This window comes from Oryx dammah, unplaced genomic scaffold, assembly GCF_014754425.2.
Source record: "Oryx dammah isolate SB20612 unplaced genomic scaffold, SCBI_Odam_1.1 HiC_scaffold_29, whole genome shotgun sequence".
Classification (NCBI taxonomy): domain Eukaryota; kingdom Metazoa; phylum Chordata; class Mammalia; order Artiodactyla; family Bovidae; genus Oryx; species Oryx dammah.
The window spans coordinates 43,611,702-43,668,922 of NW_024070213.1; the positions used below are offsets into that span (position 1 = coordinate 43,611,702).

General features: G+C 50.0%; 2 protein-coding genes, 1 long non-coding RNA gene and 1 other non-coding gene across 4 annotated transcripts; 3 read left to right on the plus strand and 1 right to left on the minus strand.

Annotated features, from left to right (window-relative positions):
* The first annotated feature begins 4,983 nt into the window (after window positions 1–4,983).
* Window positions 4,984–21,034, plus strand: LOC120858574 (FAD-dependent oxidoreductase domain-containing protein 2-like). Its single transcript, XM_040234717.1, has 8 exons — window positions 4,984–5,531; window positions 7,483–7,734; window positions 7,877–8,143; window positions 8,445–8,611; window positions 11,888–12,053; window positions 13,443–13,684; window positions 14,820–14,990; window positions 18,004–21,034. Exons 1-8 carry the CDS (start codon window positions 4,984–4,986, stop codon window positions 18,261–18,263), a joined length of 2,073 nt encoding a protein of 690 aa, XP_040090651.1. The 3' UTR covers window positions 18,264–21,034.
* Window positions 21,035–22,349: 1,315 nt separating this feature from the next.
* LOC120858576 lies at window positions 22,350–27,364 on the minus strand. The gene is made up of 2 exons (XR_005719894.1): window positions 27,258–27,364; window positions 22,350–22,902 (listed from the first exon to the last, which is right to left on the minus strand). It is a non-coding gene; the product is annotated as an uncharacterized LOC120858576 (long non-coding RNA).
* A 1,644-nt stretch (window positions 27,365–29,008) lies between these two features.
* TXN2 (thioredoxin 2) lies at window positions 29,009–39,352 on the plus strand. Its single transcript, XM_040234718.1, has 4 exons — window positions 29,009–29,139; window positions 29,944–30,206; window positions 32,219–32,342; window positions 38,491–39,352. Exons 2-4 carry the CDS (start codon window positions 29,944–29,946, stop codon window positions 38,602–38,604), a joined length of 501 nt encoding a protein of 166 aa, XP_040090652.1. The 5' UTR covers window positions 29,009–29,139; the 3' UTR covers window positions 38,605–39,352.
* Window positions 39,353–44,816: 5,464 nt separating this feature from the next.
* Window positions 44,817–44,920, plus strand: LOC120858943. The gene has a single exon (XR_005719973.1). It is a non-coding gene; the product is annotated as a U6 spliceosomal RNA (small nuclear RNA).
* The last annotated feature ends 12,301 nt before the right edge of the window (window positions 44,921–57,221 follow it).

Consider the following 57,221-nt stretch of genomic DNA (forward strand, 5'->3'; position numbering starts at 1 on the left):
CTTGGCTTGGGCTGGTGATGTGATCTTAAGCCAGCACCCTCAAAGCACGGTGTCATGAACAAATATCTCATCCTGACACAGAACTGTGATGCTGGTGGAAGTGATGCCATTGTACAGATAAGACTGGCTCCACTTTTGGGTAGCAGTCCTAAATTTAACAATTTTGATCAAAATAATTGAGCCTCAGAAAGCAAGCAAAAATGTATCGGACTTTATTGTCCAAGTTACTAGGAAAACCGTATTAAGGTGTGCTGCTTGGGGAGTTTTCAGTGTAGGTGGAGCATTAGAAAATTCACATTATAGTGTGACAAGTGTGGGGTTTCAAGGTCAGGCTGGTACTCCCCAAGCTGCCTCCTGCAGACCCAGGATGCAACCCAGCAGGATTATCTGGAACAAGTGGCCCAAAAACATCTTAACAGCAACCTCCACCTGCTTCATGTCTTTCATCTGTCCTCCACTTCCCCCAAGTTGATGGCTGTAAATAGCCCTGCCTCAAAACCGGTAGCATTCTACAGTCCAGGCTCAGCCTAGTCTGAAGGCCCTGCCATACCTTATCAGTCCTAATTTCCCAGTACAAGATAAGACCAGCAGTTTGAAGTACTTAATTATTTGTCCACACCCATTCTCATGATCATCATAACTAAGAAGTTGACCTCCCTAGCTTCATTTTTGGTTAGGTGCTTTTGTCTGCTTTTAGTGTTTATTCAACAAATTACTAAGGGCCTTCTGTATGTCAGATACTGATAGAAGCCCTGAGGTCGCTATAATGATTAAGATTCATTTCTGCTCTAACAGGAGCTTTTCTCTGAGGCTAATAGTACGCTAGGAAAAAAATAAATGGCATTCCTAAGGGTGTACTTACGTCTGAGAGCTCAAGAAAGACTCTCTAGAGAAGTTTCAGTGATGAGAAGCTGGAAAACCAGTGTTTTTCCAAACTCACCATGGCTGCCTTCCCACTGGAACCCTCAGCCCCATCTCACAGGACTACTTAACAGCTCTTGAGTTTCCTACTTTATTCATAGATGCACTGTATTCTGTGCAGGTAAAAAATTCAGGATTCACATTTCACCTCGGGAATGCCAGCCCCGGCCATCCAGTTCACTTGAGTGGGGTGCAGGGTCACCCAGTCATCCTCTATATTGCCTCCACTTCAGCCACAGTTGCTGGGCATGAGCAGTGGATTTGGGCTTGAGTGTCTACACTGCTCTGTCATAGGCCCCTTTGTTTACAATATTACCAATGATCAGGTAAAAATTTCCATTTTAAGGCAAGACAAGAAAGGTTAAAACCTCCTCCCTCCCCTCTAGTGTGCATTGTGCTTCCGTGTTATGCATTAACCACAAGTCCTCAATGGCAGAAATAACCTGTTCAACCATAAAGTTCAATTTTTCTTCTGGTGCCAGTCATGGAACTCCTTAGGAGATAACATTCATTTCTCAGTCCTGTAAGGGGTCACAATGACCCACAACTTGCTTTGTACATGCAGACATCTTTGTTGAACTTTATGTACAATGCCAATGTGCCATTTCCCTTAAAGACAGCGATGAGGGCAGAAAGGACTAGTCAGATGACCGGGAGAGTTACTGGGCTGCACCTAACGAAAGCTCTCAGCTCAAATACTTCCTTAGGAAAGAATGTTGCTAGCTGTATTTTACATGTTCTGCCTATTTTACAAGACTTTTTTTTTTTAATTGCTGTTGTCTTAGTTGTGGCATGCAAGCTGTTTGTTGCAGCCTGTGGGCTTCTCCCGAGTTGTGGTGCATGGGCTCCTGAGCACACAGGCTCAGTAGTTGTGGCTCACAGCCTTGGCTGCCCCATGGTATATGGGATCTTAGTTCCCCGACCTGAGATGGAACCCATGTCCCCTGCATTGGAAGGCAGATTCTTAACCACCTGACTACCAAAGAAGTCCTTAAGAATATTGTTTCTTACACAACCAGATGTGTGACAGAGCCTCCAATAAAAATGATGACTAGGCGACCACAACAAATACACCGTTCTACAAGGTCAGTAACCGTAACAGTCTGACTCTATAGATAATGGGAAGAAATAGAGAGGACCATTACCTGAACCATAGCAGGCCAGTAAGACAGGAGGTCCAGAGGCTTTTGGCTACTACTAACAGAGCCCAGTCCAGTAATAGCACACTGAATGGCCTATCAATGAGTCCTTGCCTGGCCTGAGAATGAGCATTCCTATCACCATGGGCCATATCAGTCACAGAATACCTCTCAAACCTTGGTCAAAATTAAGACTGAAAGGGAAGGGACTGTAAAATAAGGAATATAGCCTCCCACCCAGTTCTACAAGAATCAAGTCATTAGCCACTTGACCTACATATACCATGAGAGGAATTCAGGATGAGAATTTGGACAAGGCACTTTTGTGCTCTAGGAAAACTGATAGGACTAGCCTTCAGACAGATATTTTCAACAGAAATTCCTGAACCCAGTTTCTCGCATCTTGCCATACTTAAGAACTAAAACCATTAAGCTGTTAATTCCTCCTAAAGAGCAACAACAACCTTCTACCAAGCCGTGTGCTTGATTGCATATGTCCCTTCACCAGAATCACAGATAAACTGGCCTCCCTCCCCTACCCCTTGGTTACAGTCCTCAGAGCTTTCTGAAAGACTGTCTCCTAGGTTATAGTCCTTTGTTGCTGTTCAGTCACCCAGTCTTGTCCAACTCGCTGCAATCCCATGGGGTGCAGCACATCAGGTTTCCCTGTCCTTCATGGTCTCCCTGAGTTTGCTCAAACTCATGTCCATTGAGTCGATGATGCCACCTAACCATCTGATCCTCTATCTCCCCCTTCTCCTCTTACCCTCAATCCTTCCCAGCACCAGGGTCTTTTCCAATGAGTCAGCTCTTCGCATCAGGTGGCCAAAGTAGTGTAGCTTCAGCTTCAGTCCTTGCAATGAGTATTCAGGGTTGATTTCCCTTAGTATGGACTGGTTTGATCTTGCTGTTCAGGGGACTCTCAAGAGTCTTCTCCAGCACCACAATTCAAAAGGCACTCAGCCTTCTTTATGGTCTAACTCTCATCCATACATGAAAAACCATAGCTTTGACTGTATGGACCTTTGTCAGCAAAGTGATGTCTCTTTTTTAACATGCTGTCTACATTTGTCAGAGCTTTTCTTCCAAGGAGCAAGCATCTTTTAATTTCATGGCTGCAGTCACCGCCTGTGGTTACTTTGGAGCTCAAGAAAATAAAGTCTGTCACTGTTTCCATTGTTTCCCCATCTATTTACCATGAAGTGATGGGACCGGATGCCATGATCTTAGTTTTCTGAATGTTAAGTTTTAAGCCAGCTTTAGGTTGGCTCAATTAAAATTCTCCATTTCTTCCTTAGATAGACCGTTAATTGTTAATGGATATCAAGCACATAAAACAGGCTTCATAAATTAATAAAAAGTTTAGAAAGAGCTCATGATTTGGAGTATAAATGGGGTGGTGTGTGTGTGTATTCCACACTCCAGTTCACAACTCTATGATCTTAATTAAGCAACCCTCCTCTGAGTTCCATTTGGCTAGTCAGCTACATTATATTGGAAACAGCCCCTGCTGCTGCTGCTGCTGCTGCTGCTAAGTCGCTTCAGTCGTGTCTGACTCTGTGTGACCCAATAGATGGCAGCCCAGCAGGCTCCACGTTCCCTGGGATTCTCCAGGCAAGAACACTGGGGTGGGTTGCCATTTCCTTCTCCAATGCATGAAAGTGAAAAGTGAAAGTGAAGACGCTCAGTCGTGTCCGACTCTTAGCGACCCCATGGACTGCAGCCTACCAGGCTCCTCCGTCTATGGGATTTTCCCGGCAAGAGTACTAGAGTAGAGCCCCCCTCTTCTGATGGAAGATCAGGTCAGTACTGTTTGTTACTTAGTGAAGGATAGACTGAGTCATTGTAGTGAAAACTCCTTAGTTGCTTTACTGGTCCTGGTTTCACCAACTTGGTTTCCAGTTTCAAAGTACTGGGTAGCCAACTAGTCCTTGCCCACATTAATGAAGTGTCACGGGGGCTTATCTCCCAAAGTCATCTGCTCCCATGCCTCCCTTACAAGGGTAAAGACACAGTTTTAAAGAGCTCCACGCCCTTGCCAGATTAGATCTTCAACCCTACCACCACCCTCCCTGCGGGTGTGGGCCGGCGGCACAGCACGTGCGCTTCCCTCGCGGGCATCCTGGCGCCCAGCTCTGGGCAGCCCCGCCCGGCGTGTCGCGCCTCGCCACGTGACCCTGCCCAGTGCCATTGGCCGGGCGGGAGAGGCGGGGCCGCCGCGGAGGCGCGGGCCGGCCGATTGCGGCCTGACTCGGCTACGGGCTGTCTCCGGAACGGCTGGGAGGTTCGAGCTCTGTGCGCGCGGTGGGCCGGCGGGCGGGGAGGCGGGAGCTGCGGGCGTGGGTACAGCGCACGCGTGGGGAGCGGCTCCCGGATGCCGCGCGTCTGCAGGAGAGTGGCCTCGCGCGGCTCCGCGGCAGGTGTGCTGGGGCATCCCTGTCACGTGACCGAAGAGGCCGGGGCGCCGGGCGCGGGCGCGGGCGGGGGACAGGACCGTGCAGCCCAATCCTCCTCCAGGCTGGAGCCGGGAGCGCGGGGCGAGGCCAAAAAGACGTGATTCTCAAGGCTCTGGTCTCGGGAGGCCCTGGGAGGGTGTTGGGCACCCCAGAAATTTAGGGGAAATTGGGGAAGATACCCACCCTTTTATTACCATGGCAGTTAGGAGTCCAGCGCCCCTGGGAAGTAAGGTCCTGAGGAAGATGAAGGGATTTGGGACTCCTGGAGGGAGCCCAGATCCGAGCTAGAAACGATGCAGTCGGGGCAGTTGCGGTCAGAGGTCTTTGGGTTCTGGCTGCGCCCTAAATCGCAGTGAGCGCTCGGGCAAGCCCTTGCCTCTCTCTAGGCCCCCAGTTCCTGGCTCCCGTCCCCCGGCCTCGAGGGCCCTAGCGTGGTCCGAGGCCTCACCCCTCTGGTCTGCCGTAGGATGGGCCTCTCCGCCGCCGCCCCGCTGTGGGGCGCCTCGGGGCTGCTCCTGACCATCGCCCTGCACCTGGCTATCTACCTGCACCCTGCCCAGGCCTGGGCGCCCGTGCATCGGGACTACTGCGTCCTGGGCGCCGGGCCCGCGGGCCTGCAGATGGCCTACTTCCTGCAAAGGGCAGGCAGAGACTACATGGTGTTCGAACGCGCGCCAGTGCCGGGCAGCTTCTTCACGCGCTACCCGCGGCACCGCAAGCTCATCAGCATCAACAAGCGGTACACTGGAAAGACCAATGCCGAGTTCAACCTGCGTCACGACTGGAACTCTCTGCTCAGCCACGACCCCCGGCTGCTCTTCAGACACTACTCGGACGCTTACTATCCCGACGCCAGCGACATGGTGCGCTACCTGAGCGACTTTGCAGAGCGGCTGGGGCTTCACGTGCTGTATAACACAACCATTGCCCACGTCACTGTGAACAAGGATCGCAGGGCCTGGAATGGCCATTACTTCATCCTGACCGACCACCGGGGCCAGGCATACCAGTGTAGGTAAGGAACCTGGCTGCAGAGCTCACCTGCTGAAGCTGGGGCCTTTCTGGGAGGAAGAAAACCCATTAGTTGGCCCATAGGCGTGGGAGAAATGGGAAGAAAAGGGCATTTCAGCCCATCTTTGGCGGTGATTTAGTTGCTAAGTCATGTCCAACTCTTGGGAACCCATGGACTGTAGCCCACCAGGCTCCTCTGTCCATGGGATTCTCCAGGCAAGAATACTGGAGTGGGTTGCCATTTCCTTCTCCAGGGGATATTCCCAACCCAGGGATCAAACCTGGGTCGCCTGCATTGCAGGCGCATTCTTTACGGACTGAGCCAACCAGGAAGCCCCCTCCCCGTCTTTGTTCCTGCTGAAATCCAGTACACAGAGGTTCAGTTCATCCATCATTTCCCAGGTGTTTCCTAGAAATGTGTGTACCCAAAGATATTTGAAAATTCTGACCATTTCTTTCCTCCAGGATTTTTCAGTCTTAAATATTTTCACATTCACTGAAGGGCTCCAACACTGGGTAACATATTCAGCATTATCTGAGCTTATGCACCTACAAAACCCTTTTTGTAGCGCATCTCCTGGAACTTGTGTTCCCCAAAATTCATTCTGAGAAATGCTGGCAACTGTCCAGTAAGTGTTAGCTGGGCTCAGTAGGACTTCAGAACTGAATGAGAGCCAGGCACAACAGGCAGTGCTGCCAGCATTCAGCTTTAGCTTGCTTTGGCTTGGGAGAAAGCTTAATATTGTGTAGACAACTCCAACTCAGAGTTACATATTCTACCGTGCTTGTTTAATCCTCACAAGGACCCTATGAAGGAGGTTCACTAATCCCCATTTCATGAATGACAAACTGAGGCTCAGAGAAGTTAAGTAACTGGTGTTCTGTCACACAGCTAATAAGTAGCAGCTGCCACTTGACTGCACTTGTCTTTTTGACTCTGAAGCCTGTGTTCTTAACGCCCCACCAGACTGATTCCCCCTTCCTGGTTGTCAGCCTAGCACCTGGCCCCAGGCAAGTGCCCCATCACAGTTCATCTTCTCAAGCCTTTTGCCTGAGGCACAGCCTTATTCCTTGCTTGTTACAGCCTAGGGAGCGGGGTCAGTTTGGACCCTTGCATCTTAGGACTTAGAAGTGCTACAGTATAGGGGAGTCAGATGTAAGCCAGTGGACAGCTCAGAAAACAAGGCGGGGATAGGGACTGCCCAGGCCCTTCTCCAGACCACCTGTTCCTGTTTTTGAAACTATCTTGTTATCCACTCTTTCCTCTGCAGGCCAGCAGGGTCCAGCTCCTGGCTTGCCCACCACAAGATTGTAATCCCCATCAGCAGAAAGAGCAGGACTCTGAAATTAGGCTGGGCTGTGGTCAGATTCTAGCTCTGCTATCTGAGGAGCTATGGAGTCCATGGGCCCACTTGGAGCTAGCGGTCTTCACCTGTAACACAGGCCAAATAACACTGACGCAGACCTGCTCTGAGCAGTGAGATGAGTCAGAAAGTACTTAGTACAGGGACTCATATGGAATCACTGCTCAGCAGATTTTGCATCTGCTAGGGAAGTAAGAAAGGGGAAAGCAGAGTGTCTAGTTTCATTTTCATGATGAAGGTGGTACTTGGTTTGGCTGCTGTGTTCAAAATTAAGTGAATTATTCAATTTCTCATGGTGTCACCCTCTCTAGAGTCAGAAAGGAAAACTGATTCTCACATTTGGTATAATCCCAGAAAGGTGAAAACATACTATACCCAATGGATCATTCAGTGAGGGGGCTGAGGTAAAGTGTCAGATACACTGGGACAGGTCAGGAAGTAGGTAAAGGAACGAATGACCAGCTTTCCTTTAGGAGCTAGCAGGCTGGGTGGGGCCGGCGAGCCGGGCGGCAGGTCCAAAGAGGGATTTTTTTACTTAGTGGTCTCATAGCTGAGAGGCTAAGCCATCCTCCCTATGTCCCCCACCTGCAGCGTCCTTCTTGTGGCCACCGGCTTATCGGTCCCCAACCGGGTGGACTTCCCTGGTTCTGAATATGTGGATGGTTATGAGTCCGTGTCCGTGGATCCCAAGGACTTCGAGGGTCAGAATGTGCTGATCCTAGGCCGGGGGAACTCGGCCTTTGAGACAGCAGAGAACATCTTCAGTGTCACCAACTTTATCCATATGCTGAGCCGCTCCCGGGTCCGGCTCTCCTGGGCCACCCACTACGTTGGAGACCTCAGGTATGCTGGGAGGTGTGTGTGCCGTGCTGCCAGCCCCTCTAGAGCCGCCCTGCCCCCCCCGACTCAGCACCACTGCCCGAGTCTCCCTCACCTAGCACAGACCCTTGTCTCTCTCTCTCCTGACATGCACTTGGGGCCCCAGGGCCATCAACAATGGCCTGCTGGACACCTACCAGCTGAAGTCCCTGGACGGGTTGCTCGAGTCCGACCTGACAGACTTGGCCATCGTGAAAGACCACAAGGGCAAGTTCCACATCACTCTGAAGCTCTTCGTGGAGGAGTTCTTCAACCAGAGTTCCGACGCCATCCCCCTCCCCCAGGACAACAATGACAACTTTGCCATGCGCGTGGCCTATGACCGGGTCATCCGCTGCCTGGGCTGGAAATTTGACTTCTCCATTTTCAGCAAGTGAGTCCAAATGGAGGGGAGGAACTAGCTCTCTCAGCAGACCCCTCTGGTTCAGGCCCTGCGTGGACAAGGAGACACTGGAGGGCCTGAATGGGCCTTCCTGTCAGGTCGCACAGGGACCCAGAGCCCAGCCTCCAGTCAGGCTTGAGTCCTGGCTATGCCCCTGCCCCACCACATCTTTACCCTGAAGGTCAGTTATTCTGTCTGTTCAATGGACATGATCATACCTGCCAGTGCCAGGCCTGTAAAAAGTGTTTCATACACAGCAGTGATTTTAATTCACAGCCCTCTCCACTCACAGGTCACTCCGACTCTCTTCAGGGAGTGAACTCAGCGAGAAATATCCCCTGGTCAGAGCCAGCTATGAATCCAAAGGGAGCCGGGGCCTCTTCATCCTGGGGACTGCCAGCCACTCAGTGGATTACCGGAAATCTGCTGGGGGTTTCATCCATGGATTCCGATACACAGGTGAGCCTGGCAGAGAGGGCCACTGTCCCTAGACAGAACCATCCCTAGTGTTTGTAAACACATGCCTTATTCCCTTAGAGCAGTCTTAAAGGGATTGCTTATCAGCAGTTGATTGTCATAAATTCCCATCTGAGGCAAACAGCAGTGGGTTTTCATGGTCTGAGGATATGTCTAGAGCAGGGGTTCCTAACTCCTGCGCTATGGACCAGTGCCAGTCTGTGGCCTGTTAGGAACCAGACCACACAGCAGGAGCTGAGCGGCTGGTGAGTGAGCAAAACTTCATGTATATTTATAGGAGCTCTCCATCGCTCACAGTGCTGCCTGAGCTCCGCCTTCTGTTGGATCAGTGGCAGCATTAGACTCTCATAGGAGTGCAAACCCTACTGTGAACTGTGAGTGCGAGGGATCTAGGTTGTGTGCTTCTTATAAGAATCATCCCAAAACCATCCCCCTCCCCACCTCCAGTCTGTAGAAAAGTTGTCTTCCATGAAACCAGTCCCTAGTGCCAAAAAGGTTGGGGACCACTGGTCTAGAGAAGTCCCAGGTAAGGTGTAACCTGGGGGTGCATGCTCCATGCGTCAGCCGTGTGCGAGTGAAGTACCTACATTGGCATTAATGCTGAACCTGGGGACAGCTCACCTGGGGGAACGGCTGGGTGGTCTCAGACTGTGAGGCTCCCTAAGCTCCCTAAGCCTGTTGACCCTCCCCTGACACAGAGAGGAAAATGAGGTGAACTCTCTTCCCCGTGGGGCCATGGTAAGGACTAAATAAGGTAATTCCTAGAGGCAGTGCACCTGGGAAGCATTATGTACACACAAACTCTTTGGATACCAACAAATTTCATTAAAAATGGCACCTAGATTATCTCAGCTCTTTTTTAAAAACCCTTGGTACCAACGGTGCCGGTTTTCTGCACTCTGGGTAGCCCATGGGATGGGTGCTTTATTGCATGATGAGTGTTACATAGGCCAGTTAATTTGACCATAAAAACACCATAAGGGTCCTCCTTCCTGATGTTTCTGCATCTAATTTGATGCCTTGCTTGCCTTGATGCTAGTTTCTGCATTTCACTCTCCTGGTTTGGCATGGAAAGATAATCATGTTTTGCTGATTTCCAGATGATATATTTTATACCCTGTGCGTGCTGTCGGGGAAGAAAACCAAGGAGAGAGTGTTCGCTGTCTGTTTACCAAAATACTTGCAGACTGCACACACACAAACACACACACACGGAATAGGAAGAGTCTCTTTCTCCAGCTGTGTCCCCAGCAGGAAACCCTCCTCACACTCCTGTGCACACCACCCTCCCTGTACCCACTGTCCTGGCAGGTCCTGCCCCTTCTCTCTTGCTTCCCCCATCCCCTGATCTTTCTCCAGATCACTTTCCTTTCTTTTTTTTTTGACTGTGCTGGGTCTTCGTTGCTGCGTGGGCTTTTCTCTAGTTGCAGCAAGCAGGGGCTACTCCTCTAGTTGCCCTGTGTGTCTTCTCATTGTGGTGGCTTGTCTTGTTGTAGAGCACAGATTCTAGGGAGCCTGGGCTTTAGTAGTTGTGGCTCCTGGGCTCTAGAGCACAGGATCAATAGTTATGGCACAATGATTAGTTGTTCCGAAGCATGTGGGATCTTCCCAGACCTGGGATCGAACCCACGCCTCCTGCATTGGCAGGTAGATTCTTTACCACTGACCCACCTGGGAAGCCCCACCTATCTCACATTCTTAATCCTCCCAACAGCCCCATAAGACAGATCTTGTTATTTCAGTTCCCTTTTTCATAGAAAGAAATGGGGGCACAGAGAACGTATGTCACTTATCGGAAGTCACCCAGCCAATGGAAAGCAGCGGTGGTATCTGAATCCACACCTGTCTGACTCAAAGGCTCCCAGCTCACCCCTGAGTTTCAGGCAAATGGGAAACAGTTCTGGGTGGACAGGTCACTGAGACCTGTGGTCACTATTCCTGGCTGAGAACCCGCCTAGGGGGAGGAGCAGTGCAGCTGTACACGGTACATCCTGCCCAACCTTGCTCATCATTCAGCTGAGAAACAGGTCCCAAGGGGGGCAAGTAGCAAACAGCAAGGCAGAGAAAAGCCACAGAAGATGAGAGATGGTAGCTGCAGAAGGTTGGGCCTGCTGGGAGCCCTGCCCTTCCCTTCCCCGTCACTCCATCCCAGCCTCGCTTGCCTGACTCGGGGCCTCTTTGTCTCTCCTGACTGGTCTTCCTGCCACTGGTCTCTCTGGCTTTCCATCCAGCCACTCTGATACCCACCAAAACACTATTTGAACAAAAAACCTTCCAGGGGCTCCCCAGCCAGTTCCTTGGTATGGTGTCCAGAGCTTCATACAGGCCAGCACCAGCTCACCTGCCCAGCCTGCCCCCACCTCCTTTTCAGAATGTGCCCATTTCTCTCTAGGTTTTATGTCTTTGCACCTGTGCTCCTTTTGTCTGGCCCCCTGCCCCACTCCCTTAGCCGTGTCATTCCTCAGCCTTTCACAAAACTCAGCCTAACCTTGTTTCCTCCAGAGAACCAGGCTTCTGTCTGTCTCATGAGGCTGAACATCCTTTCCTGTGACCGTTGGCAGACCGAGTCTCTTGCCACGTGAATTGTCTGTGTCTTTGCCATTATTGGATTTGGGTGTTGTGTTGATTCATTTCGAGGAGGCAGGCAGCTGTGTGGGGTGGCCCAGTGTCACAGCTGTGTAAGGGCAGCCCCAGGTCCACAGAAAATGTTCCCTGTTGTTGGAGATAACTGTTTCTTCTCTATCCTTCCAGAAATATACAAAGTATCTCAAAGTAGAACTGAGATTAGGTTTTGGCTGTGAAGGAGAGGGAGCCATCAGAGGTTCTCCATCAGGGAGTCTCTGACAGACATGGGGGCTATAGGGAGACGAGAGGTTGCAGAGAAAGGCTCTGGGTCTGGTGTGGACATGTCGCATGTGTGGTGACAGTGGCAGGACTTTTACATGCAGGTGGCCTAAAGCAGAAACAGGCAGTCTCAGGCCTGGGGACCAAGTCTAGCCACGCCCATTCATTTCTCGGTCCTCTCTGGTTGCTGTCCCACCAGAGGAGAACTGAGTCACCTGACAGACCCCGCTAAAGTCAGAAACACTTCCACTCCAGCGCTTCTCAGAAAACTTGTACGGCCCTCCCCTAAAGGCATCTTAGAGCCATGCACACAAGTGTGTCCTGAGTGCAGAGCTGATGGGGACTGTGCATCCTCTCAGAGGTGAAAGGTTACATCCTAAGGGCAGCTTGCCATTCTCCCTCTGGCCGTTTCAGTGCGTGCCGTCCACCGGCTGCTGGAGCAGCGCCACCACGGCGTGGCCTGGCCCTCCACCGAGCACCCCATCACACACCTGGCCAGTGCCATCATCCGGCGCATCAACGAGGCCTCTGGGCTCTACCAGATGTTCAGTGTGCTGGCCGACGTGGTCCTGCTGAAGGAGTGAGTCATCCCCGTCTCCTGTCCCCATCCCCGCCAGCTTACCCCCCTACTCCGACTTGCTCTTCTTTTCCTGTTGCATGTGTGGAACAGCCCAGCGGTTCCTTCCTAAGATGGAGAAGGCTGGGGGCTGGGGTGGCAGAGAGGGAGGGGACTGGGCTCTTCTGGGGAAAATCAACACCACGGGCTCTACTGACAGACAGATTGACAGACATGGGTATGACGACAGCTTTGCCACTTTCTACCAGTATGATCTGGGGCAAGTTAGTTAGCCTCTCTGAGCCTTTCCTTTATCTGCAAAGTAGAGCTAATAACATTGACCTTGCAGGGCTATAGGAAGGAGTAAAGGTAACTGGTGGAAAGCATTTGGCACTGAACACATAAGCAGTGGCCTGCAGCGATGACAGATGACCACCTGAGGGGATTTAAGAGCTCCCTGGGCCAGCCAGCTCCTTATCAAAGAAGCGATAAGCAGCAGATCACAGAGGTCACTCCCTTAGAAGGAAACCATCTGGAGCAGGGAAGGGAGTAGAGCTGGGGGTGGGGGCAGGGGAGTGTGTGGTCTGAAAGGACAGGTGGCAGGTGAGAAGCCACAGAAGGAACAGCCTGGTCCAGAGCCAGTGGGTGCAGCAGCACACGAGGTTGAGGGACATGCAGGGAACTCAGAGGTGCTTGGAGCAGAACCTCCCTCACCACCCTTAACTCCTCTCTCACACCCATTCCCCACACTCACACCATTCATAGATCCTGCCCACTCTACCTTCAAATTGTGTTTAGAACCTGCCTGCCTCTCAGTAGCCCCACCACTGCCACCTTGGTCTGGACACCGAGAGCATCCCCCTCCTGCACTGATACAACAGCCTCTCTCCTTGGACCCCATGGTCTGCTCTCAACACGGTGGCCGGAATGATTCTTTTAAAACTTGAGTCACTTGGAATTCACCCCTCTCAATACCCTCTGGAGGCCCTCAACCCCCCTTCCTGGGCCAGGAGACTTTCCCATCGTGGCACACATGACCCTCCTTGACCTGCCCCCGCTGACCTCCCCAGGCCCCTCTCCTACCCATCGCTGTCGGCTCCACTGGGGCCCCATGGGCCTCCTTCCTGTCTCTGGAGCACGCCGAGGCCTTCACTCCCTCGTAGGGCTTCTCTGACACTGGTCTCAGCCCGGCTCACCCTTTCCCCACAAACCCATTCAGGTTCCTCCAGGCTTTCCGACACCTGTAAGTCTAGGCTCTAGTAGTATTCAGGTGAGATGCTCGGATCTGATCAGTCTGTATGCTGTTTGGTGGCCGCTTCTAGGAAGGAGAGGTGGCGTGTGCACAGCACACACTCCTGTCACCTCTGCCGAAGCACCCAGGGTCTCACCCCCGTCGTCTGCCCCCGTCCTCAGGAATGCCACCACCTTTGAGTATCTGGAGGAGTTCCCCATGCAGATGCTGGCGCAGCTGGAGACGATCACGGGAAGGAGGGCGAGGCACGGCCTCTTCGTCATCAACATGGAGTACGGCCGGAACTACTCTGGGCCCGACAAGGACGTCTTCTTTTCTGACCGCTCTGTGGGGCACATGGAAGACGCCTGGCTGTCCAACTTCCTCCATCCTGTCATCTACTACTACAGGCTCCTCCCCACCGGTGAGCCGGGCCCCTCCTCAGACCCCAGCACCACTGCGCCTTCACATGGTACCCTCAGCTGATGGAAAGGGGAATACCGGGGGCCCTGCCCAGAGTCTCAGTGGAGCAAGTGGTCTATGAATGATAAATGCCGTCCCCAGATTCTGACCCACAGCAGGCCACACGTGGAGTGCCGTGATCGCCTCCAGTAGTAAGAGGGACAAGTGTCATCGCTGTGTCCAGAGAAGGCTGACCTTGGAGTGAGACGGGGGACAGAAGGTGGTCTGGAGACTGACTCTAGGAGGAACAGCAAAGGGACAGGAGCAGATTAGCACAGGAAGGGAGCAGGAGAGCTGGGCAGTGTTCCCAGGGTCGTCCTTCCCTCGCTGTGTGACCTTGCACCATTACTTAACCCCTGTGAGCGTCAGCTTGCTCGTGTATGAAATGGGGTGGCAGTGATACCCTCCATGTAAGAGGAGAATGGATGAGATAACACAGAATGCCAGCACGGTGCCCTGTACAGAGCAGTTACTAACAGATGGCCTACCTGAGGAACATAAATCCTGCCTCTGAACTGGAAGGGATATCACCTGGAAGAGGATGATCTAAAGTTAGGGGTTGTTCCAGAGGGCAGAGGTAGTGTCAGCGGGTAGAAGTGACAGGAACCCGGGTTCACTCTCGTAAGCAGCAGCTCATCCTGAAAGCTGCCGGGGCTGGGACAGGCCCCTCACAGCTTCCTCACAGGAATGGTTGGTCATGGCTTGGTGCCCTGTGACGGGGACACACAGAAGGGCACCGCACCAGATAGGAAACTCAACTAGAGGGGCCCTAAGACCCCTTAGAGGCAGGACCCAGAGTCTGCTCACAGGAAGACCAGTTTCAAAGCAGCTGCAACAGACCTCAGTCTGTGGAAGTCTTAGAAGAAAACCAAGTTCAAGTCACTGGTCTTAGTTCCTCCCCCTGACATCAAAGGAGTCTGGCCTAGACCCTCTCCTTCACATCAGCCTTTCAGACATTTGGAAGGACAGCTGACCTGGCTGACCAGAGGGGTGTCAGGAAGGTCGAGCAAAAGAGGATGGGGGGGCGGCACCCGGGCTGCAGCTCTGGTGAGGAAGCCATGCACCCGCTCTGAAGTGGTGCCCTCTCCTTCCCACAGAGCAGGAGGTGAGGTTCCGCCCGGCAGGCTGGCCGCTGCCGCGGCCCTCAGCCCTCCACCACGTCGTGGAAGATTTCCTGACGGACTGGACGGCCCCGGTGGGGCACATCCTGCCCCTGAGGCGCTTCCTGGAGAACTGTTTGGATACTGACCTGCGAAGCTTCTATGCAGGTAAGTTAGGTTCCCAGAAGGACAGAGGGGCTGAGCTGGAGGGTGAAGACGACCAGGCAGATCGGTGCCCTGTGGAACTTCAGGACGCACGTCTGGAGACCCACACCTGAGACGCCTGTCTCTTATGACCCCGCCCAGTACAGCACACCTGCAGACGCTAGCGCTTCCCAGGTGGCACTAGTGGTAAAGAGCCCACCTGCCCACACAGGAGACATAAGAGACATGGGTTCGATCCCTGGGTCTGGAAGAGCTCCTGGAGGAGGAAATGGCAACACACTCCCATATTTTGCTTGGAAAATTCCATGGACAGAGGAGCCTGGCGGGTTGTAATCCATGGGGTCACAAAGAGTTGGACACGGCTCAAGTGACTTAGCATGCATGCATGCAGACACCGAGTAAAATGTCTTCTTTAAAGAACTTATAGGAAAATAAGGGAACCCCCAGAAGCCAGACACTAAGGAAAACACAAACATACACCGGAGAAGGTGATATCTGCTGGTCATCAGGGGCCTAGAGCCTGCATAACTGACCAGCACTTAGGGATGGAAAGGCGAGGCTGGAGCAGGGTAGGAGGTCTGTATGTGCCTACTTAGTTGCTCACTTGTGCCTGATTCTTCTATGACCCATGAACTATAGCCCACCAGGCTCCTCTGTCCATGGGATTTTCCAGGCAGGAGTACTGGAGTGAGCTGCCATTTCCTTCTCCAGGGGATCTTCCCAACCCGGGTATCAAACCTGCGTCTCCTGTGTCTCCTACATTGACAAGCGGGTTCTTTACCATTCTTACCACCTGGGAAGCCCTAAGAGGTCTGTACAGAAAACCTCAAATAAAGCCAGGGTCTCAATGGGTAAGCTAGGAGCCAGAAAGCACTCCCAGGAGAGACAGAGGAGATGCAGGATTTTTCGCTCTGTGTACAGTGCAGGGAGAAAAACCTCCTTTGAGAATTTCCATCCACTAGACCTCATTCATATGAGTTTGGGGCCAAAGTTCACACTGTCATCTTGGTGCAGAAATCACAGGCATCAGTGCAAGTCTTCTGTGAGGAAATAGACTTTAAAGCCAGACCTCAAAGAATTCCCACAGATAAAGTTCTCTGGAACATGAACTCCCAAGCAGAAATCACTAACACATAAGAACTCAAATGACCATGCGGGAGTGTCAACAGAAACAACACTGTTGGATCAAACCTACAGGGACTATATGAATTGGAGTGGTCGGAGAGAAGATGTAAAGTATGTATAGATTCTGTGAATAAATAGGGATTACTAAAAACAGAATGAAAGGATATTGAATGCAATTTTGAGAAAGGTCCAAGTAGCACTTCTGGAAATAAAAGTATCAATTTGTAATTAGAAACTCAGTGTCAAGGTTAGTAGCACATTAGACACAGATGAAAGGAAAATTGGTGAATTGGAAGACAGCTCTCATAGTCGAACCCAAAGAGGGACTTGGGAAGAGAAGTCTCGTGATTCAGAGGCAGAACTGACCAAAACAAGCCAGAATTTTTTAACTTTTTTTTTTAAACTCTCCAAATTACTAGGATAGCCACTTCTTTTTTCCGTTCAGCAAATATCTGTTGAAACAGTGGTTGCATATCAGGCACTGTTTGTATCAGACCAGGTTAGAGATGGTTAGTCCTTGGCCTACAGGTCAGAGAGCAAGAGTCCTTCAGCTCACCTTGAAATAAAAAATCTATGTACCAAGGGAGATGGCTGAAAACAGTACTTGAAGTTAACAGTTTAAATGTATGTAGACGCTCCAGCAGGGGTAATTCAGAGAGCAGAGCTAAAGCAGCTTTGAAGTACTAGCATCCTGCAGACATCAGCTCTGACTGTATGCTTCCGTAGGAAATTGTGCATTGAAGGTCTAGAGACCTCAGCTGCAAAATGCCTACCTATTTCTTGAGGTTTCAGGAGTGCAGAGATGCTGGTGCCTTTTAGGGGGTGTATTCCAGCCCTGAGTCACGGCTCCCACCAGTCCATCACCACAGGCCCTTTGAGCCTCCTGGCTCCTACCTCCTAGATATATTCAACAGTACAAGCCACCAAGTGTCACTGCCTTGAACGTGCAAGACTCCTCTCCCAAAGGGCTAGCTGGCAGAAGTGGGCTTCCCCTCCATCCCTTTAGCAGATATGCAGCTGCTAGTTCTGGCCCCAGATCTGCTGGGTTTCTCTGCCCCATCCCTGCAGAAGGGGTGACGTATGTTATTGGAGGGGGTACTTGTCAAGAGGCTGCCTCACTGCCCGCCTCCATCCTCTGCCACATCTGCTGTCTTCCCTGCTCAGAGAGCGTGGTTGTGGCCCATTCTGCCAAGGGCCCTCTGTACTGGAAGTCAAAGAGAAGGTGGGAAATACTGTTCCTATAGCACTCCCAGCCTGATCTCATATGAGCCTTATAGCACCCTTTATAATGTGCCTGTTTACTGAGACAGGTCAGGGTGGTTCTCTGACACGCCATCTTCCCATCCTGTCTCTAAAGCCCTCAGAAGCCTGAGCCCACATCTGTTTAATCCTTTGCTTTAATTTCTAAAAAATTTTTATTTATTTTTGGTTGCACTGGGTCGTCTTTGCTGTGCGTGGGCTTCTCATTGCGGGAGCTTTGCTTGTCATGGAGCACAGGCTCTAGGCACCCAGGTTTCAGTAGATCCCGGTCCCCCCAGGTGCTTCCTGGAAGAGAAGGCCAAGGGGCTGCTCCTGAGTGGGTGAGCTCCCCCTGCCCCCACCAGTGGCGCCACACACAGCAGCATGCAGGCCCCCATCTCTGGGAGTTGGGCCATCTCTTTGGTTTGCTTTCCTTTGGAGCTTTTTTTTTTTCCCATGTCAAGGCGGCTCCTTAGAACTTCAGGGAGGGATGGGGTCCACAGCTACCCAGGTCAGACTTGAGATACCCAGAAAAGTTGGCCCCCGGGCTTAGGGGCTGGAGGAAAGCAGTGAGGCCACGGGGGCGTCAGCAGCCCCTCCCCTTGCACCTGTCCCCACAGCTCTCAGCCCATCTCCTTTTACTTCTGTGCAGAGTCCTGTTTCCTGTTCGCCCTAACACACCAGAAGCTCCCGCCCTTTTGCCAGCAGGGCTACCTGAGAACGCAGGGGCTCATGGGAACTGAGAGCCTCCGTCAGCACGGCGTGGAGAGCGGGCTCCTGTGGGACTCTGCCACCGTGGGCCAGCACCCGGGGTCCAGCGACCAGCAGCCTGGCAACCACGGGCCAGGAGGGCACTCTCTGGCTCCAGAGCCTCCGGTCTCACCTTTCAGCAGCAACAAGGAGGAGCTCTGATGGGCGGCTGCTCCCACTAGGCTCACAGTCAGCCTTCCTCTTCCCTGCAGTTTTGTGCTCCCACGTGATTGCCAAAGACTCCCCTCAGATCATCGCGGAGACCGCACCAAAGCCACACGGAGGACACAGACGGGCTGAAGGGTGGCCACACGGTGATCTCCCTCCTATTTGGTTCAGGGATTTCTGGGAAGAGGGGTCCAGGGACAGCATCTTCTGCCAGATGGAAGGGAGCCGCCTTCCACGCCAGACTTGTCTGAAAGCCAGCCCTCACGAGCACCAGGCTGGCCTCAGCTCCGTCCCCGTCAAGTGCCCAGTGTTCCTCTTCTGAGGCCCCTAGATTCCGCCCACCCGTGGAGCGTTTGACAAGTGCAATCCACCCTCATCTTCATACGGGTTGTAGCAGGCACTTTAAGACAAAGGCTCTAAGGTCCTCTACCAAGTAGGGCAGGTGGGCCCATTACCCGCTGATGAAAACACCAGCTGAGAAAGGTCAGGTGATCTCTGGGGTTCCAGCCAGGAGTCTGGGAAGCCCTAAGGCCGGCCCTGCTTCACCATACTGCCTCTCCCCACCCCATCTCTGCTTTCAGAATCCCAGTGGGGGCAGAGAGAAGACAGCTCCCTGCAGGCCATATTATGGAGGCGGGTCTCTGCCAAGCTGCTCTCTCTCCAGGACCACCCTCCCTGACTTGCCTTCCTTGTTCTCCTCTCTCTCATCCCACTCCCCTGCCCTCTGGCATCCCTCCTCGCCTCTGCCCTGCCAGATCAGGTTTTGTGAAATGGTCGCCATGCTGGCTATCAGTGGGGATTTTCTCAGAGGTGATTCACCCCACTGTTCTGTACAGAGCCCAGCTCAGCATGGGCAAGAAATCATTTATAAATGAGCTTGTAAGATGATGATGATGAATGTAGTTTCTGGTTCCCTGAGCTGTTCTGGCTTTTTTATTGTCCCTCCTCACCAGGAATCTGCCCCTTCTTACTCTCTCATCAGGTATTTGAGTCCCATTGATGAGTAAGCCATGGGAAAGCATTTGTACAGAAAATAATCATGGTGGTTTCCTCAAAAGCCCAGGATCACAGGTGATAGCTTTCTCACTGGTTCTTACCACTAAGTCCTTCATGTGTCCACTTAGAATGGCAGGGACACAAGCTTTCCGGATCCGCTGCCCTTTACTTGGAACAGCTTCTTCATGATGGCCAGGTCCAAAATCCCTTACCCCCAGCACTGCTGTCTGTGCTCCAGGTATTTGCAGTCACAACAGTGAGACTCCGAAAGCCTGAGCCTGTCAGGGAGGAGGTGTTTACCCCATGGCAAGACTTGGCATAGTTTGCAGAGAGCTGAAACTTCTCAGTGAAGGGTCTCTCCCTAATCCCAGGGTGTTGAATTTGCTGTATTTCATACTGTTTACAGGTAAATCAAAATTGGGTCCCATTAGTCCACCCTTCCTTTTCCTAAACTTTTTTTTAAAAATAAATATTTTGGGATATCCCTAGTGGTCCAGTGGTCAAGACTAGTATGAAAATAAATTATTTAATTAGGACTGTACCCATATAATCCAATCCTGTTACACACATCTCACCTACCCAGTTACTGAAGGCTGGCTGAGCCCCTGGTTCGAGGTGCCGTAACAAATAGTTGACTGACGCCTAAGTATGTGACATCTGCTGCTCTTTCCGTCATGCGCCAAGTTCTTAATTCCATAACAATATCACCAGCCTTATTTGTGTTTAATAAGACATGGTTCAGCTCTTACTCAGCCAATGAGACTCAACATTCCCTGGTATTTTTCCTGTAAATTAATTAGTTGGCTTCAGAGAACTACTTTTTCCTGTGACGATCGTTGCTGCATTGGCTGGAGTCCTGTCTACATCTCACTTGCTTCTAGCAACCCACCCTCCCCAGCCCCGGGGGCCTTCTTTGTAAATCCTGGCCTCTGAGCGCCCGTTGCCTTAGGCATGCCATCTTTGCTGTCTGCTACCTTCCTATTGTGTTGAAGGGACTCGTTGTGTCCTCCTTCATTGTCTCAGTTTCCTTGTCAAGTTTAGACAGCCCTCTAGCAGGTCTTGTCGTTTCCAGCCAGATCAAGTCCCTCTCCTAGCTAAGGCATGACTTCATCTACTCATCCTTTTTGAAGATATTATAGCTACACATGCAAAACAGACAAATCAGTGAGAATCAACAGGCCAGAAGTGGAGCCTGTTCTAAGATGGAGGTGTTTTTTAAAGGGAATCACAAACCAGTGGAGAAGATTGTACAGGAGTGTGCAATAAATGATGTTGGACTGGAACTTTCCTGATGGTCGGTGGTTAAGACTAAGTTCCCAATGCAGGGGATACAGGTTCAATCCCTGCTCAGGGAACTAAGATCCCGCATGCCCTGGGCATGGCCAAAATTACATAAGTAAATAAAAATGATGTTGGACCAATGGGTTACTAACTTGGGGAAGAAAATCAATCTCATTTAGACCCCTATTTCATATTATACTTCAACATTAGTTTCAGAATAATTTTTCAAAGCCATATAGAAACTAGAGGTGAAGAGGAGGTACTATAATAAAAGAAAGGACTTTCCAAGTTTAGAAGCAACAGAGTAATTCCCCAGGAGAAAAGGTTTAACATTTCTAGGTATAACCATCGTGCCTGACTAATATGCCTATTTTAAAGAAAATGATAAATATTAAAAGGCAAAACGCATGGGCAAAAATAATTACGGCAGAAAACAACATACATAAAAATAAATAATAAGCAAATTATCTTTTGTATTAAGAACAGAATGAAATGAGAAAAATGGAGAATAGTTATGTAAACTATGGTACATTCAGCCCATGAATATTAAACAGCCCTCAAAAACTCTAAAAAGTGGTAAAAGACTACATAATATTTATACAAGTACATGTGTGACAAATTAAAAGAATCAGGATATGAAAGTGTTCCAACTGCTTGTAACTATATAAAAATAGAAAACCATATACAAGGGAAACTGAGGAGGTTTTAGGTTTGCAGAGTTGGTTTTTTTTTTTTTTTTTCCTTTTTCCTCTTTTGCCCAAATTGGGATTTATACTCCATGGTGAAATAAATTCATTTATTTTTAAAAATCATCTCTGTTTTTGGACTGTAAAGTTGCTGGGGGCAGGAGAGGCTGGGAGCCCTTGGCAGGGCGTGGGCTCTGCCCCCTGGTCCAGGTGGTACCACTGGTGTCATCTGTTGGCCCCAGTTGAGAAGACACTGCATCAGGTGTCGGGGGAGAAAATGTGCTCAGTCTGGAGAAGGGAACTTTAAGTGATGTGTGCTCCTCTCCTAGACTCTGGACTGATAGACCCAGCTGGACACCACCAGTCTCTGGAAGAATCTTCCCTCCCAAGTGACAAGAAAATGAATGTAATCTCAGGGCTAATATGAGCCCCAAATTCCTTTTGCATCATAAAAGTAGGGTGTCCCTAAAGCCTTCCTGGAAATCAACTCACCAAGAAATGAATGTCTGCTAAGCTCATCATAACACCTAATCATTCACTGAGCATTCACTATATGCCCAGAACTGGTGGTGGTGATTTTAAAGGTATGCCCACAAGTTATTGGATACTTCTCCCCCAAAGAGGTGGAGTTTAACCGCCTCCTGTTGGGTGTGGGTTGGACTTAGTGATTCATTTCTAGCAAATAAAATACAGCAGAAGTGACAAGATGTCATTTTCAAGATTAGGGTATAAAAAAGACTGTGGCATTCATCTACCAAGAAACTGTGCTTTCTGTCTCTCTCTAGGAGTTCCTTGCTCCGAGAGAGGCCACCTGTCATGTTGAATTTGAAAGGACATCCAATGTGGAGCAGCCCATGCGGCAAGGAACCAAGCTCTGCCCACAGCCATATGGGTGAGCCTGGAAGCGCACTGTATCCCAGTCCTAACTTTGGATGACTGCAGCTCTGGCCAGCAACTCACACACAGCCTCGTGAGAGACCCTGAGCCAGAACCACCCAGCCAGAATCAAGAAGCTGCTTCCTGTTTGCTGATCCACAGAAACTTCAAGATAATGTTTGTTTTGAGATGCTGAATTTGGGGTTATTTCTTACACAGCAATAGACAAGTAACACATGCATGAAATAGCTTGCTATATTGTCACCACAACCCTAAGAGGTACTAGATATCACTCCTTCCATTTTACAGATGAGGAACCTGAGGCAGAAACCCATGAAAATAGCAAGTCAGTGATGCGGTGTTTCAAAAATCCACCTCCTCTGAGCCATCCTCTAAATATTAAACCATTAAAGCAATCAAAGAGTCGGACACGACTGAGCAACTGAACTGAACTGAAAGCAATCATCTCCTTATCACTGTCCCTATGCGATTCCTTCATGTGGACACTGGGTTATAAGAAGTCAAGAGACCAAACAGTTACCAAACCTAGGAAAGTGTGCCCATAGAAATGAAGAGAAGTGTTGAAATGCTGATTCTACAAAAGTATCCTCAAGAAGAGTATGAATCCACTCCACCAAACCAGACATCTTGTGATGCAGGTAGGATGGGATGACTCAAGAGAAGATGACAGCTCTGGAGTCCAGAGTATCAGGCCTGATGAGACTTCAGCCTCAGGATTCTCGGTTCTCTGATCAGTTACAACATCAGCCTCCAAAGCCACATTGGATTCTTCCCTAGAAAAGCAACAAGAGCCTGCATCATTTCCCTACAGATGCTTATATTTTTAAAATATGGTAAAAATGCTGACTGGGGAAAGGTTTTTGTCAGGCTGTGGGCTTTAAAAAAAAGCATTGACTTCAGTCTGGCATCCCAGACGGAATATAAATCTGCTACAAAGTAAGTCGATGGGCAGATATATGAGATGCTTTAGCCCAAGTATTTAATTCAAGTACATCATATGACTGATCCATCAACCCCAAAATAAAAAATGGCATGCAACAGATGTATTTAAGCAGGGAAGAAAGGACCAACAGACTGTCTCACTCCTCCTGCAAGTCTACATAAATAAGACTGATTTGCCTGCTCTTCTGGAGAAAGCCCCAAGCTTAGTGCCAATTGCAAAATCCTTCAAAAGTGTGTCACTGTTTTTTCAATCTCTTTGAAATATTCCATCTCAGACCAGTCTCTCAAATCATTCCAAATCATATAAATTAATTAGATGCAGAAGAGTGCCACCCACAGAAAAAAATGGCAATGTAGTATCAAAATGTTCAGTGTGTTACAATCCATCATTGTAGGTTAGAAATAGAGCAACTACAAAAATGTATGAGATGAGCCCCTTAACCCTAGCCATGTTTAAGTTTAAAATAAGTCAGTGTACCAGGAGAAGAGGCACCCTGAAGCCTCTGCTGTGAGACGCTGTGGTAGAATAAAGGTGGCCAAAACTTCTACAACAGGACTTCCCTAGCAGTCCAGTGGTTAAGGTTCCAAGTTTCCACTGCAGGGGGTGGGGGTTCAATTCCTGGTTGGGAACTAAGTTCCCACATGCCATGTGGTACAGCAAAAAATAAAATTAACAATAATAATAAAACTTAACTCCTATCAAGATATGAGGTCTGGGGGTCTTCCCTGGCAATCCAGTGGTTAGGACTCAGTGCTTTTATTGCCAGGGGCCCCGGTTTGATCCCTGGTGAAGGAACTAATTTCCCACAAGCTACACAATGCTACCAAAAAAAAAAAAAAAAAGACTAAATATTTACAATAAAAGCTACCTCTTCAAAGAGTATTTACACACTATGTTTTATTTAAAGATAATATGAAAGACATAGTAGAACTAAAGGGCTACGCATACACCTCCTGGGGCCAGTCTGCCTGGGTGAGCCCCAGCCCTACCATTTGCTTGATTCATGATCTAGGGTAAGTTATTTATCCTTTCAGGACCTCAGTTTCTCTCCTATAAAATACAAAATGCAACTGTAACAGTATTTTGCTGTAAAAAGCAACTAATAACAGTATTCTGCTTACTGTGAGGATAAAATGAGTTGAAATATGAAAAGTGCTAGAACATTTGGAAGTCATGTGTTAAGGACCACAGATGTGCTGGCCATTATTTCCTTATTATGAAAGTTCTTAACCTTTCTGTGGAGTAAGCATTGTTAGAACTTCATACAGATAAGGAATGATGCCAGAAGGGTTGACCAACCTGCTCAAGGTCAGGCAGCGGGTCATGGGCAGAGCTGGTGAAGAAGGATGTGGTTCAAACTGGGGCCTAGGGCTTATTTTTCTACCCTACGGCTGCTCCTGTTCAAAGACTGGGAAGAGAAATGCGCCACAGGGTGAAGGAGGCAAAGCATTTGGCCAAGAAAGGTCCTTATCTGCGACCCTTCCACAGCATCTCACAGCTGCAGGTTTTGCCCTGCCAGACAGAATCTGAGCCACCAGACCTGACCAGACAGGAACATGTGAGGAGCCTCACCTCAACAGCGAGTGGAATCTAGAATGAGCCCTGGTGCCCAGCCTGTATGTGTCTCCTGAGGACACGAGGATGGGCAAGGGAGGTAATAACATAAACAAGCCCCCACCACCACATCAGCCATGACACTCCAGACCTACCATCCCAGGAGGACGCTCCTGCCAGTCTAGGAGTTAAGAGTTCTGTCACTGTTCCAGGCTTGTCTTCATATTCAGAAAGGGGTGAGGGGACATTGTGTAATTGTTGGAAACGTGACAGAACATGAACCACATGAAACCAGCTTCCTGAGTTGCTAAACACAAGTCACAATTCTAATTGTTCTGCAACAGTGCTTTAAAAAACACACAACAGGCAAAAAGCAAAGATACTCCAGGAGCAACACCTCCTGAAGAGAAACTATCAGCTTAGACTGTGACCCACCATTTCTGTGTTTTATTTTAAGGTGCCTCCCTCCAGCCATGAAATCCCCAAACACATGGTTTCTGAGAGGCACCTGTACTACAGCCTTGTCCCCTGAAGATTTGAGGTAGCTGTGATCCCGCGACCGTGGCCAGCCCTAGGGGAGGCTGCGAGACCATACTGCCACCGTGTGGGCGCCTCTCCTTAGAGCCACAGCTGAAAACTGCTGCCGCTCACCTGCCTCACCACCAGCTACAAAGGTTTGAGCCCAACACTGCCCTCTGGTGCCCTAGATTGGTCAGCTGGTCCTAGGGGTGGGTGAGGAAGAGGTTAAATTAAATGTCTCAGGTTAAATTAAATGAGTTGCTAGGAGAAGTACATTACCTTTAAGCTTCCACCTCCTACTATATGGATGACTCTGGACAAGATACCTAACCTCTGTGATTCATTTTCTCTATGTGTAAGACAAGGGCTGTAACAGTAACAACCTTACAGGGTTGTAGGGTAAATGAATTAATACATGAAGGGTGTTCAGAACAGTGTCAGGTGTTTGGTAACTCTTCAATAAATCAGTAGCTTTCAAACCCTTTGACCATGATCCAAAGTAAGAAATACATTCTTTATCACAACCTAGGACACACAGATATGTCAATATAACACCAAGAAATATTTCACAAAACAATACTTAAAATATGCAATGTACTCTGAAAAAATCTGATTTTATTATTTTTTGGCTGTGCCACACAGCATATGAGATCTTAGTTCCCAGACCAGGGGCTGAACCTGCACCCCTGCAGTGGAAGTAAGGAGTCTTAACCACTGGACCTCCAGGGAAGTCCTATGATTGTTTCTTTAAAAACTGATCACAACCCACTTCCCTGGTGGCTCAGATGGTAAAGAATCCATCTGCAATGTGGGATAGAAGGGAACAGCTACCCACTCCAGTATTCTGGCCTGGAGAATTCCATGGACGGTATAGTCCATGGGGTCGCGAAGAGTTGGACACGACTGAGCGACTTTCACAACCCACTAAATTGAATTCTCAAACCCACAGGTGGCTCACACACCACAGGTTGAAAAACACTGCGGTACATAAGTAAGAGGGCAGAAGCTTTACTCTAGCTCAGACTGCCAGTCCTAGCTACCTTCTCCTTCCCTCACATCTGAGCCCTGAGCCTGCCTTGTGACTGAGCCAGAGCTGGGCCGGGTCAGCTCTGGCTGAGCAGGTGGACCCCCACAGGGCTGGGAAGCCCCTCTGGAGCCCACTGTGAGCGCAACCCTCTCCAGGTTCTCACCCTGCAGGTAGAAGAAGACACCTTCATCATCAGGCACTAACAACGTGCCAGGCCCTGTGCTCCACCCTTCTTGCAACCTCACAGCCCTCTATTAGGAAGGCATCCTTCCTCTCATTTCTCAGCGGAGAAGCCTGAGGTCAACGGAGGTGCAGTGACTATGGAGTGAGGATAAACAGGACTGGTCCTCCTTTGGAATTCAGGATGTGAATTAATCAGGGAAATTGACCTTCTAGAAAATGCTGTGGAAATGCTAAACAGGGTTAATTAGAAGGAGAGGGAAGCCTGGTGAGCTGCAGTCCACAGTGTCACAGAGTTGGATGTGACTTAGTGACTGAACAAAGAGGCCCTGGAAGATAAAGCACTGAAGATACAGAAAAACAGAAATGAAAACAGTCAGGATGGGAGCGCCCCTGCCAGATGGCATCTGGCATTAACAGCAACAGCTGCACCAACGGACGCTGACCTCAGGAGAGGCAGGGGGCCTGGGGTCCCGCTACAGATCATCACTGTTGGCTCCAGTCCTAGGTGGAGGCAGAGGCAAAAACAAGAGGTCAGACAAAATGGAGACCATGCCTGCCCATGCCCGTCCCCGGTCTCCTGCCCACAACAGACAAGAGACTATTTAGTGGAAGGCTGACCAGGGAATGTAGACCTGTTCCACGGAGGTCATCAACCCCATCCCAGAGGAAGGTCCCTGAACAGCTGTGGCTGTGTCCCTGCCTGCCTGGGGAGTGAGCCAGTGAACCTGCCAGTTGGACAGAGAACAAATAACAGCATGATGTGGCCAGAATGAGCTGAAGGAAAACACGGCAATGACTTTGGAAGGGCACAACTAGCCCATGCAATGTGGTAGGGAAAATAGGATCTGGAGTCAAAGGTGTGATTTGTGTGCCTGTTCTCTGTTCATGGAACACATACTCACGGAGCACCTCCTATGGAGGATCCATGCCCCAAAGTCAGCATGTTGGTGGTACAGTGGTGAGCATAGTTTCCTTCCAGGGATTCCCAAGTGGCTCAGTGGTAAAGAATCCACCTACCAAGGTAGGAAAGCCAGGTTCAATCCCTGGGTCAGGAAGATCCCCTAGAGGATGTAAGGGCAACCCACTCTAGTATTCTTGCTGGGAAAATTCCATAGATGGAGATGACTGGCGGGTTCTAGTCCACGGGGTCGCAAAAGTCGGACTCGGCTGAGCACACATGCACAACCATACCCAGCTGTATTCCAAAGTGAGCAACGGAGAGACAGACCACCAGGTGCAGACAGCATAGTGAGGGAGGAGTAAACAGTAACAATCTCCGGCACTGAGTGCCTGACTGACTGACAGATGCACGGGGCTGTGGAAGCTCAGTGGAGGCAATTTATCCCCACTCGAAGAGGATCAGGTGTGTCTCCAGAGATGATGCCTAATCTGGTAGCTGGCAGCATTTCCTCAGATGGACAGTAGAGGGAAAAGCCTTCCAGTCACTGGGAGTAGCAACTACACAGCACAAGCATGGAAGAGAGATTTAAGCAAACTATGTAATTAGGATTCCCACTGGCTGGACTGTAGATTGAAATGGAGGCGTGAGAGATGGGGCTCTGCCAATTTACCTGCTTCATGACCTTGGGCAAGTCATATAACCCACCACTCAGATGGTGAACCATTCTCTGGGATAGCAAAAGATAAGCAGTTTAATAAGCATCTATGGCACATTCTCTGTGAGTCAGGCACTGTATCAGGTTGGTGCTGGGCCTATGGAAATGTGTAAAAGCTACAAATCCCTACTCTCAGGAAGCACATGATCTCGTGGAAGACAGACACTGTGCAACGTGTCAAAGTTCTGGACAAAGCACCAGGCAGGAGGAGGCAAGAAATGTTTCTCAAAGAGGTGATGAGGAGGTATTCTACCAAGTGGACAGAGGAAAAAAAATTCAAATTAAGCAAAGGCAAGGAGGAAGGACAAGGCACTGATGTATTCACAGAACAGGTCATAAGGTAAGGTACAGGGTGCAGGAGAGACAAGGGGTGACTGACACACCAGCCTGGGACACACGTGCCTAAGCCCCTGTTGTCCATGACAGTGACAACAGATGTGCAAGCAAGACCCAGGCCCAAGCAGGTTCACAGGTCATCCCACTTTACGTGGGGCCTCAAAGGCAAGCCCTCCAAGTAACATCGCCATCTGGTATCTAGTCTGGGCCCCGTTCCCCAGCACTCCAAAGGGACGAGCTTGAGGGTCCTGGGGGGAGAATAAGTATAGCTTTTCAGGTCCCATATTGAAAAACTGAAGCCCCCAGGGACAGAGTGACTTGCCCCAAACCCTGAGGTTATACAGTCGCTTGTGACAGACAATGGCCACAAAGCGCCCTCTTTGGCTCCGAAGAAGCACCGAGACAATAAGACAAAGGGGTGGTCGATGGTGTACGGCCGATAAGGTAAGAGTTTGAAACTCTGGAACCACACCTCCCGCCCTTCTCTCCAGCCAGTACCTTGCGGACGCCCTCTCCTCCTTCCCTTCCTCTTCCGGGTCCTCCCCTCCGGCCTGCCAGCCTCTTCCGGTTCCTCCAATTAGGATACGCCCCTTCCGGTCTCTCCCCTAAAGAACGGCCCCCCTTCTGCTTTCTTCCTCCAGGAGTCCTTCTCTTCCGGTTTTCAACTGAGGCTCCGCCCCCGTCTTCCCTCGCGGTACGAAAAGGCTTGCTCTAGGTTGCCCGTCCCCGGAAGTGACGGTAAAGGCTCGCCCCCTCAGGAAGTGACAACAGAAGTGCCCTTGACCGGTGCGGCGGGACCCGCTGTGCATCCCTCCGCTCTCGCTGCAGGGAGGTAGGAGGCCCTTGGGGTGGCTCGAGGTGGTGTTGCGGCTGAGGCACTCTGCAGGCGTTTTCCTGTGCGGGCCGGCGGCCCAGGGGGCGGAGACCCTGGAGGGGGGAACCTGCCTTCCGAGGAGCCGGGGTCCCTGCTGACGTCCAGTTCCCCAGTTCCTTCTACACACACGTCCCTCCTTTTTAGTTCCCCTACACTCCTGCCCCCATGCCTCTTCGTTGCTCCCTGAATTGTGGTTCTTCTTTCCTGATCCTTTGACAACCCTCTCTTTGTCTTTAATTTTCCATTAAAATACTTTTAAGAAGAGTAATCGATAGAGTAAGAATTTCTCAGACCGCCTTGGGTTCCATTGTTGACTCTTATTTAATAATGTATTTTGGGCATGTCACAGTTCACCTGAGCCTTGGAATCCTTTTGAGTGATAGCGTTATTGAAACCTTTGCAAGGTTGATCTAGGAATACTAATGTATGTAAGATACCTGACTGTTAGCGGATGCTTTGTAAATATTGGGTCCTCCTCTTCTATTGTAATTCCATAATATCCTGATTCATTGGTTGTCGACCCAGTTTTCTGGTACTGTTTTTTTAAAAAAAAAAAAAAAAAAACCTGTGCTGATTATTGATTCCTTCCCTTTGATTCTCATCCTTTACTCACCTCTACTCCAGAACTCTTATGAATTATATTCCAGCATTTTACTTCTAGTCCTGCATCTTGAACCACCACCACCACCACCGTACTCCCACATATGTCTTATTTCCTAACGTGTTGACTGCCCCCACCGTCCCTGCCTCTTCCCCTCACAGATGGCTCAGCGACTTCTTCTGAGGAGGTTCCTGACCTCCATAATCTCCGGGAAGCCCTCTCAGAGTCGGTGGGCACCCGTTGGCTCCAAGGCCCTGCAGACCTCACAGTACAGTCCTGGTTACCTGACAGTAGCACCCAGCCAAGCCCGGTCTATATACACCACCAGAGTCTGTTCAACAACCTTTAACATCCAGGATGGACCTGACTTTCAAGACCGAGTTGTCAATAGTGAGACACCAGTGGTTGTGGATTTCCATGCACAGTGAGTCCTGGGGGTTCACGGAAGCCTGGGGTATCGCTTACTCAGGTATTTGTTTATTGAGAGGCTTCTGTGTCTCAGTACTCTGTTTGATACTTCTCATACATGGACTCGGGGTCACAAAAAGTCAGATACAACTAAGTGAATGAACAACAACATATGCAGACTCATTGCAAAGGCTGAGGAGACCCAATCCCTTCTCTCAAAGATTACGTGTAGTTTGATAGGAGACAGACTAGTAAACAGTCTTCAAAACTCACTCCGTATATCTGTGGCTGATTCATGTTGATGTATAACACAAATCAGTGAAATATTGTTAAACAATTATCTTTCTATTAAAAATAACTTTAAAAAACTCACTATGATTAGTGCTTGGAAGCACTTATATTCTGTATCTCACTGCCCAAGAGGCTCAGGTCATTTTCAGCTTGAACCAACTCAGGAAAAACATGCCTCTAGCATCATCTGACCTTTGGTGTATACCAAACATATACAGATCCCTCCAGAGAGTTAGTTTTATTTTAACCTCTTGCCATCCAGACTGGAAAGGGCTGGCAAAAAGTTTTCAGTGCCATTGCAGTGGTTCCCACACTTGCAGACCATGGGCAGAGAGTTTCTTTCTAATGCTGTATGAGTTTGTTTTAGGGATATTTAAGTGCCTATGGTCTTCTGATTGTTGGCCTGGCCTTCTTCATTTCTGGACCTTTGAGACCTGGCTCAATGCCTGACTCCAAAACAACTGGAAAAACCCCTCAAAATAGGGCAGCCTGAAAGGAACCAGTGTAGCCTGAGTTAAAAGTTGGAAGGCCTTCTGGGCAAACCACTGACAGATTCTTTTGGTTTTGTTCCTATTCTTTCTCTGACTCACCATGTACCTTGGGCAGGCCATGTGGTGGCCTTGTTCCTTCTTGTCTTCACTTGTGGTAGGAGATAAAGTCTTGCAGACTGGGTTTTTAGGTGTTGTGAGTTCATTTGTTGGAATCTCTGAATGCGAAGGGTTTTAAAGGCTGAGAATAAAACGGGAGTCACCAACCGAGGATTCATGGAAGGCAGAGCTATCCTGCCATCCTGGTCTGGTGAGCACACCAGAGAGAGCTTCCAAGATGGATGAAGAGTTGGCTGATGCCTCATCTTCTTCCCTACCAAGAAAGCAAGGGGTGGATTTGTTCACTGAGTGCCAGCCACTGTCCTTAGTACCACATACTTAGAGATAACAGCCTAGGCTTACCACTTGGAGGGGAACATCTGTGTCTAGTGCAGTCATGGTGGTTGACCCAAGGCCTCAGGGATAACAGAGTAACCTGGGCCTCAAAGAAGACCCTTGGAACACAGTCTTGGATGCAGTCCCAGACCTTGCACAGTTCTGGGAACTTGTATGGGCCTCAGTTTCTTAGGAAGTTTTTTTTTTTTTTTTTCTTTGCTGGGTTGAGGGTTCTGAGTAGTAAAAACTGAAGAGGTCCTGGTGCTGTGACTGGCATGTCACGAAACTCCCTAGCCACTGGTTTCTGCTACCTTAGTTCTGAGGCTGTGAGGTGTTTGAGGTGACTCCGCAGCTTACAAAGCACATTTATCCACATCGTCTTAGTTAATTTGTCATCAGAGCTTTGACAGCCACAGTCTCTTTCACATGAGGAGACTGAGGCTTCAGAATAATTAGCTGATTGGTGAGGAAGCCTGTCTTTGAACCTAAACATTTTAACTTCAAATCCCATTTTCCTCTGTACAACAGTTTCTTTCTTTTAGGTAGAGTGAAATTAGTGAAATAACCCTTCTAAGAATCTTAGGATGAGGCCCATGTTATTAGAAATCAAGGACCTGTGAAAATTCCCTAGTTGCAGAGTCTCCTGTAATTAACCGGCATGTCAGTATTGCAAGTTAACATTCACACACTGTAGGGAGAGGTAACCAGGGGAGAGGGTCCAGCAGAGAGACGTAGGACGAGGGAAGGTCCCAGAGGACTATAGATCATTGGGCGAGCACTTCTGTGATGGGATGCTTCTTTCTCCCCTTCCAAGGTGGTGTGGTCCCTGCAAGATCCTGGGGCCCCGGTTAGAGAAGGTGGTGGCCAAGCAGCATGGAAAGGTGGTGATGGCCAAAGTGGATATCGATGACCACACAGACCTCGCCCTAGAGTATGAGGTATGGATCGGCAGGGGATTGCTACAGGGCAACTGGTTGGGGTGCTTGGGGTCACAGGGTAGCTGGAAATGTCTTAGGGACCAGCAGGGAGTCAGTAAGGGGTGTCTTGATTCTTTCTAGAACTCTCAGGGGTTTAGAACATTTTGCAGCTTTGACTCCATTAATCCTCTGAGCCTTCTGTTTCTCTTTAATACCTTTAGGAACTGGGTATGTATGATCCCAAACACCAGGTTTTTCTCTGAGTCTCAGGAAGTTGATGGCCCTTCCTCATTCATGGATTCATCTATCAGTCCCTGCAGTGTGCCAGGCGTACATGATTCTGGCACAAACAAGATGAGCTCCTTGTCCTAAGGGGAGCAGGGAGGGGAGTAGAGGGGACAAGAAATGTGTCACGTTAGAGGGACCCTCTGAGTAGAGCCATGAAGAAGGTAGGGCCAAGAGCACACAGACACGAAGACATGAGCTGCTCTCCTGTGTTTGATTGACTTGTCCGTTTCTTCAGCAGACATGTATCCAGAGTGCCTTCAATGCCAGGGCTGTGACTCAGGGCTGAGGATGCGGCAGTGAACAGAACTAACAGAGTCCCTGCCTCCGTGGAGCCTGAGTGCTAGTGTTTTAGATTGGGCATCCACAAACTTGTTCTCTAAAGGACAAGATGGTACCTGTTTGAGGCTTTGTAGGACACCGGTCTCTGTTGCAAATGCTCGCCTGTCTGGTAGCTTGAGGGTAACCATAGAATCTAAACGAATGGGCACGGCCATGTGCCAGCAAAACTTCATTTACAAAATTCCAGGTGGCGGGTTAGACTTGTGGGCCACAGGTCACTGTTCCCTGTTTCAGATAATAAGTGTCCTGGGAAAAAAGAAATCAGGAAGAGCAGGTGGGAGTGCTGGGCCTAGGGCAGGGAGGGTTTCATTTTTTTAAAGGGTTGGGTAGGGAAGGCCTCGCTGAAAAGCACCATCTAAGCAGAGACCTGGAAGGGGTAAAGAATGAACGATGCAGCTCTTTAGAAGTGGATTCTGGCAGAGCAGATATCTTTTACAAAGACCTTGAGGTCAGGGTCTCACACATTTGCTCAGAGAACATCAGGGCCTGCATGCCTGGTGCAGAGTGGGCTGGAGGAAGAGGAGTGGGAAATATGTGGATGTGAGGCATCCTCTGGGCCATGGAGACCACTGTCTTTGGAGAACAGGGAGTGGTCCATTGTGGCTGGTTGGCCAGGGTGAAGGGCTGAGCAAGGAATGAGCAAACAGGCGGCTGGGAAGGCCAACTGCGGCCACATTGGGAGGACCCTGAATAGCCATGCTGAAGACAGTCATTACAGAGCCAAGGTCACATACCTGGTGGCCTGTGGGTCACATCTGGCTCAGTGGGCTGGCCCTCGAAGTGGTTTTTTTTAGTAATGGACTGGATGCTAATATTTAAAACTAAGAAGATTTCATGCAAAAATCCATATTTCTGGTTCTCTGAAATATCTGAATCTGGCCATAGTGAACCTTCACTCTTTCTTGGTAGTAGTGATGAAAGAGGCAGCCTCCTCCTTTCTCAGACTTTGGAAGTCCATGTTTGATTCTCTTGAGACCAAGTCAAGTAGAGGTGCCTGTCCTCCACAGTCCCTGTGGCAGGAAATGGGTGGGGGCAGGGTGAGAATAGACTGGCTGCCCCTAGACTTGGGGCTGGGAGTGGTCCCTCAAGGAAAGCTGGGCTGCCCTGACCAGAGGCAAGGGCAAGAGATGCTGGGCAGGCAAAGCCACGGATGATGACTACAGGTGGTTGGGGGGATGTTACCCCAGTAAGACTGCCCACAGCCCTGGATGACCAGAGCGGCTTACAGGGCTCAGCTGTCCCACTGATCGCTCTGTCAGGGAGGCACTGGTCTGGCCATTTAGGGGCCCCCCGATTTCGTTGCTTGTCTATCCCTCCCCAGAGACCCACGGGAGCTGTGGGAGTGGGTGTGGCCTTCCAGTGTGAGTTCAGGTCTGGAGCTTCTGGCTGCCCCAGGAGGACGGACAGACTCCACATGTCTTAGGCTCCCTCCCTCCTGATACCACAGCTTTGGTCTCAGCCAGTGGAACTTAGGCTGACACATCCCAAGCACAGACCGTGCCCCAGGAGCTGTGGTAACTATAAGGATACAAGGGATAACCCACTTCCTCCAGCTGTGGTCACATGGGTGGTAAGAATTCCCAGGACCACCTTGCCAGGATTGCCAGGAGTCTGCATTCCTGGTGACATCGGGCCTGGCCCTGAAGTCCTGTGGTTAAGCCTGGCAAGTGTGTGGCAGGGGAGGGGTCCTCTTGTAGGGTCTTTCTCTATCTGTCCACCATCCAGAGAGTACATGGGTCATACAGAGGGACCTCAAGGCTGCTGGGCCCAGGTCAGCTGGACACAGCCGTTTGGTCTTGCCAGGTCCTGAGCTGACCAGTTGCCAGGTCATTGTTGGCTAAGGAAGCTCCCACAGGGATTCTTCCTGACCCTTCCCCTATCCTCTTCCTTCCTTCCTTCACACCTGGTGCTTCGGAAGAGAGTCTGAGGACATCTCAGCTAAGGGATCCATAGTTCCTCCTGGGACAGCTTCCTCCAAGGCCTGAAGGCCTTTTCCAAATGGTGAATGAACTTGGAGAAGCTGCTTTAAATCATATTCAGGGAATTAGGGGCTTCTCCCCAAACTCTTCTGCCACTCCCAAGCCCAGCATACACTCGCAGGGTATGTCTCCTTCCTTGCACAAATTCCTCTCCCCTGCCACCACACTCTATGTTTCCATTAACTATCCACCCTACAATTTCACCATCTCCCAAAGGAGAGAGGAGGGAAGGTCACCCAGGGCCTTGGGGTGTGCCTCCCCCCACCACACACACACTGCCCTGAGTTGGCCAAGTGAAGGGCCCTCTTCTTCCCCACCTCCTCAGGTTCTCTGGCTGGGCATTCCCTGATTGTTCAGACCCTGCAGTGAAAGAGTGGCTCAGGCTGTGAACCTTGACCCTTAATACTGTTCTCTGGGGCTTCTGATGTTCACCTCACACATGGAGTTTCATTATTAATCTCATCTTACAGAGAATGCCCTTTAAACAGCATTTTCAGAACAACCAAATAGCAATAATCTTACCATCCAAACAAATCACTGCCAACATTTGGGGTACCTTGTTTGGGTTTTTTGTTTGAAATTTTTTTAATGGCCCATATAACCTCACAGTGGAGAAGGAAATGGCAACCCACTCCAGTATTCTTGCCTGGAGAATCCCATGGGCAGAGGAGCCTGGCAGCAGCCTGGATACAGTCCACGGGGTCACAGGAGTTGGATGCAACTTAGCAACTAAACCACCACCGCCACCATAACCTCACAGACAGTTCATTGAATCATAGTATTTCAGCATTACTGAAATATACACAGTACTTCGGTCATTGGGCTTCCCTGGTGGCTCAGTGGTAAAGAATTCATCTGCCAATGCAGGAGACCTGGGTTTGATCCCTGGGTCAAGAAGATGCCCCTGGAGAAGGAAATGGCAACCCACTCCAGTATTCTTGCTTGAGAAATCCTGTGGACAGAGGAGCCTAGTGGGCTACAGTCAATGGGGTCACAAAGAGTCAGACACAACTTAGCGACTTAACAGTAGCAAGTGCTGCGGCTGTCCCCAGGAGGTCCTTAGCAGTTCTCAAATGGAAACTGGGCTGAGACAGGAGAGGACAAGGCAGGGCGCCAAGCACAGTGGTGGCATGGGCGGGGTGGGGACACACACGCGTTACCTCTCAAGGGTTCCTGGGGCCTTTAGCCAAGCCTGGGCTACCTCCACGTGGCTTCCTGGGCAGGAGGAAGGCAGCACATTTTAGTGCATCTCTTCATTCCTTCTCTAGCCCCTTGCTTGCCTCAGTGGCGCCAGAATGGAGAGGGAAGTTGAATTCTTGATCTACCACAATCCCCTGAAACTCAAATCACCATTCCAGAAGAATGTGCCAAGGCCCCGTGCACTTCCATTTAAGGCAGTCTTTGCAAGCACCAGCCCCTCCAGATTTGTGAGCCGAACTCAGGGTCAGCAAAGCCACCTCCTCTCCGCGGGGGTGAGGAGAGTCCAGTCATAGCCCAGGTATCCCTGCAGTACCCTGGGAGATTCTGCTTTGGCAGGAGCTTGGCTCTGTGTGTGTCTGTGTCTGTGTGTCTAGGCTCAGACCTCAAAGAACTCCCTTGATAAGTAATGACTAGACCGCGGTTGTCATGAAAATGCAGCCGCAGCATGTCTGCTGTACACCCAGCTACAGCACGGTCTGCGTGTGTAACCATGTACATGAGTTTACACTAATGTGATTATTATACAGGGGATCATCTAGAATTCCAGAGGAAAACAGTCTACTCCAAGCCACCTCAGTGAGCATAGGGTCCTGCTTAGAGGGAGGACCTGTAAAAACAACCAGACCTCTCCTCAGACGTTGAGATACAGTTTCATCTCAGTTAAAGAAGCACAGGACAGGTGAGGTCCAGCAGGTACACAGTGGAGCAGTTAGTGCCTGAGCCTCTGGGGCTCAGTGGAGAGTTGCCAGGTGTGAGGCCACTGCCTCCACAGACCACTGGAGGGCGCGCGAGACAGCACGTGTGGGCCCTGGGGCACCTCCAGGAACTGCATCCTGAAGGCGCCTTCTGGACCCAGAAGCTGGCAGCCACGTGGTGGACCCTGTGCTTCCTGCTGTCACCCACGCCGGGGGCAGGAGTGACAAGGACAGGAGCCAGTGGTGGGACCGTGACAGGAATACACGTGGTCAGCCCACCACCGCCAGTGGGCCTATCTGCACACTGCCTCTGGGAAGTGTGTCAGTTGCCACCCACAGCAGCCCCAGGACAGCCCTTGAAGGGGCCTGAAGGCTAGGTCCTACAAAGCCTCTTAGGAATGCACAGCCTGCCAGAGTCAGTCAGTGCGTGGGGCACCCGAGACATGACTGGCCAGACCTGCACTTCTGTTTGTAACTGCTGTGTGTGCAGTTAGAACATTCTGAATCTTAAGTCTGGCCTCCCAAGTGACTCACCAGCAGGACCGCACTTGGAGTATGTGAAAACCTGGTATGTTTTAGAAATTGCTGTTGTTACTTTGTAGTTAACATGTATGTAAGAAAAGTCTGTGTTTATCTTGTTCTGTTTATATGGTTTTTTCATCAAATGCCCACAGATACCAGGCGGGGCGCCCAGGCAGCAGAAAATGTGCCATGCCAAAGCAGGTCTTTGGCCTCATTTATGTACCATATAATCTATACAGGTCCCCTGGGGGAGCGTCAGAAAACGCTTCACAAGCCAGGAATGTCCAGCCCCCTAATAAATAAACATCAGCTCTCAAGGCTGAGCCCCACCTCCCACACTCCTAGTGTGAGTCAGTGAATTTCTGGACCCCGTTAACCATCATTACGGGAAGCCAGAGGAGCTTGTTTGGGGCCCTAGATTCGACTTTTGTGACGTGCCCACTGTAGCCTTCATTTGTGGGGTGCTCCCTGTGTGCTCAGGACAGGGCACTGTGCTGAGACTTTGCCTGGATTGCCCCATTCAGCCCTTGTACCCACTGATGGAAGTCCCAGTAGTATCTCCATTTCCTGGTGAAAATATGAGACTCAGAGTGATGGAGTAGCTCGCCCCAAACGGGCCAAGATTTGATCAGCCGGCCCAGAGCTTGGTCCTGACTGCTCAGCCTTATATACAGACCTCTAATCCCTCTCCTAAAGCTTCACCAGCAAGACTTATCATTTCACAGAAGGCGCCAAGGTTCCAAAGGTGGTGTGACCTGGCCAAGGCCCCCAGCTAAAGAGTGACAGGATTCTCCTGGTCTCCCCTGTGCCAGGCTGCCCCTCAGCTCCTCCCCACCCCCAGCCTGGGCCTGCAGCTGCATGGGTTATTTTAATCTCTCCTGTCATTCCAGCCAAACCACTGGGACAGTGAGTCAGTCATGCGGTTGGTGGAGGAAGGGTACAGCTGGGAGCCTACAGTGGAAAAGCTGCTCCAGCGGGTGGACCTCCAGGCCCTGAAGTCCCCCTGTGCAAGGGGAGGGGGTCCCGCCTGTGGCTCTGGCAGTCACTTCAAGGCCTGAGCCAGCAGCCCGCTCCCCAGAGCTTGGGGCTACTGTGGAGAAGAGCTCACTTCTGAGTGACTTGACCTCATTTGTCCTCTCCACCCAGGTGTCAGCTGTGCCCACCGTACTGGCCATGAAGAATGGAGATGTGGTGGACAAGTTTGTGGGGATCAAAGATGAAGACCAGCTAGAGGCCTTCCTGAAGAAACTGATTGGCTGACAAGCAGGGAAGCATCCTGACTGCCCCTGCCTGCCAGGGCCCCGAGGTCCCCGGGGGACCCCAATAGAACTCACCGCCCTTCTGTGTTGGCCCCTCCCGCCTCCTCCCTCTGTCTGGCCCCGTGGGCCTGTGCTTTGGAGACCAGGCCTCCAAACATAGGAGCCTCGAGTGCTCCTGACCTGCTGCCCTCCAGGGTGGCCACGCGAGGCATGGGGCTGCTGCACAACTGGGGCAGCTGTCTTCCCAGCCACTCCATCTGCTCCCTCTAGGGCTGGAGGCCCTGCTTCTGGGACGCTGGGACACAGCCCAGCGCCAACCTGCAACAGCAGCTTCGTCCTACCTCCCTGCTCCCTTCTGATCTGAATCCTGGGGCCTGGCTCACCTGCCTCCTGCATTTTTCTTTCCTGCCGCTGTTTTGTGAAAAGACAAGGGAAAAAACCCAGACAAGTGAGAGTAATACATGTAATTCTCTCATTTTTTGTAGGTCTGTAATAAAGAACTTTATGTGATCCCTTCCACCTCCCACAGTGAAGAACAGGCCCTGGGCCCACACCCATTGCCCCAGAGACACCCCTCCCTCTTTCCTCCTAGGTGCCAGGGCAGCAGACAGGTGTTGGGCTATGGGCATCCTGCAGACCCTTGACTCTGAAAGGCTCAAGACACTACTCCCTCACCATTAGCTGGCCCTTTGGTTCTCTGAGGCTTGACTGAAAAAACTGGACCAATAAAGCTAGGGTTTGCACTGTCACCAGCTTCCAGTCTATCTGGGCTCCAGGAGCACTTGTGATCCCTTCCCAGGCTGCTGCTGTTTTCCCCCTCTGACCCCCACCACCGTCTTGCCCTTGACCAGCCATTCCTGTGACTACTGCTGTTGTCAGTGGTGGCCACTCTTTTGGGGACAGCTTTACACACAAGTCAGGCAGAAGGGAGTTTGTGGTCCCCATTATGCAGGTGAGGATACAGAGGCTCTTGGGGTGCAGAGCCCACACTTCTGCCCAGAGCTGGTTGCCTCTGAAGCCTGGTCTCTTGTCACTGATCCCCAGGGGCCACCTCTGCTAACCAGGTGCTCGCTCCTGTGTGCACACGCCCGGGAAGCCTGGCTGGCCCCATGCCCATCCCAGCCCATCAGGAGGCAGGCTGTTCTTCCTGTGTGTGGGCAGGAACTCAAGAGGCTTTAAGACGAGGCTCTCCGCCCATTCTTGTTCCAAGGCTTCCCTTGGCCCATGGAGGAGGGTGCCAGGCAAACCAGGTTTCCAGGCAGCAAAGCCCATCGCTTTTTCTCCTGTGGTGGAGCCACCTTTTGGCTCACTTGCCAGCTGAGAGACCCACCCTATGGATACTAGACAGCAGGGTGTCCTTCCCCTTGGCCCTAGAGTGCTGTGTGCATCCCTGGTGTTCTTAGTGTCCCTGTTGGAACTACCTGAGTTACTGCAGCGTCTTTGAGGGGTCAGCCCTAGGGCTGCCTTGAGAAGTCTGTGACAGGCACCAGAGGGCGGGGTTAGCTCAGCAGCAAGGCCTGTGGGCTTGGGAAGGCCTCTGGCCTGGAATCTGTCACAGGCATGTGAAAGGGAAGTAAACCAGCAACTGGCATTTGTGGAGAAAGGCCAAGAGCTGTGTGTAAGATGAATGAGAACAGGCAGTGCTGAGAGATGCTTCCTAGGTGCCAGGCACTGTTCTCAGTACCTCCCCCACAGCAGCCCCACAAGTCAGGCCTTCTCATCACTGCTCCTGTTCACACACCAGATCCATGGAGGGAGCTTGGGAACTTGTCCAGGATGCATAGCCCCCAGACACCTGGGCTGGCTCTGCTCCTGCACTCACCCCCTCACCTTATAAAATGGAGTATGTGAGCCTAACCCCACAAGAGGCTGACAAAGCTGGTAGCGTCAGCAGTCTTTATTACAAGAGGCACTGATGCAGAGTTGAGTAAGTCAAAAATGCCCAGCAAGTAAGGGCTGGGGCTCGAATTCAGAGCCGAGCACCCTGATGCCTGAGCCCGGGCCCTTCCCTTGCCATTGGCCTCCACTGCCACTCCTTAAAAGGTGCCCTTCGCCAAGCACTTTCTCTGTGCATGACCTCATTTAATTCCTCTCTTGTGAGGCAAGTGTTTCCATATTTCAACTGAAGGAACCGGTTTGGGGAAATTGACTTGCCCAAGGTCATATCTAAAAAGTGACACGGCAGATTTGAACCCAGGTTGGGGGCTGGCCCCTCTGCCCAACCCGAGTAGGTGTGGAGCTGGGCTGGCAAAGGCCTCAGGGCGGAGGCAGGGCCCCTGCGCTGCCCGGAGCTCCCTGTCCTTAAAAGGTGTGCTGCGGGGCGAGGTGAGCTGGAGCAGCTGCCTCCCAGGTTGGCATCTCTGCCTGTGAGGCTGTTCGTGGTGTGAGTCACTGGCTGTGCACACAAGATCCCAGGGTGATCCCGTTTGACTAATTTCACGGTGCTGATCTCACCGGGACGCTGCTGGCTCTGCATCCCCGACCGCACTGTTGTTGCCCTCTGGGTGCCTTGTGCTCCTGGGCCCGTGAAAGAGGGCTTATGAGCATGCAGCTGTGGGGCCTGGCAGCCACAGGGACACCCCCGACCCCTCTGAAGCACAGACACCTGCAAAACCCTCTCAGCCCTGAGACGTCCTGGGATGTGGCTTCTGCACCTGTACTCCTAACACCAAGTTTACCCAGTTGATCTGGAGGCCGAGATGGAAGTTTGAGTTTGTAGAGTTTATGTTCTCTGCTGTGACCCCACCACTCCCCTGCCAGGCAAGTCTTCCCATTACACAGATGAGGAGACGGAGTGCCAAGTGACATCAGTGGAAAGGCCAAGACCCTGTTTCCAGTAGGATTGCTAAGCACCAAAGAGCCTTAGGGGGTCTTAGAAGCACTTGGATGGATGAGGGGTGGTCACTATTGTGGGTGCCTTCTAAACATGAGAGGGAAGTGACCACAGCCTCAAGAAGCTTGCACTTTAAGTTTGTTGTTGTTTTTGTGTGTGTGTTTGTTAATATTTATTTATTTATTTGACTTTAGTTGTGGCACATGGGGTCTTTACTTGTGGCATGTGGGTCTAGTTCCCTGACCAGGGATCAAACCCAAGGACTCCTTCACTGGGCACAGAGAGTTTTAGCTACTGGACTACCAGGGAAGTCCCAGTTTGTTGTTTAGTCTCTAAATCGTATCCAACTATTTGCAACCCGAGGACTGTAACCCACCAGGCTCCTCTGTCCATGGGATTCTCTACGTTTGAATACTGGAGTGGGTTGCCATTTCCTGACCCAAGAATCAAACCCACTTCTCCTGCATTGGCAAGCAGATTGTTTGTTTTTGTCTTAAGCAATATCTTTATTTTTACACAAAGCAGTACAAAATGAAACAGTTCCTCAAAGGGTGACTTGGAGCTAGAAAATCCATCCTAAGCGTAAAAGTGTTAGTTGGTAAGTCGTATCCAACTCTTCATGACCCCATGGACTGTAGCCTGCCAGGCTCCTATGTCTATAGGGTTTCCCAGGCAAGAATACTGGAGTAAGTTGCCATTTCCTTCTCCAGGCAGGTGGATCCTTTACCACTGGTCCACCTGGCAAGTGCTTATGCTTTAAGACAACAGAGCAAGGGGTGGTGGATCACCCTGAACGAATGTCAGAGTGTGAGGAGTCCTGGAGTATCATCTAGACCCTCAAAAGGGCGCAAAGAGGGGGAAGCCCTGCCCAGGTTACAGAGTGTTTGTGATGGTTGGGGTCTGAAGCCAAGTGCCTTAACTTTAGCCAACCCTAAGATGGAAATGAATCACTGCCTTTTCTTCACTGGGCTCCAGGAGCAGGGAGCAAGCAGGTTGGCAGTGTCTCTGAGAAAGGCAGTCTGTGGGGTCAGAACCTTCTGGTCAAGGTGATGTTGGGGCTTTCCCTGTGCCTGCCCCAGCACGCCCCGCTTTGGGGGGAAGGGCCAAGGGCAGCTCAGCCCCTACCCCAGCCGCCTGGGGAGGGCTTCTCCGGTAAGTGAAGGTAATTTGGCCAGACTACTGGAAACCCTAATGTGCAAGCCATGGGCTGGAAGGGTCCAGAGAACAATGTCAGCAGAGGGCAGGATGCCGTGAACGAGCCAGGCTTCCAGGCACGCTGTCGCAGTTCCTCTCTGCTGCCTGGAACACCGGGTGCAGGCGTGACCCCGAACCCCAGGCCCCAGCCTGGCTTACATGGCTCTGCCGGAAATCTGGGAGCCTTCCCTCCCCAGCTTTTTGGAAGCCGCCACCAGCCACCACACGATGGTGTAAGTCAGGAAGAAACAATCAGATCTGGGTTCAGGTCCTGAATTCAACATCCACTAGTGGAGCAGCCTTGCGCACATGGCCTCACTAGCCTCAGGCTCAGTTGTCACAGCAGCAAAACAGGGACAATGGTGGCTAGCCCTCCCTGAAGGCTAGATGTCACGTGTATCATCTCACTGAGCCCTCACAGTGAGGTAGGGACTATCATTATTGCCATTTCACAGATGAGGAAACAGGCTCAGGGAGCTTTAGTAACTCTGCATGAACAGGTGTTGGAGCTCAGATCTGAGCTCAGATATGCTTGATTCCAAAGTCTCTGGGTTCTCACCCATTAGCTTACCGCTTTCACTTTGGGGGAAAGTTTTCCCTGAGCCTCGATTGCACCATCTTCAAACTGGGGCTAAAAATAATCATCACAGAATGAGTATTAAACATGCGGGACCTGCTTGAGGGTGCTCAAGAAGTGTCCTTTGCTTTGCTTTTTCCTCTCCCCCAGCTTCCCCCAACCCTAAGCTACATGTTAAACAGGAAACACCAGGCTTCCCGAGATAGAAATAAGGACCCCAGCACCTCACCATGGGAGGGGCCTGTTACTGTGCCAGGCAGTGGGCCTTACCTTTGGCTCTGTGTCCTGGCTCTGACCCCCGCCACCACCCCCCTCCTGGTGGTGACCTCACCCTTGGAGAATGCCCACTGGAATTCACCCTGAGTCTGGTCCCCTGGCCTCCATGCCTCCGAGCCACTTCTGACCCAGCCTCTCACTCAGCCTCTAAGCCAGCCATCCACACAGCCACCAATGGGTGTGAGCCAGGATGCCGTTGCTACACAGCTGCTAGTCGGGTCCCCACCTTTGGCCAGCTTCCTGGCTGACCACAGGCGTGTAGCTGTCTGTCTCTGGCCGGCTGCCTGCCTCAGCCACCAGCAGGCAGGCGATTTGGCATGGATCCCTTCATGTCCCACGTTGCCAGGTGCACCACCCACATCTAACCCTCCCAACACCCACCTGAGGTTGCAACCATTGTTCCCATATCACATACGAGGAAACTGAGGCCCAAAGAGATGGTGTGATGTGACCAAGAACAGGGGAATGAAATGAGAGTGTGGGGGGCTGGACCCCAACCCCTCAGCCTCCCCCTTGGCCACTCTCCAATCCCCAGGGGAGTCACAGCATTCCTGTTCTCATGTCAAGACTGGGGATTTGGGGTCTCTCTCCTTCATCTGCCTTCACCACCCTGGCCCCAGGCAGGAGGCAGAGGAGTCCTTTGCTTAGGAACTACTCCTAAAGCTGCAGTATTCTCTCTAGTCCCAAAAGAGTGGCTTCACCCCCTAACCTCAGCCAGCTGGTGTATCTGGATGCCTCTCTGGGCTGCCTGATGCTAGGAATTAGGAGTCAAAACAGAGGAGGACAGAGCCTTGGCCCTCAAGAATCCTACAGCAAGCACATGGATACAATGTAAAGTATAAATGCTAGAGTAGCAACAAGTAACAAATACCATCATAATGATAAAGCAGAGAAAGAGTGGAAGCCCTGGTAAGGAGCAAGTCTGCAGGGATGGGTAATACACAGAGGGGTTTTGTTTGGGAAAACTGGATAAGAGTCAGAGGCAGGTACTGGGAAGAGTATTTCAGGCAAAGGGAATAGCATGTGCAAAGGCACAGAGATGGAAAAATAACATGACTTATCTGTCCCAGGAGGAAGGCGGGGATGCCAGAGGCTGAGTGGGGCACCACCAAGGGGGATGGAGCTAGGCTTTGAATAGGCCCTTGGAGTCAGAAAGACCTGGTTCCAGTGAAAGCCATCCCCCCCGCCCCAGCCAATCCTCATTTTTCCTCATCTCTGAAATGGGAAGATAGTATATAACTTCCTTATGGTTGAGAGATTGACATGAGACAATATATGTAATGCTGGAGCATAGCACCGTTATGTGGTAAGCATCATGTTAAAAGTGTGTAGGGTGCTCACTTCAGCAGCACATATACTAAAATTGGAATGATACAAGGATTAGCATAGCCTCTGTGCAAGCAAGACATGCAAATTTGTAAAGTGTTCCACATTTTGGAAAGAAAAAAGTTTCTAGGGCTTTCCTGGTGGTACAGTGATTAAGAATATTCCTGCCTGAGGAGGGGGGAGGAGAGGGTGAGATGTATGGAAAGAATAACATGGAAACGTACATAACCATATGTAAAATAATTTGCTGTATGGCTCAGGAAACCTAAACAGTGGCTCTGTGTCAACCTGGAGGAGTGGGATGGGGAGGGAGATGGGAGGGAAGTTCAAAAGGGAGGTGATATATGTATACCTATGGCTTATTCATGTTGTGGCTTGACAAAAAATAATAAAATTCTGTAAAGCAATTATCCTTCGATTAAAAAATGAATTAATTTTAAAAAAAAGAAAAGACTATTCCTGCCAATGCAAGGGACACAGGTTTAATCCCTGGTCCAGGAAGAACCCAGGTGCCTGGGAGTAACCATGCCCATGCACCACAACTACTGAAGCCACATGCCCGTTTCTTGCTCCACAAGAAAAGCCACCGCAATGAGAAGCCGCAAGGAAGAGAAGCCCCCACTTGCCACAGCTAGAGAAAGACCATGCCTAGCAACAAAGACCTAGTGCAGCCAAATTAAAAAAGATTTGTGCTGTTGAAGTAAGCTCAGTCCCCCAAACCAGGGATTGAAACCACGGCCCTTGCGTTGCACTGGACCACCAGGGAAGTCTTCCAAGTTTTATTTTCAGATGAAGTTACCAGTCATATTGGGTCATTTAAAGGATCATTCTTAAATGATTAAATTGGATCATTTAAATGATCATCAAAAATGATCGAATAAAGTTCATTTTAACTTAATTACCTCTGTTATCTCTTTTTCGGAGAAGGCAATGGCAACCCACTCCAGTACTCTTGCCTGGAAAATCCCATGGATGGAGGAGCCTGATGGGCTGCAGTCCATGGGGTCTCAAAGAGTCAGACATGATTGAGTTCACTTTCACACACTGGAGAAGGAAATGGCAACCCACTCCAGTGTTATTGTCTGGAGAATTCCAGGGATGGCGGAGCCTGGTGGGCTGCCGTCTATGGGGTCGCAGAGTTGGACACGGCTGAAGCGACTCAGCAGCAGCAGCAGCATCTCTTTTTGCCTTTAAAGACCCTGATGCTAGGAAAGATTGAGGGCAGGTGGAGAAGGGGACGACACAGAATGAGATGGTTGTGTTGGGTAGGTAGAGTAGGAAACAGGAGTCCAGAATGATAGTGGCTAAAAGATAAGGAAGGGAAAAGCCACTGAAAATAGAACAAAGAAAGGTCCAAGGACCGGAGTGAGGACCTCAGGTAGAACAAACAATACTCCAGGCTAGCCCAATTTACATAGGGCAGGCCTGGGAGGAGGAAAATGCATATAAAAAGAGGAGCCACAGGGCGGGGGTCTCTCCACCCCGTCCCCAGCACCACCATCACCCCCCCACCCCCCCACCCCGCCTTCTCCCACCCTACACATGAGCTCTCTCTCTCTCTCACCACTCCCTGCACGAGCTCTCTCTCTCCCTCCCTGCCCCGAACCCCGCGCGCTGGGGCGCTTCCCCACTCTCTTCTCGCCTTGAGGATGGATTTTCCTGCTATTTTCTAAATAAAATAAAGCTGTAACACGGAGCTGTAACACTGATTTGTCTAAGAGCTATAACACGGTCTGTCCAAGACCCAAGAGCTGTGCCGCGCCGAGGGCTTTAATGTCCGTCACTCCAAATCTTTGTTGTGATGAGACAGAACCGAGGAGCATACACTCGCCTGACAGCTGGATGGCATCACTGACTCGATGGACAAGCTCCGGGAGTTGGTGATGGACAGGGAAGCCTGGCGTGCTGCAGACCATGGGGTCACAAAGAATTAAAAGCAACTGAGCGAATGAACAACAACCTCTGTAAAGGCCACATCTCCAAATACAGTGACATTCTTTTTTTTTTTTTTTTCCTATGCTACATTTTTTACCAAATTCTGGGGTTCTGGGGGATTAGGGCTTCAACAGATGAATTTGAGGAGACACAGATTAGGCCATAACAGCCTGTTCCGGAGTGTAACAATAGTGGCTAACACAGGGGTTCCAGGCATTGCTTGTTTAGATACTCTGTATTAACTCCTTCAATACACACATAACCCTAGCAGGTAGGTCCTATTGTGATGTCTAGTTTATGGATGAGAAAACCGAAGCTCAGAGAAGTTTAGTGACAGCCTCAGGTCACACAGCTGGGAAGAGGCAGAGACAGGATATGGACCAGACAGTCTGATCCCCCAGGGTCCCGCTCTCCCCTCTTCTAGCCTTCCCACCATCCCACAGCAGTGGCTCTCTGCATCCCCACGACCACCCTTCAGGATGTCCTGGACTGGGGGTCGGCTCAGCTAGGATCATACCCTTAACTTTTCCCTCACTGTCCAACATTTAGGTACTTGTTACTTAACTTTTTTAATCCATTATTACAAGGCCGGAATGAACAAGTTCAGACACAGAGCTTATTTCTTCTTTAGGATTTTATAGATGTGTGACTCCCAGGTCAAAGGGAGTATTTTATGATGATTGAGAGCCTCAGAGAAGTGTTCCTGGGCCTGAAACCTGAGCTGGAGCCGAGCACCTGCACCACCCACCTACTTGGCAGTAGGGGAGACTGAGATGCAGGAATGCCATCAGACCTGCCCCACTTCAGCCACCATTTAGTCCCTGCCACTTTTGCCTTAGAAAGTTCCAGACCCCCCAAATTCTGGCATTTCTGACACTTTCCAAGTCCAAAGTAACAAAGTTGTTTGTTCTTTTTTTTTTTTTTGGCTGAGCTGTGCTGCATATGAGATCTTAGGGATCAAACGCTTAGCCCGTGCTTTGGGATTGCAGAGTTTTAACCATTTTTATAAAGATCTGCTGATGGTCATGGGTCTGGGATGGGACCTGGGATGTGCATTTTTAAAGCTCTTGTAATTCAGATGCAGAGGACCTGGTCTAGGCTTTGAAAAAACACGGTTCTGAGGATCAAAGCCCTCTTTAAGCCACTCCTAGCTCCTAGCTAGTCTCCTAGCTGCTCCTAGCTAGGCTCCTAGCTGCTGCTAGCTCAGCTCTTCCTTGAACTGACTTCCATGGGGCCAAGAACAGACGAGGACTCTGCCAAGATGACTGAGCGAAGGAATGACTGGAGCATGTAACCTACCAGGGGGTTGTTCCACGCCTCACCTCATGCCTGGTCTTGTCCTCATCCTTATCCCAGCTCCCAGACCTCATTACACCTTATGGCTCAGCTGGTAAAGAATCTGCCTGTAATGAGGGAGACCTGGGTTAGATCCCTGGATTGGGAAGATCGCCTGGAGAAGGGAAAGGCAACCCATTCCAGTATTCTGGCCTGGAGAATTCCATGGACTGTATAGACCATTGGGTCGCAAAGAGTCAGACATGACTGAGCAACTTTCACTTTCAGGGCTAAAAAACCCACCTGCCAATGCAAGATACGTGAGATATGCCGGTTCGATCCCTGGGTCAGGAAAATCTCCTGGAGAAGGGCATGGCAATCCATTCCAGTATTCTTGCTTGGAGAATTCCATGGACAGAAGAGCCTGGTGGGCTATAGTCCATAGAGTTGCATGAGTCAGACATGACTGAAGTGACTTAGCATGCATGCATGCTCTCTCCTCACATAGAGGGCTTGGCTGAACCCCAACACCTTTGCCACTTCCCCTATGACTTTGGGCACCTCTCTGTGTCCCTGGGCAACCAAGTACTTCCCCTTTTGAGATGGATGTATTAGGTACTCTCATATTATTTCCTGCATTAATCATTTCCATCTCACAGGGAACCTAAAACCTATTGGTGTCATTTCGGGGGTAGGGGGACAAAGAGCTCCTTTATGTCAGCATGGAGGAGAACTCAGTGAGAACAAAGTGGTAGAAAAGCATGCTAAGTCACTTCAGTTGTGTCCGACTCAGCATCCCTGTGGACTGTAGCCCGCCAGGCTTCTCTGTCCATGGACTTCTGTAGGCAAGAATACTGGAGTAGGTTGCCATTTCCTCCTCCAGGGAATCTTCTCTACTCAGGGATCAAACCCACGTCTCTTAAGTCTCCCACATTGGCAGGCAGGTTCTTTAAAAGTGGTAAATAAGAAGTGATTTTATTAGAATAGGATGCTTGTGAGATTTACAAGTGGGCAGGTGAGAAATGCCACACCCAGAGAACTTAGTGGGCTACAGTTATATAATCAAAGAAAAAGTGGGGAGGAGGAGAAAATCTTCTTTGTCTTTTCTGAGTAGACATCATATTTCCATCATCAGTTCCTCCTCCAGATTGAGCAGGGGAGTTTTTGGTCCCTGCATGATCAAGCTAGGTCCATAAACTATTGTTTTTTATGCATGTAGAGAGAGCGTCCTAGGAATCATTAACTCACTGAGCTCACTGGGCAGGGTGTGGGTCTCCTGCCACCATTGTTTTATTGTTCTGGGGCACATCCCGTGCTTCTGTTGCATGCTTTTGTTGTTAAGCAAGCCTGCTTGATTTTGTGGTTAAGCAAACCTGCTTTCTTGAGTAATCATTAACTTACAGGGGTCTGTCATATTTTTCTATTTACAATTCCCTAGTGGGATTAACTATTTAATCACCCCCTTTGTTCTTTCATTTTGTCCCTATCAAACCTGTGATGCTGAAATAAAGGGAGGAAGCTACCAAAGCTGGGCCAGGAGAGGGAGACGGAAACCAGAGAGGGTGTGGGCCTTGCCTGGGGTGAACCAGCAAGAGAAGAGAGTCCTGAGCTGGCTCTGGGTTCTCACTGCTGGTTATTTTTTAAAAGTTTTATTTATTTATCTGACTACGCTGGGTTCTTAGTTGCAGCATGTGGGATCTTAGTTCTCTGAGCAGGAATTCAACCCAAGCCCCTGCATTGAAAGCACAGAGTCTTAACCACTGGGCCACCAGGGAAATCCCCCGACCAACCCACACTACCTGTTTTGAGGCTGCCCTTGACTGAGGTTGATAGGGAGATTGATGGGGAGAGAGTATTTCTATAAGAGGGGAGGGAAGAAGGAACTAGTGCCCCTGGGGGTGCCTTCTCCATGTCCAGTCTCCCCCTGCAAAAGGCCTTGCCTCCCATGCCCACATTTGCTTGAACTGCTGAGCACTACATGGCTGAGGGAAGGAGGGGGGCTTCACGGTAGCTGCAAGTGAGGGACTGGCTGCCTAGCGGGCCTGGTTGGTGTTCGTTCAGGCCTTAGCTCTGATCACCCAGCCACAGCCAGGCCAACGTCAGGGCTGCAGCTCTCAGGCCCACAAGAGTGGGTGTCTCCTCAGCAAGGGGGAGGCACACAGGCTGTGTGGGGCCAGCCCAGGCCCTCCCTGTCCTGGCGCTGGCCCCAGGGCCTCTGGGGAACCAGCAGAGAATAGCTCCCCAGGACAGTGGCCCCAGAGGATGAGGCCAGCAGGGGCTGGGGCAGCCTGGGAAGATGAGTCTGTCTGCACATGAAGCCAGGGCCATGCCCTCACTGTGTTCGGGAGGGCTTGGCCTCTGATGCCTCTTCTCTAGAGGCTGCAGTTCCCAGAACCTCACTGGCCTTGAGTCATTGACCTTGGGGCAGGAAGGCCCTCAGAGAGACCAGCTCTCACTCCCTGGTTAGTGGAGGGGGAGGGGGAGGGGAGGAAGACAGGGTGGGAGCCAAAGGGCAGCTGGGGAGGTGGCTCTTCAGAGGCCCTTTTCCAGCTGGCCAGCCACCAGACCAATGCCACATGTCCATGCTCCATCTCCCCCAGCAGCCTGAGAGCATAGAGGGTGGGGCTGGCCGACTTGTCTGGTCCCCAGAGTGGCCATGAGTCTGTCAAAGGTGAAGGCGTGCATGAGTCTGTACATGCCCCAGCATTATGCTCTGAGTCTGATTTTGAGGTAAGAAAGAGTAAGAGGCCTACCCAGGTGGCTCAGTGGTAAAGACACCACCTGCCAGCGCAGGAGACACAGGTTCGATCCCTGATCCGGGTGGATCCCACATGCCACAGAGCAACTAAGCCCATGCGCCACAACAATCGAGACTGCGCTTTAGAGCCTGGGAGTGGCCACTGCTGAAGCCTGTGGTCCCTAGAGTCCATGCTCCACAACGAGAAAAACCACCGTGATGAGAAGCCCACACTGCAGCTAGAGAGCAGCCCCCTCTCAAAACTGGAGGAAAGCCCACGCATGAATGAAGACCCAGCACAGCCAGAAATAAATAAAATTATTTAAAAGAAAGGAAGAGTAAGAGGGAGAATGAAGGGCTTCCCTGGTGGCTCAGAGGTTAAAGCGTCTGCCTGGAATGCAGGAGACCCGGGTTTGATCCCTGGGTCGGGAAGATCCCTCTGGAGAAGGAAATGGCAACCCACTCCAGTACTCTTGCCTGGAGAATCCCATGGAGGGAGGAGCCTAGTAGGCTACAGTCCATGGGGTTGCAAAGAGTCGGACACGACTGAGCGACTTCACTTTCACTTTCAGACCCTCTGGACAGGAGGGCACTGTCTTCTCTTCAGGAAACTCACTAAAAAACTTGGGGACAATGACATGGTCCCAGGGGAGGGCAGTGGTGGGGGTCCTCAGCGACTAGGGTTTGGAACTTGATGTGGGGTGACCAACCATTCTAGTTTGCCTGAGACTTAAGGGAGTCCCTGGGACATAGGATTTTGAGTGCTAAAAGGGGATAAGTCTTAACTCTGCCACTCACTGTGTCATTTCACTTCTGCATGCCTCAGAGGTTCACCTGGACCATGGGATCAATAGCTCTCCTGGGGTGCCCTGAATCTTAGGGTAAGGGTTGTGGAGGGAAAGTTAGAAGATAATATCTCCTAGCAACTACATGCATGCAAAGTCACTTCAGATGTGTCCGACTCTTTGCAACCCTGTGGCCTGTCAGGTTCCTCTGTCCATGGGATTCTCCAGGCAAGAATACTGGAGTGTGTTGCATGCCCTCCTCCAGGGGATCTTCCTGACCCAGGGATTGAACCTGCATCTCTTATGTCTCCTGCATTGCAGGCTTTACCACTAGCACCACCTGGGAAGCCCTCTCCCAGTATAAGGGAAGTCTACTTTCTCATTGTGAGAGGTGGCCATTCTGGTGAGGGACCACCTCCTCCCCTCCCTCCACTACCTGAAATTCACTCACTCACCACCAAGTACAGAAAATCAGCAGCTACTCTGTGCCAGGCACAGGTACCCATGGGGAGAGAAGGAAAAGCCCAGCCCTCAGGGAACTCAGAGTGCGTGTACGGATATTTAGAACAGTCAGGTGAATCTGGTTCCTCACACTGGTCTTGATCATGGTACGGACATTATCTCACACATGATAACATAGTGAGGTGGGCATTATTTTTTCTGCATTTTGCAGATGAAGAAATTGCAGCTCAGAAAGATTAAGTAATCAGCAGAGAAGTCACAGGAAGGACACTAAGAGGTAACTTTTTTCAGGATGAGCATATGTCTGAATGTGTGCGAGGGAAGGCTTTCTAGGAAGAAAGCATGGGACACCGTTGATGCTTCTAGAGAAAAGCCCTGTGTGCTAATCTTGAGAGGGTTGACACTGTAGGGATGAAATATTTTTCATTTCTTTCTTCTTAGTTTGTTTGGCTAGTATATTGACAAAAGATAGCTTAACAGGAGAAAAACAAACAAAAGTTTAATAATATATGTACCTTCTGTTGTATATGGGAGATTCCCACGAAACTGAGTAACTCTCAGAAATAGCCAAAAGCATCAGCTTAAATATCATCTTCAGCTCAGGCAAAAGAAGATATTGCGGGGCTGGCCGGACAGACTGACATTTGTCTGCAATGCCAGAGGCGCAGGCCTGGAAGCAAATGTCCTGGTTCTACTACCAGTAGCTGCTGGTCACGGCTCTCTACATGCTGGAGCCCTGGGAGCGGACTGTGTTCAATTCCATGCTGGTGCTCATTGTGGGGATGGCACTGCACACAGGATATGTGGTCATGCCTCAGCAAATCATGGCGATGCTGGACTGCTTAAAAACTGTTCAGTGACCAGGATGTAACTGAAATCAAGAGGTTCCTTAGGGAAGAGTCACCATCTGAAGTTGGAATGGGACTTCATCAGATGTCATAAGAAACTCTACTAGACATCAACATAACTAATCCTATGAATATAAAGACCAAAATTCATGAGTAGAACAAGAAAACAATTCTTACTCATGTGTTGTGTCTTTTATTTTTAAAGCAAGCTCTTGTAGCTTTTGTATATTTTAATATTGTAGTCATTTGTATTTTGATATCAGTATTTTCTTAACCTTTGTGACTGTTTCAGTATTACTCAGTGAAAGCTTTTCTTTTCTTTTTTTTTTTTTTTGAAAGCTTTTCTTAATGTAACTTTGAGTACATTTTAAGTGCCTTCTATTTCTAATACCGAAGTCATTAGTTGGGCTTCATCATTCTTGCTATGATGTGGCATATACATCTGCCTGGAGATATTTCTACTCTTGACCAAATTTTTGTAAGAAAAAATTCAAGATTTTGGGTAGGGGGCTGAGGAGGGAGAATATTTAATTGAGAACGATTTACAAAACATTTTTCTGTAAGTTTGAACTCAGGAGTACAGTTTTAGCTAAGGCAATGGCACCCCACTCCAGTACTCTTGCCTGGAAAATCCCATGGATGGAGGAGCTTGGAAGGCTGCAGTCTACGGGGTCGCTGAAGTTCAGACATGACTGAGTGACTTCATTCACTTTTCACTTTCATGCATTGGAGAAGGAAATGGCAACCCACTCCAGTGTTCTTGCCTGGAGAATCCCAGGGACTGGGGAGCCTGGTGGGCTGCTGTCTATGGGGTTGCACAGAGTCGGACACGACTGAAGTGACTTAGCAGCAGCAGCACTGTACTTGTATCACCATTTGCTTTAAAACTATTAAAGTGCTTCTTAACAATGAAAAAAGAAAGATCTTGCTAAAGTTAAAATAAGGAACACTTCACCTTTTAAATATTTAATTCTTTGTGGACTCACTTCCAAAAAACTTTGGTGATGATTCTTACAACAAATGGTGGTTAAGAAGCATTATTAGAAAGTGCTTATATACTGTAGTCTTTAATAGAAGGTAAATCAGTTTCATCTCAGGGCCATTAGTAACAATGTACTTCCTTAAATTTAATTTCATGATCGTAATGGGTGCTACAAATGACCTGGTCTTAATGACACAGATCATCACAATGGCGTGATCATTCACCTAGAGCCAGACATTCTGGAACGTGAAGTCAAGTGGGCCGTAGGAAGCATTACTATGAACAAAACTGGTGGAGGTGATGGAATTCCAGATGAGCTATTTCAAATCCTAAAACATGATGCTGTGAAAGTGCTGCACTCAATATGTCAGCAAATTGGAAAACTCAGCAGTGACCACAGGCCTGGAAAGGGTCTGTTTTCCTTCCAATCCCAAAGAAAGGCAATGCCAAAGAATGTTCAAACTACCATACAATTGTGTTCATTTCACATGCTAGCAAAGTTATGCTCAAAATTCTTCAAGTTAGGCTTCAGGAGTATGTGAACCGAGAACTTCCAGATGTACAAGCTGGATTTAGAAAAGGCAGAGGAACCAGAGATCAAATTGCCCACATTCTTTGGATCATAGCAAAAGCAAGGAAATTCCAGAAAAAAAAAATTACTCTTGTTTCATTGACCATGCTAAAGCCTTTGACTGTGTGGATCACAATAAACTGTGGAAAATTCTTAAAGAAATGGAAATACCAAACCACCTTATCTTTCTCCTGAGAAGCATGTATGCGGTCAAGAAGCAACAGTTAGGGTTGGACATGGAACAATGGACTAGTTCAAAATTGGGAAAAGATTACCTCAAGGCTGTATATTGTCACCCTGCTTATTTAACTTTTATGTAGAGTACATCATGAGAAATGCCAGGCTAGATAAATCACAAGCTAGAATCAAGATTGCCAGGAGAAATATGAACAACCTCAGATATGTAGATGATATCATTCTAATGGCAGAAAGTGAAGAGGAACTAAAAGCTTCTTGATGAGGATGAAAGAGGAGAGTTAAAAAGCTTGTTTGAAAGTCAACATTCAAAAAACTAAGATCATGGCATCTGGTCCCATCACTTCATGGCAAATGGAAGAGGAAAAAGTGGAAGCAGTGACAGATTTTATTTTCTTGGGCTCCAAAATCACTGCAGACAGTGACTGCAACCATGAAATGAAAGGATCCTTGTTCCTTGGAAGGAAAGCTATGACAAAGACCTAGATAGCATATTAAAAAAAACAGAGATATCACTTTGCTGACAAAGGTGCCTATAGTTAAGTTATGGTTTTTCCAGTAATCATGTATGGATGTGAGAGTTGGACCATAGAGAAAGCCAAGCACCAAGACTTGATGCTTTTGAATTGTGGTGCTAAGAGAAGACTCTCGAGAGTTCCTTGGATTACAAGGAGATCAAACCGGTCAATCCTAAAGGAAATCAATCCTGGATACTCATTGGAGGGACAGATGCTTAAGCTGAAGCTCCAGTGCTTTGGCCACCTGATGGGAAGCTCAGACTCATTAGGAAAGACTCTGATGCTGGCAAAGATCGAAGGTAAAAGATGAAGGGGGCAGCAAGGGATGAGATGATTAGATAGCATCACTGACTCAAAAGACAAGAACTTGAGCAAACTCAGGGAGATAGTGAAGGACAGGGAAGCCTGGTGTGCTTCAGTTCATGGGATTTCAAAGGGTCAGACATGACTGAGTGACTGAACAACAACTTCCTTAAATTTAGTTCTGTGATGGTAATGGGTGCTGCAACTGTGATTGTATATTGCAGTATTATGAGGTGAATTATTACAGACCATAACAAAAAGAAATCTAAACTTGGTTAAAATGCTCTCACCCTTTGTATTGTTTGGCTTCCCTGGTGGCTCAGACGGTAAAGCGTCTGCCTGCAATGCAGGAGACCCAGGTTTGATTCCTGTGTCGGGAAGATCCCCTGGAGAAGGAAATGGCAATCCATTCCAGCACTCTTGCCTGGAAAATCCCATGGACGGAGAAGCCTGATAGGCTACAGTCCATGGGGTCGCAAAGAGTCGGACACGACTGAGCAACTTCACAACTTCACTTTGTATTGTTTATTTTTTTCAGATTTTTATTCCTTATGTGTAAAATAGCTACCTATTTCTTTGGTGTAAACTCATTAAATTAAATAAAAAGGATGTTGGGACTAGAGAGTCACTTCTGAAAGTTTACCAGGAAAAGCACAGTAAAAGTGGGTGAGGCTGTTATGCATATTTAAGTCCTTACCTTCTCCTTGGATAAGTGTTTCTAGAAACTGAGAGCCAGCCATCCTACTCTCCCTGATGGCTTCCCAGGTAGCCAGTGGTAAAGAATCCGCCTGCCAATGCAGGAGATGCAAGAGATGCAGGTTTGATCCCTGGGTCGGGAAGAGCCTCTAGAGTAGGAAATGGCAACCTCGTCCAGTATTCTTACCTAGAAAATTTCACAGTCAGAGGACCTGGTGGGCTACAAGCACATGCGGTGGCAAAGAGTGGGACACAGTTACGAACAGGGAGACACCCTTACAGAAAGAGACCTCCCTCATAAATGTAACTGCTTCTCACCAGAAGGCAACTTACACTGCTTTTAGAGCTTCTCTCGTGTCTGCTGCTCTTATTCTTTTTTTTTTTTTTTTTTAATAATCAGCTTAAAATAATCAATAGACCAAAGAGGTGTATTTTGGTGTGGTATATTTTGCTGCCCTTCAAGGCAGCCTGTGGGCACCTGGGCGGCTGTGAAGGGCAGTAAGGAGTGGAGGTCACAGAAGACGCAATTCACCAGATTAGGGTAGAAAAAGGATCTGGACTGTGAGGAGAGCCTGGAGGGAGAAAAGAGGAGGCCAGGTGACCAGCGGACTGACTCCTGCAAGACACTTCCTCTCGGGGTTTGGAGTCTCCTCCCACCAAGAAGTGCCCAATCAACTAAACACTTCTGATGGATCAATGGCTACTGGTTAGCCAGACCCTGGGCTGAGGTTACAGAGACTTCCTAAGTTAGAAAAGGCACTACTTGGTACAGCCCTGGCCAGCAAGGTGCACCAGCTGACTGTCAGGCCAGGTGAGTGAGTGCTCCAAGATGCAGTCACTAAAGGTACCCCCGTGCCCCCCCCCCCGCCCCGCCCCGCCCCGCCCCGCCCCGCCATGTACCCTAGTAAGGGCCTGCGGCCGCGGTGATGTGAAGAAGCCCGCCCACAGTCACAAAGGGAGTCGGTCAAGTTTAGCCCGTGTAAGACGTAGCCGAAGCGGGTCTCAGCCCGGAGACGGACGCGGGGGGTGTCCCCAAGGAGACTCTGGGCACCTGGGGGGGGCATCACTGCAGGGGCCTGCCTGCCCTTGCAGAAAATTTGCCCGC

Bases quoted from the DNA above. Each gene is read 5' to 3' on its own strand.
- LOC120858574 (XM_040234717.1), top strand. From the start codon at position 4,984: ATGGGCCTCTCCGCCGCCGCCCCGCTGTGGGGCGCCTCGGGGCTGCTC. The intron at 7,735-7,876 runs GTATGCTGGGAG...TTGGGGCCCCAG, and splicing joins CACTACGTTGGAGACCTCAG to GGCCATCAACAATGGCCTGC. The intron at 13,685-14,819 runs GTGAGCCGGGCC...TCCTTCCCACAG, and splicing joins CTACAGGCTCCTCCCCACCG to AGCAGGAGGTGAGGTTCCGC.
- TXN2 (XM_040234718.1), top strand. From the start codon at position 29,944: ATGGCTCAGCGACTTCTTCTGAGGAGGTTCCTGACCTCCATAATCTCC. The intron at 30,207-32,218 runs GTGAGTCCTGGG...TCCCCTTCCAAG, and splicing joins GTTGTGGATTTCCATGCACA to GTGGTGTGGTCCCTGCAAGA. The intron at 32,343-38,490 runs GTATGGATCGGC...CTCTCCACCCAG, and splicing joins ACCTCGCCCTAGAGTATGAG to GTGTCAGCTGTGCCCACCGT.